Source organism: Mesocricetus auratus, unplaced genomic scaffold (assembly GCF_017639785.1).
Source record: "Mesocricetus auratus isolate SY011 unplaced genomic scaffold, BCM_Maur_2.0 Super-Scaffold_100014, whole genome shotgun sequence".
Taxonomy (NCBI): Eukaryota; Metazoa; Chordata; class Mammalia; order Rodentia; family Cricetidae; genus Mesocricetus; species Mesocricetus auratus.
In genome coordinates this window covers 11,193,370-11,257,949 of record NW_024429197.1, presented here as the reverse complement: position 1 = coordinate 11,257,949, position 64,580 = coordinate 11,193,370, and the positions used below count along the sequence as shown (strand labels likewise).

Genomic DNA, 64,580 nt, shown 5'->3' with positions numbered 1-64,580 from the left:
CCTGCAGGCATACATGCAGGCAAAACACTGTACACATACTAAATAAATAAATCTTTTTTTTTACAAAGAGGACGACAGGCATCGAAGAATCTTTGATGGAGTTTGCTTTCATTTGTGGCAAAGTTAGCCCCTGGGCAAAGAAATTGTCCTTGCCTCAGCTGCTAACAGTATGCTGTCCAACCTGGACAAGCAGGACACAAGAAGACAACTGCTGAACTTTGCCAGGACAAGATAGGACAGTTCTTCAAGTTTCCTGTTTCACAGAGAAGCCTGTCAGGTATTTTAGGCTCATAGGGTGAAGATGGAGGCCCCAGCATTACAGAAGAACCTTGGGGTAACTGTCCCAGGCAGGCAGATGTCTCTGTCACTTCTTAGTTTTAAAAGTTTCTTACACTGCATTTCCTGTTTACTCAAGTAATATTATATCCTTATCAGGTATCTGATGGGGTTGAAGATTAGAGAGTTACAGTTACAGTTTTCCTTAGTTATGATAGAAAGTAAATTAGGTACAAAATTTTGGACTCACTAAGATAGGATAGATAATAGAGAATTTTCTCTGAATTTGTCAAATACTAATGGACTGAACATTGTGTGTGTATTTCTTACTTGATAACTGTTCTTATTTCATATAGTTTTACTTTGTTAGAGTTGAAACCTTTCTTTTTATTTAGACAAAAAGGGGGAAATGTTGTGGGAGAATTGTTTGTAGGGCCATTCCACTGTACCAATAAAGCTACCTTGAATCAAAGGACAGAGTCAGTGATTGGCTAGAAGACTGAGGATGTCTGCTAGAGAGGGACAGGAAAAGAGAAGAGGGATTCTGTGGGGGGTGGGGGATGGGGGTGGATTTCCAGGGCTTGTGAATCCAGAAAAACATGGAGAGGAAGGCAGCTAATTAACTCTCTGGTGTTCCTTGATTTACCAGGTCTTTATCTCAATTTTTGACTCCTGAGTTTTTATTATACTGAACAATTTAGGGAATCACTTCAGCTCAGAGTCATCATACAGATATGATCTTACTGGGGGCACATAAAAGAACTCACTGTTTGCACATGCTTGCATGAACACCTACACGTTCTCACACTTGCCATGCAAACATGCATTTACTTGTACCTTCAGAGCCATCCTTCCCAGCCTTGGTGGGAACTGAGTGTCTCCAGGAAGAGCTAACAGACCCCATGACATCTCCTAGGTCAGTGTCTCTTTGGACAAAGTGAGGCCAAGAAAACAGCCTCACTCCATCCTGAGGAGCTGCTGGCCCTCCTGCAGTCTGCACTAAGGACTCTTGACATCCACCTGGATACTCATTACCCAGGCAGGCCCCTAAGGCTGAGTCAAGAGTGATGGAGAGGCAGATCTGGGTCAAGGAGGAAGTCTGTCTCAGAGTTACTTAGTAACCAGCAGGGCCAGCAAGGGGGCAGAGGGAGGAGAACACCTCTCTTCCCACAGGGTTTCTCTGAACCAGAATGGGAGCCACATTGTTAAGTCTCCATACCCTATAAGTTTCTGTTTCTGAAACCTAATGTACCCTGCAAAACATCCTTTTCAACTTGCGCTGAACTTGTGGCCCCATGATGTATGAGCATGCTTTACCATGCTGAACTCATGACCCCATGGTGTATGGTTGCCCTTTGCCTTACTAAACATGTTTTCAAAACACCTTAATCTATACCCAGGGGCCTATGGTCACCATTAATGTCAGGGGCCAACCTATAGACTTTCCAGCTGACACTGGGGCTACCTAATCAGTCTTGCAGAAACCCCTAGGACCCTTCACCACTCAATGAAGATACAAGGGACAACGAGATGGAAAATAATACAAATGCACTCATCAGACTGTCACCTTTGGTCAAGGGACTGTAACCCATCCCTTCATGGTTATCCCTCAATGCCCCTTCCCATTACTGGGGTGAGATCTTCTGCTATGAATTCATTCTCAGGGAATACCCCCAAGTTACAGTTAAGAGAACCTGCAAAAGCCTTGACTATAACTATAGCCTGCCTAATAAGTGAGGAATTCCAGCTCCTCCAAAATCCTGCTCATTCCCCAGAAGAGAAACAGAAAACATTGCTAATCCAAGAAGTTCCCATAGTATGGGCAGAGGACAATCCCCCAGGCTTGACAAAACATGTGCCATCTGACATAGCAGAGGTAACATCTGAGGCTATTTCCATTTGGGTCAAGCAAATCAGAAGCCAGGAAAAGGGTCAAGGTTTACATCAGGTACCTCCTGAAAGCAGGTAGACTCACTCCTTGCCAGTCAGCCTCAAATACCACCTTGTTGCCTGTCCAGAGACCTGGAACTCAAGACTGTAGACCAGTACAAGATTTGAGGGAAGTAAGCAAACTGGTGGAGGCCACTCACCCAACCATTCCAAATGCATACACGCTGCTCCATTTATTGCCACCAAAACACAAGGTTTATACTGCACTGGATCTAAAGGATGCATTCTTCCCCACTCCCCTGCCAAAATTTAGTCAGCCCATTTTCTGAGTGGGCTGACCCTGAATTAGGAATATCAGGACAACTAACCCAGACCAGATGGCCTTAAGGATTCCAGAACTCTCCCACCATCTCTGATAGGGCACTCAGTCAGGACTTAAGCCTGTTCCGCAGTGAAGGACCCTGAGGTGACTTTGCTCCAATATGTGGATGATTTACTGTTGGCAGCAAAATGTATGGAAGACTGTTTAAGAGCCAGCCAGGCCTATTAGCCCAATTAGGCTACAGAATAGCTAAGTAAACAGCTCAAATTTGCTGACTTCAGGGTTACCTACTTGGAGTATGAATTAAAAGAAGGAAAGGTGAGGGAGGGGCCTTGAGAGATGACTCAGTGGTTAAGAGCATTGACTTCTCTTTCAGAGGACCCAGGTTCAATTCCAAGCAACCACAGGGTAGCTCATGACTGTCAGTAACTCTAGTTCCAGGGGATCTGATACCCTCACCCAGACATAAATGCAGACAAAACACCAATGCACATGAAATAAAAATAAATATTTTGGGCTGGAGAGGTGGCTCAGAGGTTAAGAGCACTGACTGCTCTTCCAGAGGACCTGAGTTCAATTCCCAGCAACCACATGGTGGCTCACAGCTATCTACAATTCAATCTGGTGCCCTCTTCTGACAGAACACTGTATATGTAATAAATAAATAAATCTTTAAAAAAAATAAATATTTTTAAAAAGGATTGCTGTCCCAAGCCTGCATAGTGGATATAATGCAAATCCCAGCTCCAACCACTAAGAAACAAATCAGGGAATGTCTGGGAACTGTGGGACACTGCCGTCTCTGGATGCCTGGGTTTGCTGAGATTGCTGAACCCTTGTACTCTGCAACCGTTGGGGGACTGAGGAACATGAACAGGCCTTTAAGAACTTAAAAGAGGCTCTGGTGCAGGTCCCTGCCTTGACTCTCTCTGGCTCCTCCAAGTCCTTTCACTTCTAGGTCCATGAAAGAAAGGGCATTGCCAAGGGGGTCCTGACACAGACTCTGAGTCCCTGGAAGAGGCCAGTGGCCTATATCTCCCAGACTGGACCCTGTGGCTTCTGGATGGACCCCTTGTCTAAGAACCACCACAGCCACTGAAGTCCTGGTAAAGGAGGCTGACGAGCTCATACCAGGACATATTCTAACATCTCCACACACTGTGCAAACCTTGTTGAGAGAGGCCACCAACCAGTGGATGCCCCTCTGACTCAGCATCAGGCCCCTCTCCTAGATAAGGACACACTCCCCTTTGATAAACCCTTGGCCATTAACCCCACCATCCTGATATCAAAGAACAACAATCCTGAAGAACCCATCTGTGACTTCCCAGAGATATTGAACGTCATCCAAGGTACAAGACCTGACCTGACAAACATCCCTCTTACCACCAGAGATGCTCATCCATATACAGAGGGCAGCAGCTTCATCTAGGAAGGGACCAGGTATGTGGGAGTGTCTTTGGCCACAGGTCAAAAAGAGGTCATCTGGGCACAAGTCCTGCTTAGGGGCATAACCATCCAAAGAGCAGAAATAATTGCTCTGACTCAGGCCTTAAGATGGGCTATGGAGAAAAAGGTAGACATCTACACTGACAGCTGATATGCCTTTACCACAGCTCATGTTCACAGACAGGTTTATGGACAGAAGGGCTTACTTCAGAAGGAAAGACTATTAAAAATAAACATGAAGTCATTCAATTGCTGGAGGCCATCTGGCTGCCAGCCAAACTGGCCATAATACCAAACACCAAAAAGACAAAAGCCTCCAAACTCAAGGTAACAACTATGCAGAGCAGGCTGCCAAGGAGGCTGCACTCAGGGAGCCAAGTCCCCAAACTGTCTTAGAGCTATCTGCTACTCCTGCACCCCGACTCAGCTTCAAAGAATATGTCCCTGAGTATAATCCAGGAGCAGTCAAATCACACTCTGATTTGGGGGCCTGGGAACCTTGCTGGATGGCAGAATTTGCATGTCAAAGGTACTGGGCTAGAATGGCTTTCCCCATGCACTTACCACCTAAAAAATCTTAGAGCTCATCTCCACTCACATGGCTGCCTAGACATCAAGAAATACTTCAAGAGCTAGGCATTGATGGCACACGCTTTTAATCCCAGCCCTGGGGAGACAAAGGCAGGCAGATTTCTGTGAGTTCCAGGTCAGCTTGGTCTACAGAGTGAGTTCCAGGACAGGCTCCAAAACAATACAGAGAAACCCGGTCTCGGAACCCCCCCCCAAAAAAAAGGAAAAAGAAAAAAGAAAAGAAATACTTCAAAACTCTTCAGACCATTTGTTGCCTGACCTGTGCTCCCTCCAGGACAATGGATTTCACTGAAGTCAAGCCAGGACTATATAAATGCAAACATCTGCTGGCCCTTGTCATGGGCTGGGTAGAGGCCCTTCCATCCTGGACAGAAACAGTCCAGGTAGTAGGTCAGAAACTGATAATGGAGATTTATCTCTGATTTGGCTTCCTTCTATCTCTGAGGTCCAACAAAGGCCTGGCCTTTATAGTCAAGTTGTCTCAATTGCTCTCTAAGGTTCTTAACACAGATCGGAAACTGCAGTGTTTGTCATTCCCATAGTTCAGGGAAGACAGGATAAACAGGACTTTAAAGGAGATTTTGACTAAGTACACTCTTGAGACTGGTGGTGACTGGGCTGATTTCTTGCCTTACAGCCTTCTCTGGTCCTCTGTACCCCTATCAAGAAGTTTACCCCGTACAAAATAGTCTTTGGAAGACCACCCCCCATGATTCCTCGGGTGCATGGTGGACTGTCATCAGATTGTCCCTCCCCAGTCTCTGAGTCCTTAAAGGACTGTAGCTCAGTTGGGATGAGCTTTTCCCTCCCCAGTCTCTGAGTCCTTAAAGGACTGTAGCTCAGTTAGGATGAGCTCCCTCCCCAGTCTCTGAGTCCTTAAAGGACTGTAGCTCAGTTGGGATGAGCTTTTCCCTCCCCAGTCTCTGAGTCCTTAAAGGACTGTAGCTCAGTTAGGATGAGCTCCCTCCCCAGTCTCTGAGTCCTTAAAGGACTGTAGCTCAGTTAGGATGAGCTCCCTCCCCAGTCTCTGAGTCCTTAAAGGACTGTAGCTCAGTTAGGATGAGCTTTTCCCTCCCCAGTCTCTGAGTCCTTAAAGGACTGTAGCTCAGTTAGGATGAGCTTTTCCCTCCCCAGTCTCTGAGTCCTTAAAGGACTGTAGCTCAGTTGGGATGAGCTTTTCCCTCCCCAGTCTCTGAGTCCTTAAAGGACTGTAGCTCAGTTAGGATGAGCTTTTCCCTCCCCAGTCTCTGAGTCCTTAAAGGACTGTAGCTCAGTTGGGATGAGCTTTTCCCTCCCCAGTCTCTGAGTCCTTAAAGGACTGTAGCTCAGTTAGGATGAGCTTTTCCCTCCCCAGTCTCTGAGTCCTTAAAGGACTGTAGCTCAGTTAGGATGAGCTCCCTCCCCAGTCTCTGAGTCCTTAAAGGACTGTAGCTCAGTTGGGATGAGCTCCCTTCCCAGTCTCTGAGTCCTTAAAGGACTGTAGCTCAGTTAGGATGAGCTTTTCCCTCCCCAGTCTCTGAGTCCTTAAAGGACTGTAGCTCAGTTAGGATGAGCTTTTCCCTCCCCAGTCTCTGAGTCCTTAAAGGACTGTAGCTCAGTTAGGATGAGCTCCCTCCCCAGTCTCTGAGTCCTTAAAGGACTGTAGCTCAGTTGGGATGAGCTCCCTTCCCAGTCTCTGAGTCCTTAAAGGACTGTAGCTCAGTTAGGATGAGCTTTTCCCTCCCCAGTCTCTGAGTCCTTAAAGGACTGTAGCTCAGTTGGGATGAGCTTTTCCCTCCCCAGTCTCTGAGTCCTTAAAGGACTGTAGCTCAGTTAGGATGAGCTCCCTCCCCAGTCTCTGAGTCCTTAAAGGACTGTAGCTCAGTTAGGATGAGCTCCCTCCCCAGTCTCTGAGTCCTTAAAGGACTGTAGCTCAGTTAGGATGAGCTTTTCCCTCCCCAGTCTCTGAGTCCTTAAAGGACTGTAGCTCAGTTAGGATGAGCTCCCTCCCCAGTCTCTGAGTCCTTAAAGGACTGTAGCTCAGTTGGGATGAGCTTTTCCCTCCCCAGTCTCTGAGTCCTTAAAGGACTGTAGCTCAGTTAGGATGAGCTCCCTCCCCAGTCTCTGAGTCCTTAAAGGACTGTAGCTCAGTTGGGATGAGCTTTTCCCTCCCCAGTCTCTGAGTCCTTAAAGGACTGTAGCTCAGTTAGGATGAGCTCCCTCCCCAGTCTCTGAGTCCTTAAAGGACTGTAGCTCAGTTAGGATGAGCTCCCTCCCCAGTCTCTGAGTCCTTAAAGGACTGTAGCTCAGTTAGGATGAGCTTTTCCCTCCCCAGTCTCTGAGTCCTTAAAGGACTGTAGCTCAGTTGGGATGAGCTTTTCCCTCCCCAGTCTCTGAGTCCTTAAAGGACTGTAGCTCAGTTAGGATGAGCTCCCTCCCCAGTCTCTGAGTCCTTAAAGGACTGTAGCTCAGTTAGGATGAGCTCCCTCCCCAGTCTCTGAGTCCTTAAAGGACTGTAGCTCAGTTAGGATGAGCTTTTCCCTCCCCAGTCTCTGAGTCCTTAAAGGACTGTAGCTCAGTTGGGATGAGCTCCCTCCCCAGTCTCTGAGTCCTTAAAGGACTGTAGCTCAGTTGGGATGAGCTTTTCCCTCCCCAGTCTCTGAGTCCTTAAAGGACTGTAGCTCAGTTGGGATGAGCTCCCTCCCCAGTCTCTGAGTCCTTAAAGGACTGTAGCTCAGTTGGGATGAGCTTTTCCCTCCCCAGTCTCTGAGTCCTTAAAGGACTGTAGCTCAGTTGGGATGAGCTTTTCCCTCCCCAGTCTCTGAGTCCTTAAAGGACTGTAGCTCAGTTGGGATGAGCTTCTCCCCAGTCTCTGAGTCCTTAAAGGACTGTAGCTCAGTTAGGATGAGCTTTTCCCTCCCCAGTCTCTGAGTCCTTAAAGGACTGTAGCTCAGTTAGGATGAGCTCCCTCCCCAGTCTCTGAGTCCTTAAAGGACTGTAGCTCAGTTGGGATGAGCTTTTCCCTCCCCAGTCTCTGAGTCCTTAAAGGACTGTAGCTCAGTTGGGATGAGCTCCCTCCCCAGTCTCTGAGTCCTTAAAGGACTGTAGCTCAGTTAGGATGAGCTTTTCCCTCCCCAGTCTCTGAGTCCTTAAAGGACTGTAGCTCAGTTAGGATGAGCTTTTCCCTCCCCAGTCTCTGAGTCCTTAAAGGACTGTAGCTCAGTTAGGATGAGCTTTTCCCTCCCCAGTCTCTGAGTCCTTAAAGGACTGTAGCTCAGTTGGGATGAGCTCCCTCCCCAGTCTCTGAGTCCTTAAAGGACTGTAGCTCAGTTAGGATGAGCTTTTCCCTCCCCAGTCTCTGAGTCCTTAAAGGACTGTAGCTCAGTTAGGATGAGCTTTTCCCTCCCCAGTCTCTGAGTCCTTAAAGGACTGTAGCTCAGTTGGGATGAGCTCCCTCCCCAGTCTCTGAGTCCTTAAAGGACTGTAGCTCAGTTAGGATGAGCTTTTCCCTCCCCAGTCTCTGAGTCCTTAAAGGACTGTAGCTCAGTTAGGATGAGCTTTTCCCTCCCCAGTCTCTGAGTCCTTAAAGGACTGTAGCTCAGTTAGGATGAGCTTTTCCCTCCCCAGTCTCTGAGTCCTTAAAGGACTGTAGCTCAGTTGGGATGAGCTTCCCCCCCCCCCCCCATCAGCTTGGTGAGCATCACCTGTTCGGGCCCAGAGACTTCCGCTGATTCACCACTTCAAAACGAACAGGCTTGAAACCAAAACCAGGTGGAAAGTCTTTACATTGTAATTCTCCGGACTCCCACTGCTGTCAAAGTCAACGATTTTCCTGCCTGGATTCATCACTCTCACCTTAAGAAGATACCAGTGGGCCAAGAAACTTCAAAGGAGAAAGAAACGAGAAAGAGGTGGACTGCGACTGAATGCACCCCTGAAAAGTTAAGGTTTCTAAGATTTGCGATTGTCCCTACTTCCTTGATCTACCCCCGTGACCACCTACCCCATAGTGTATGACACCCCTTCCACATGAAGTATATTCTTGTCTTTATTCTTACCTTTGTCTTTTTCCTAACAGCCAGTTATCCTGCCCTGTAAACACGATCACAGCTGTTTCCCACTAGCTTTAACCTTGCCCCATAAAAGGACCTCAAAAAGTCAGTAAGAGGCTGCTCTCTAAGAAATCCTGACTTAGGGTGAGACAGCCACCTGGCCAGTCCCGGGTATGTCTCTAAAATAAAGCTTGCTTTAATTGGATGGTCATGGACTTGGTCTTTCTTCTAACATACTCAGGGTTAACTTCTCCAGTGCCCATGCTGCCCTGGCTGCCTCAGGTGCACAGAGGGAGCAGTGGCCAAGGAGCTGAAGGGAGGATGTCAGGAGGAAAAGGGAGGAGTCTGGGAGGAAGGGCATCCCTGAAGCATGGGGGCGGGGTGGGGCTCTAGGGAAAGAGGGCTAGATTAGAATGGTGGAGGAGCTGGAGAAGGGAGGAGGCAGAGACCTCGAGTCAGGTCTTCGGAGTGCCTACAGAGACCCCTGTGTGTCTGTCTCCTCCATCAGGCTGGCTTCCTGGAAGAAGGGCTACATGGCCATGTTCTGGCAGCTCTGCCACACCCTCACTGAGGCCTGGTCATAAAGGGATCGAGGAAGGAGAACAAAAGAAGGAGAGTCAGGGCTGGTCAGTGGGCAGAGACACTTGCCACAGGAGCCTGACAACCTGAGTTCAATTCCCAGAGCGTATGTGTCCTAGCTTGCTTTCAATCGCTGTGATAAACACCAAGATCAGCCGGGCGGTGGTGGTGCACGCCTTTAATCCCAGCACTCAGGAGGCAGAGGCAGGCAGATCTCTATGAGTTCGAGGCTGGGCTGGACCGATAGCCTCCAAAACAATACAGAGAAACCCTGTCTCATAAAAAAAAAAACAAAAAACAAAAAAAACAAAAAACACCAAGATCAAAAGCAGCTTGCAGAAGAAATGGTTTCTCACTTACATGCCCCAGGCCATGCTCCATCACTGAGGGTCTGGAGGCAGGAACTGAGGCAGAGGTCATGAAGATGCTTACTGACTTGCTCCCTGTGGCTTGCTCCCCACCCACAACAGGCTGGGCCCTCCCACATCAAGAAAATGACCACAGCCTTACCTACAGCCCAATCTGATGGAGGCATTTGCTCGACTGAGGTTCCCTCTTCCCAGATGACTCTAACTCGTGTCAAACTGACAAAAAAAAATGAACACCATGTAAAGGCAGAAAGAGAGAAACAACTCCACGAAGTTGCCCTCTGATCTCTACATGTGTGCTGCTGGAACATGGTAATGACCCATGCAGCTGGACGGTGGTGGCGCACGCCCTTAATCCCAGCACTCAGCAGACAGAGGCAGGCGGATCTCTGTGAGCTCAAAGCCAGCCTGGTCTACAGAGCGAGTTCCAGGACAGCCAAGGCTACAGAGAAAACTGGTCTGGAAAAACTTAAGAATGACAGTAAGGTGAACTGTGAGAGCAGCTCCAGGAAAAACAGGCAGAGGGCCTTTTGCCTCAAGTGCATTTTGTTCCCTGGGTTGTTCTTGAACGGGATTTCATGCCTCCTGCGACATTTACATTCAATTTATAAGACATGTTTATTCTTGTTGGATGTGAGAACACAGCTACAGAACCCAATCTGGTCAGTGCACCCTGAATCTGGATATGGCCTTCTGCCTTGCTTTTGTGTTTCCCAGATACAATCTGTAGTATGTACCAGGCAATTGGGGTTAAACTGTGTGTCCTGAGGACGTTCTGGGAAAGGGCTGCTCTGTTAAAAGTGTGTGCCCACTGACATTTATTTACATGTTTTTTCTGATCATGTTTTTCTGAACTCAAACAACCTTTCTTAGATCATTGCTTCCTTTGTTTCATTTGTGTATGAAAATACACTAAAAGTAAAGTAAGGTTGTCTACAGCAGTAGACTGTAGTCTGCCACATTCTTTCAGGTCTCTCAGACAAGATCTGCACAGGTCAGCTGAAAAATCCACAGTACTATGGCACAGTTCCCCCTACACCACACACACACACACACACACACACACACACACACACACACACACACACACACACACGGAAAAGAAAGGAAGAAAGATACAGAAACACAAGTGTAGAGAACCAAGTTGACTTTATTCGGAAAACAGAAGTTGGATAGTAGTACTGGGATGGGATCTGGGGGTAGGCCAAAAGCCACATCTGCCTCTTTCACCCCCAAACAGTGCCCCCCACATGCTATTCCATCTCTGGATGATTTTTACCAATAGAGGTCTATTTGTGGGGAGGGGCAAGTCTCGTTTCTCCTTCAGGGTGGCAGATTCCTCAGAATCCATCAACTCCTACCTCTACCACTCCATCATGCAGAGGCTGAGAGAGAGACAGACTTACAGCAAGGAAGTAGAGGACAACAAGGGGAAACCATGTTCCCTGTCTCCATCTTGGGATTCAAGAGGAGAGAGTAGACCATGAGTTCCAGGTGTCACCTCCTGCATCGATACCTATCAAAAGATTCCATCTCTATGACTAAATTGTTCAGCCAAAGGCCACCAGTGACCTCTATTCCCTCTAGGTTGTCCCTAGGGGACAAAAGAGGACAGCCAGGTATAAGGAACAGAGGGGACATTTTTTGTAAAGTTGCTTCCCCAGTGAGGGTGCCTTCTCAAACCCAAGGACACAGTTACAAGAAAAAAATCCATTGCTGCTGACTTGCCCACAGCATTGAGAAACAGGGATGGTAGGGCGTGGCAGCTCATACCTGTGAGTCCAGCATTTAGGAGGCAGAGGCAGGAGGATCTTAAATCCTGGCCTGCCTGAGCTATACAGAGACCTTATCAACAAAAGAAGAGAGGAGAGAAGCAAGGGTTGATATAGAAAAAAGTAAACACAGGGTAATAAAAGACTCCTATTTGTTAAACATTTGCTACTTATGGTTGCTGGGAATCAGGCAAGGCCTCTCATTCACAGCTTCTTTTTAAATCATCTCAGTTTCTCACCAAAGGGGCTCTGGCCAGCAGAGTGAGGCAAACACGGCCCTGGCAGGCCTTGCCCTTTGCCCAGATTCCCTGTCTTTCTAAAAACTGCTACGTTACATTGCTGGTCCTAGCCACAAAGGTCTGTTCCCTTATTTGGCCACTTCCTCCTCCTGAGGTTGACCACCAAGGTCCAGCTCTCAAAGTATTGAAGTCCAGCAATCGAAAGCCCCCTTTGGCTCACCTAATTAACATGCCCAATTAAAATTAAACACCTTATCCTAACACAGGCTTCCCTTTGTATCTTTTTTTGTTTGTTTAGGTTTTCAAGACAGGGTTTCTCTGTATTATTTTGGAGGCTGTCCTGGAACTCCATCTGTAGAGATCCACCTGCCTCTGCCTCCCGAGTGCTGGGATTAAAGGTGTGTGCTACCAATGCCTGGCTTTCCCCCTTGTGTCTTTATAAACTGCTATTTTCCTATGGGCCACATGCCTCCTCTCTATCTAGAGGCAGGCTGTCCTTTATCCCTCTGGGACAAATATCCCAGGCCCCTCTCCCTTGTTAGCTTCCCCTTCTCCCTCTATCTCCTGTTTTTGTTTCTTATCCCCCCCCCACTCCCTCTGGGACCAATAAATCCCCTTTCTGCTGAGAATGTGGTCCTGGGGGTCCAGAGCCCATACTTTTCCTTTCACTCACTAAGGAAGCTTCATCCTTTGTAGTTATTATCTGTCTGGGGGTTGTTGGTTGTTTTGTTTTTTGAGTTTTTTTTTTGTCTTTTGAGGTTTTGGGGGGTTCTTGTTTTATTATTTATCTATTATTTTTCAAGACAGGTTTTTTTTTTTGGTTTGGTTTGGTTTTGGTTTTTAGTTTTTGGAGACAGGGTTTCTTTGCTTAATAATCCTGGCTGCCCAGGAACTCACTCTGTAGACCAGTCTGGCCTTGAACTCAGATCTACCTGCCTCTGGAGTGTTAATCCCAAGTGGGATTTAGGGTGTGCACCGTCATTGCCTGACCTAGTTTTTTCTTTGTTTTGTTTTGGTCTGGGTTTTTTTTTTTTTGAAACTTGATCAAGCATCTCTCCAGTATGAACTTCATAGATGGCAATATCATATTACAATGTCAAAGCTTGGACATGACTGACAGCTTCTTCAGCATGCCCATCCCGAGGTTCCTCATCAGCTCCTGATGGCTCCAGTTTGAAATCCCAAGCTGCCTGCATCGAGCCTCAAAGCCACTGTCCTGGTCCCTGGAACCCCATCCACAAGCTCAGAGCGAGGGACCAGGTCCTGACCTTGCATGGCTCCTAGCAGCCAGCACTTCCTGCCTAGTGCCCTGGAGTCACATAAAGGAATAAACAGTGAATAAGCCAACGGGGGTCAGAGTGGTGGTGCACACTTGTAATTCCAGCACTTGGGAGGTGGAGGAAGGAGAATCAGAAATTGAAGGCCAACCTGGGCTCCCTTGTGAGTTTGATGCCAGCCTGGGCTACATGAGATCCTGATTCAAATAAATAAATGAAGGCGGAGGAACATGCACAGAGTTCATGTATGTATGTGTCTCTGTGAGTGAATGTAAACTACATATATGGGAGTACTTGCAGAGGAGAGGAGGGGTCAGATTCCTGATTGGAGTGCTAGGAACTGAACTCAGGTCCTCCAGAAGAGCTGTGCCTGTTGCCTGTTCTTAACTGCTCAGCCATCTCTCCATGCCCTGTTCCTAGATGGCTGGGGTATAAGCACTGGGGCCAGGACCCACCTCACTGTCTAGCTTTAGAGTCTCCGGAGCTGGCTTCATACGGCTCCAAGTCCAGAATCTGTTGCAGATACTGAGAGCCGGAGACTGGCCTCTGGGACCCAGCAGGGGCTAAGCTCCAGCAACTCTCCAGATTTCCAATGCCCATTTCCAACTTGCCAGGAATTTCAAATTCCAAGCCAAGCAAACTTCCTTAAGACAGTCAGCTTTGCACCCACGTAATTGCTAGAACCCTGTTTTGAGGCCCAGTGCCTGGAAGTTCTGTAGGCACTCGATTTACAATGCCTAAATGCCCAGAAGGCACTCTTGGAGGTGATGTGACTTGCCTAAGATCCAGTTGCTACAAGTGACCCTGAATCCAGTCAATTCAAGAAGCTGATTAGACACAGGCCATCATACTAGAGACTACCCACTCTTTCATCTTAGAGCTTGGAGAAAACAGGAGTTTGGTGAGGGCAAATCCTTTACTACTAGTTCAGGGGTCTATTTAACTTCGGGGCTGAGATTTGAAGCTAGGTTTGGGGGTCACTCGGGACATGTAGGAGACTAAAACTTGAGGTCTCTGGTTTGCTCTCATCACCCTCCTGCCCTCTGCACCCCCATCCTCTCTATTATACTTGACATTATCCGTCACTCCCTCTCCCTGGGAACGCCCTCCTCCTCCTGTTTCCATGACAGCACATTCTTCCCTTCTTTCTCCTGCTGCTCCAGTGGTTTCTCACTCTCCATGGGGGCTCCAGAGCCTAGGAGGAAAGGGGTCCCCAGTCCAGATTCCCAGTCTCCTCTCTACTCTAGAAGTTGATGCGCATTTCCTGCTGGGTCCCAGGCTCTGACTTGTACCCGGCTCTGCTTTCCAGTCACAGCTCCTTGCTGAGTGCAAGGTCCTATGGCTACACATATACATTACCTAACTAATCCTCACAGCACTCTCCAAAGGAAGTCCACTCCACAGGTAGGGAAACTGAGGCTGTGACAGGGAAAACCAACATCAGATTCTAGCCTTCATCGTGAGTTCTAGGACATCAAGAAGAGCCTGGAAACTGTAGGGCATTTTTAAACCAAAGGCAAAATCTTTCCTCCCACCTCCTAGAGAGAAAGGAATGGAAATTTTGGGGAGGAAGAGACCTGTGATAGTCTAGAATTACACTGTCAATTTGGAGCTTAAAAAATGCGCCGCGCATGGTACATTTTGAAAGGGAAAGACTCAGAGAACTTAAGGAGGAACAAAAGTTCACGGAAAATTGCCCTTTTCCCCCATTTTGTGAAATCTTCAGAAGCCTCATCCCAGGGTTCCTGCAGCTGCTGGGATGTCTCTCCCCTTCACTGATGCCCACGATTCACAGCAAGCTTGGACCTGAAGATTTTCTCTACAATTCCTCTGACCTGAGTTCTGCTACTTCTGGCAAGGTCTGTGACTCGGGAAATCAGCTTAGCCTCCCCGAGCCCAGTGTTCACATCTAAAATGGGGATACTAGCCAGGTGTGTCTCACACCTTTAATCCCAGCACTCAGAAGGCAGACACAGGTGGACCTCTGTGAGTTTGAGGTCAGCCAGATCTATATAGCAAGTTCCAGGACAGCCAGGACTACAGAGTAAGATTTTGCCTCAAAAACAAACAGCCGGGCATTGGTGGCGCATGCTTTTAGTCCCAGCACTTGGGAGGCAGAGGCAGGCATATCTCTGTGAGTTCGAGGCCAGCATGGTCTATGGAGCGCGTGCCAGGATAGGCTCCAAAGCGACAGAGAAACCCTGTCTCGAAAAACCAAAACCAAACAAACAAACAAACAAAAAGGGATAGTGCTGCTCCTGCCCCCTCGGCTGTCAAAAGGATGAGTTTCAATAATGTGCCTAAAGCACCACAGTAGTCAGTTCAGTTCTGCGCCTGCGCTGCCCATAACTCTGTTTTGCGCCTGCGCTGCCCATAACTCTCAGTTCTGCGCCTGCGCCGCCCATAACTCTGTTTTGCCATGCACTTGAACACACCCATGCTTTCCCACACACTATTCTGCCTTCTCAGTAGCCAACTCCTCTGCATCCTTTAAAAGCCCCTGGCCCTTTGCCACCTTATAGAATTGCTGCAAACATGTTTTTAGTTAAAAGGCACTTCCCTGGGACACCCTCCCTGGGGCTGTCACTACTTGTCACACTGGCATACAATCACATACTATGATTTGCCGGAGCTTTCTGAGAGAAGAGGCATGTGTGACTGATTTCTGAGTCTCAGTGTCCAGAGTACAGTCTCATAGGACGACTTCAATGTGCTTACGTTACCTTGACTGAGACAAGGACAACTGTCTATTAGTATCAGAAAGGGGAAAAAATCAGCCAGGTGTTGTTGGATGTGGTAACATATGCCTCTAATCTAAGCACTTGGAGGGGCCATGGCATGTCAATGTGTACACACACACACATGCACACACACACACACACACAAACAAATAATAAAAAGAAAAATTTATATTGGGTTCAGCGGATAAAGGTGCTTGCCTGATGACTTGAGTTCAAATCCCTAGAAACTCATATGGTAGGCAAGAACCTCTCCAAAATTGTCCTCTGACCTCTACATGTGCACTGTGACAAGAGCAATACCACCCTCCACACACAGACACAATCAATCAATCAGTGTTTAAACAATTTCAAAACCACACCTGCAATACCAACACTGAGGAGGATCCGGCTGGAAGATCAGGAGTTCGAGGCCAGCCTGGGCTACATGAGTCTCTATCTCAATAAATAAAAGTGAGTTCTCGCCCCCACAGGAGAGAGTAATGAGGGGACTGAAGCAGCTAGCTCTATGACAGGCCTGCCCTGGGTGGGACACAAGGTCATAGCCCTTGCAAGGAAGATACACAGCCCTGGCTCCTGTGTCACCTGCTTCTGGAGTCTGCCCTGAATATTTGTCCCTTCTTCTGCTACCTCCCATATTGCAGGAGGACTCTCCAGCAGCAAGTGTCTGGGGGTGTCTTCTGCATGATGACCTCCTCACCACGCTCAAACAGAAATCTCTGGTCATAGTGTCCATTTGGGTGGTGAAAGTCAGCTACGTGGCTAGGTTGCAGGTTACAGTGGCTGAGCAGGTCTGATGACAGCAGTGACCATCACACCACATCCCAGGTACAGAGATTCCAAGGTTCTTGGCTTTTAGGGACCTCACACTGAGAAAAAGACTGTTCTTTTCCCATCAAGGGACACTTCCTGCTAGTCTAGCTCCTGCCTCCCTGAAGGCTGGTTCAGTCCCTAGTGGAGTGACAGTCTCCAGCTTTTGTTCCAAAGAAAATGGCTGTCAAAAAGAAAAGAGGTATATTGTCTCTCTCTCTCTCTCTCCTTTTTTTGTTTGAGACAAAGGCGTCAATTTCTTTCCATCTGTCCCAAAAAAGGAAGAGAATTAAATTTGTTTTTACAAGAATGTCAGCAGGCTGCTTCAATACAGAGTCAGGGGCAGGTTGCTCAGGCAGTGGGGGAGGCACAGGGGACAAGGCAAACAATGAATCCAGGGGAACTGGGAGCCAGGAGTGCATGGATAAGTTCCTGTGTCCACCCTCAGGAGCTGGTAGGGGGCAGCTAGAGCAGATGAGGGACCCAGGAGGCAAACGGAGAGCCAGCGAAGGACCATGCCGACATCATTGCTATAAAAACCTTCTTACCTCAATGCCTTCAAAGTTGGGTCCTACTTGGGCAGCTCCAGTCCCTGAGAGTCACTGACACCAGACATCTATCTGATGGGCAGCCAGATGCTGGAGGAAGGGGAGGGGACTCCTTCCAGCTTCTCTATCTTTTTTTTGTTTTGTTTTGTTTTCCAGACAGAGTTTCTCTGTGTAGCTTTGGAGCCCGAACTGGCTGGCCTCAAATTCTTCCAGGTTCTTATTGAGGATCCAAGTATTTGGTAGTTCTGGCAACTCCTGGCTGACGTTGAGGTGCCACAAATGGGGTACTCAAAACAAGGTGGGTATCTGTGCTCCAGTACTGATCCATAGACACTAGGTCCCTGGGAATCCCCAAAGCATCCACTGTCAGTCTTCATGATTTAACCCATAAGCAGAAGCCTCGGCACCCTGCCCAACTATCTACTCTCCACCTAACACATATCTCTGTTTTATTTTGTTTTTTGAGACAGGGTCTCACTATATATCCCTGGGTGTCCTGGAATTCACTCTGTAGACCAAGCTAAATGTGAACTCACAGAGATCCACCTTCCTCTGCCTCCTAGGTGCTGGAATTAAAGGCCTAAGCCACCAAGTCCAGCTCCACTTTTTTTTAAGGCCTATTTTATGTATATGAGTGTTTAGCCTGCATGTGTGTATGTGAGCCATGTTCATGCCTGGTGTCCACAGAGGTCAGAAAAGGGCATCGGACTGACTGGGACAGGAGTTACAGATGGTTGTGAGCCACCATGTGGGTACTGAGAACTGAATCTGTATCCTTTGCAAAACCAGGAAGTGCACTTAACCCCTGAGCCAACACTCTAGGTTCTACTTCCACTTCCTGTCTGTGCTATTGGGGTCCTAGAACCGTCTCAGTCCTTCCTGAGCCTCAAGGATGCCATCAGAACTTGATTCTGGGGCCTTGCTCCAGAACCCAGGAGCCACTGCTTCTGTCCCACTGACCTGCCCCCGGGGGTTTTGCTGTTGTTTGGAGGGTTTTTTGTTTTGTCTCATTGATCCCAGAGCCCCCCACAAACACCCTGCCACTGAGCTACACCCTCAGCCCTCTTTACTTTTTAGTTTTAGACACTAAGTTGCCCAGGCTGGCCTTTAATTTCCCAGCCTCAGCCTCCAGCATGACTGGAATTACACCAACCTGCCACATTAGGCCCAGCTTGTATTCTCTGTATAGAAAAGTTAAATCAGACCTAGCCTCAGGCGAGTTTAGCGGTTAGAACCTGGTGAGACCCTGGACTCTTCTCCAAACTGAAGCTCCCAGCTCTGCCCCCCTTACCTACACGGGGGTGGGGGGAGTGGGGAGCAGTCGGTGTCTATCTCTTGCCCAAACCCTTAAGTGCCCTTCCTGACTGCCTGACTGGTCCTCTCACCTCCCCTAAGAGGCTCCTCCCTATACCACAAAGGTGCTCAGACTCTCCCTGCTATCAAGTCATCGATCTCATCACTGTCCTTGCTGGTTTCTAGAGCTGGAATCCTCAGATTGGAACTGGGTATTCAAAAGGCCAGAGTTCGAGGCTATCCCAAGGCTTGAAGCTCTGCCCCATTGGAGGTGTCACTCACTCTGACACCCCCACCCCTCCAACCCAAAACCTTGGATCCCTCAGGCCCCGCCCCTACCGGAGGCCACCCCTCTGCGCAGGCCCCATTCCAGCTGCCCAGATGGTGGCCCGGGCCTCCCAGGAGGTTCGGTGTGGCCCGCCAGGTCACTTTCTCTTGGGTGGGGTGCTTAGCGGGGAGTGCCGGTAGGTCAGGCAGCAGCACCACCGCCAGGGCCGTCGGAGGGGGTGCAGGCAGTGACGCGCTCACGCGCGGTGGCCTGGCGGGTCTGGCGGAGGCTGCCGGGTTCCTGGCGGCCACCGCAGGGCCCGCGACAAAGCTGGCGGAAGCAGCGCTTGAAGTTCTCGTCCAGGAAGGCATAGAGCACAGGGTTGAGGCTGCTGTTGGCGTAGCCCAGCGCAATGCACAGGTGCAGCGCGGCCACCACAAGTGGGTCGTGCCGATTGATGTCCACCAGCGTCCAGACGATGACGAAGATGTGGATGGGAGCCCAGCACACTACGAAGGCGCCCACTACCACCAGCACCATGCGCGTGATGCGCCGCAGGCTTCGGTCCTTCTCCTTGGAGCCCGACAGCAGACGCACGCTGCGCAGGCGCAGCAGCATGAGGCCGTAGCACACGGTGATGATGAGGATCGGCACCACGAAGGCGAAGAGGAACACACAGATCTTGGTCACCGTGTCCCAGTACCAGCTTGGGCTGGGGAACTGGAGCATGCATACCACTGCTCCATCTAAGGTCGGGAAACAAGCAAAGACAGGAGTCAGAGATCTGTGTGCCTAAGGGACTCTGCTTGTCCCCTTTCAAGATGATTGACACCTAGACTGTCTCCTTACTTGGCGAACTCCTTCTTGTGCTTAAAGATTCCAGAATCGGCCCTCATCTGGGGGTCCTCTTCTGTGTCTTCTCTCATAATAATTTATGCTGGCCCAGTAATATCAGTCATTGTGTTAACTCAGCAGACCACCTACCTATTTCCAAAATTGCTCCAGTGGGTCAATCAGTACTGAAGATTGATTTAGAGGGTGAGTCATACAGCTGGGGATGTAATTCAGTTGCTATAGTGCTTGTTTAGCATGCACTAAACTCTGGGTTCAATTCCCAGCACTGTATAAACTTGACTCAGTGGCACATACATGTTACCCAAGCATTCAGGAGACAGAGGCAAGGAGGAGCAGAAGTTCAAGGTCATTCTTGACTACATCCTTAACATCCTTGGATTAGGAGCCTGACTCCAGCCCAGATGTGTATGGCCTTGGGCAAATTATTCACAGTCTTCAGGTTTCCTTATGGTGGGGCTAACGGTCAAATGTACATTCCTTAGTTAGAGTTACACGTATCTGTTCTCTGTGTGTATGTGTCGGTTAAAGGACAACGTGCAGATCTCAGCTAATGTCAACAGCAACCTTTCCCCAGCAGCACACACCTGTAATCCCACCACCACACAGCAGCCTGAGGCAGGAGCATCCCGAGTGCAGAGCTAGACCAAGTTACATATTGAGACTATATCCAAAAGTAAAATGCAACAACAAAGCCCTCCCAACAGCCATACCCATAGAAAGAGGAAGGGAACCTTCCTGTTCCTGGAGAATGGGCTTGGGCCACTGAGCATCTCAGAGGATGCTGTAGGGTCCTGATGCAGACCTGAGGGATGCCCAAGATCTCTTGGAGCCACATGGTAGACTTGCAGCCTGAGAGTTATGAGAAAGGGGCTGGAAAGCCACAAAATGTCTGTGGTACTTAAGGCTGGCAGGACCCCTGGGGATGACTGAAGATCAGTGTATACAGGGGGTGGTGCTGGAGAGGGAGGAGTGAGGACCCCTTGGGGATGACTGAAGATCAGTGTGTACAGGGGGTGGTGCTGGAGAGGGAGGAGTGAGGACCCCTTGGGGATGACTGAAGATCAGTGTGTACAGGGGGTGGTGCTGGAGAGGGAGGAGTGAGGACCCCTTGGGGATGACTGAAGATCAGTGTGTACAGGGGGTGGTGCTGGAGAGGGAGGAGTGAGGTCCATTTGGCTCAGCTCCCAGCAAGGTTGCAGTTAATGAAGCATAAACTGAAGGCTGACATTGAGCAATGGGACCCTGCTGCTCAGTCAAAACCAATTGCTCAAAGGTTATATAATGGTGCTGTGGGCTCTGCCCTTGTGAGGGTCAAGGTATCTAAGAAGTGTCCTGCCAACCCTCGTCCCCTTTCCTACCCTGAGAACCAAGCCTCCACAGGCTTCTACCTGGGGACCAAATGGAAGGAGATACTTGAAGGTGGAGCTTTGGGTCAAAGGTTAAGTTCATCATGTGGCTGCCTGGGAGGCTTAAACTAAACCACCTGATTGATTCTGTCTTTTTTTTTTTTTTCTTTCAGACAAGGTCTGGATATATAAAGTGGCCTTGGATCCAGGGTCCTTCTGTCTCAGTCTCCTGTATGCTGGCACATGGACATATGGACATGTATCACCTCATTGTGCATCAATGAGAGTGAGAGGGAGGGAGAGAAAGAGGAAGAGGCATCCTGCCTTCTCTATGAGGAAATAGGGCTTAGAAGTTGGTTACTAATTTTTAGGCACCTTTCCTTACATCATGGTGGGGCCATGTGAGCAGCCAGCGCTAGGAAGGGTTGGACAATAACACTGAAAAGCGGTTATGATTCCTCCTGACTCCCTTCTGTATTTATGTGCTGGCCAGACACCAATAGTGGAAGACTGGGCACCTTCTCTGGGAGCCTGGGTCACCCCCAAACCATCCTCCTACCCAGTGGATTGTAGGATAAGAAAACTGCTATGTTAAGTTCCTGAACTTTGGGGATGTTTGTTAACAGCAGCTACAGAGACTAGTAAAGATAGCCCAGGTGAGGCACCTGTCTGCCTGGACTTTGGGGATGTTTGTTACAGCAACTATAGAGACTAATAAAGTTATCCCAGGAGATGTGCCCACCTGCCACTCCCTGCAGGCCATTCTCTAGGTTTCACTTTTACCATTTGGCCAATGGTATTTTCTTCTCCTTACTTTTCTTTGTTTTTGAGACAGGGTTTGATGTAGCCCAGGGTGGCCTAAAACTCACTATAGAGCTAAAGCTAGCCCTGAACTCTTGATCCTCTTGCAAGCCCTATAGGTACGCAACACCTGATGTATGAGTGCTGGGGATTGATCCCAGGGCTCGTAGAGTGATGCTGGGCAAGCACTGTACCAACTGAATCACATTGTCCCATGAAGTCCCTCTCTCCAGGTTCTTACTACATAACCCAGACTGGTCTCTCAAGACCTTCCTGCCTCAAGCCCTTGAGTATCAAGGTTAGAGCCCTGTATGTATTATATACCCACCTTCCAGTGGTTTTCTTTTTCTTTTTCTCTTTTTATGATTTTAATTATGTGTATGGAGGGAGAGGATATGCACATGAATGCAAGTGCCCACAGGAGTCAGAGGTGTGAGAGCCCCTTTCAGGCAGTTTAAGCCACCTGGTGTGGGTGCTGGGAACTGAATTCAGGTCCTCAAGAACAGTAGTGTGTGCTCCTAACCACTGAGCCATCTCTTCAACCCCTCCAGTGGTTTTCAAAGTGGGATAAAAGGGATTTTAGCATGAGTCTACAGATCCTATAGCCTCTGCTGCTCACTGGTCAGTGACAACCACACCTTGGTCATTTATCCATGTCTCTTTAATCTACAGCCCTGGCCAGTCAGCCCACAAATTCCTTGTGGCCAGCAACCTACCAACCAGTCAATCAAACTCTCAGCAGTCTATCACCCACACTCCCCATTAGCTGACTCTCCATCCCACCAGCCAATCCGCTTCTTTCATTGTTCTGTAACCCACAACCACTGGTAGCCACTCCCACTTGGAAACCCACAGAGGCCAATAGGTGGTCAGGCTGAGACCCATGCGTCAGCTTCCTCTCTCACTCACCCCGGGGTTGAGTCACTGCCATGACCATGATGGGGACCCCAACACCAGAAGCCAGGACCCAGATGCATATGTTGATCAGCTTGGCCTTGGCAGGCGTCCGGAAGTCCAAGGCCTTGACGGGGTGGCAGACAGCAATGTAGCGGTCCACGCTCATCATAGTGAGTGTGAAGATGCTGGTGAACATGTTGTAGTAGTCAATGGACAGCACGGCCTTGCACAGGAGCTCTCCGAACGGCCACGTTTCCATCAGGTACTTGGCACTCTGGAAGGGCAGCGTGCTGGTGGCCAGAGCATCGGCCAAGGCCAGGTTGAAGATGTAGATGTTGGTGGCGGTCTTCAACTTAGTATACCTTAGAAGGAAGAGCACGAGTAACTATCCACTTCATGGATTTCAGTTTCCATTAAACTGGAGGAGTAAAGAGAATTGGTCAAAAGATCCACAAAGGGCAGAGCCAGTGTGGTGGCAATGCCTGTAATCCCAGCACTCATAAGGGTAACCCACGACGACTGGGAATCCAGGACCAGCCTGGGCTACATGAGGTCCTTTCTCAAAAAAAAAAAAAAAAAGTAAAAATGTTGTGAGCCAAGGTGGGATTGGAGCCTGAACCACCCAGCTGACCGTCACTCCTTCTCCTGGAAGCAGATGTCTATGATCCCAGCACCAGGGAGGCTGAAGCAGGGAGATTATGAGTTCAAGGTCAGCCTGAGCTACATAAGACAATGAATGTGCCATGAGGACCTGAGTTTGATTCCCAGCACCCACATCAGGTGGCTTACAAATACCTATAACCCCAGCTGCAGGGGAATCTCACAATGAATGACACTTTGTCTCCAAAACAGAAAAAGGAAGGAAGGGGTCAGGGAATGTAATGTGTTTATGGTTGTGAAAACTTAGTGAGATGATTGAGAATGTAGCCCTGAGCCCAGGGACCATACACTCAGAACAAAGGCAAGGTGTAGCTCAGCTGCCAGAGGGCTTGCCCAGCAGAGATCAGAGAACAACATAGAGGGTCCATTCTTACCACCCCCAGGATGCTATTCTTTATCTACACAGAATGAAGTTGGGGAGTTAGCCATTTACCTGGTCTTTGGGGAACACGATTTTTCAGTTCTGAGTGAGGGACTCTGCTGGGACCTTACACCCTTTGAAATGTCCTCTGTGGTAGCCCAGGGCTCTTGGTCCTTTCTTGGTTTCATCCAGGCCTCCAAACCCCCACAACTAGACCCATCCTGCTGTGAATACCATGGTTCATTCCCTTTCCTGTCCCTATGCTGTGAGGAAGGTGACCCAAACTCATTGTCACACATCTAACCCAGGGTATGAACCCAGGTCTCAGACCAGATGTGTGTTACCAAGCTGTGACTAACACTCCCAGCATACTCCACACTCGGTGCTGCACACAGCAATCCACATTACAGCCACCTTGCACGGTCAGCACATACAGTCATTGTCCCTTATGTACAGGGCCTGAGCTGGGTACAGGGTGGTATAGAGGAGAATGTCCTAGAGCAGTATCGTCATCATAAAAATACAGCCACACCTGGGGCTGGTAAGGAAGGGAAGGACAGGCTGGTATAAGCAATTCCTCATGTGTCAGGTTATAGCTCAAAGAGTCCTGAGAGTGGGAAAGTAATTTCCTAAAGGCAGAGCCCAACTGCAGGAGGGGCAAGTGGACAGTCATGATCATAATCCTAGCACTCAGGAAGCTGAGGCTGGAGGATTACAAGTTTGGGGCTAGCCTGGGCTTCAGAGCAAGACCCTGTCTTAGAAAAACAAACAAACAAACATACAAACAAAACCTTTGGGTATGGCGGTGCACACCTGTGATTCCAGTATTTGAACAATGTGGCAGTAGGAAGATTAAGAGCTCAAGGTTAGTCTTGGCTACATAGAGGGCTCAAGGTCAGTCTGAGCTACATGAGACCCTCTCCCAACAAAACAAAATAAAAAAAACCCCGAGCACCCTCTCCCTGGGTAACAGAAAGACACCAAAAGAAAAGAGCAAGACACTTGACAGGAGAGCACGATGGTGGTTGTCACCTTAGCGCTGTGCTGAGGCTGTGTGATCTCGGGTGAGCTATGCTGTTTCTTTATGTTTTCATTCCCGTCTCTCCCACAGTGGGCTCTTTAGGCTGTGACTAAAGCAATTCTTAGGCTTGCATTCAGGATGACTGCTTGGAGTAGAGGTGTGCTCATTAAGAATGGAGATTAAAAGCCCCAATTCCAGAGACTCGGATTTAGCAGACCTGGGCTGCCAGGTAGCTTACTGGTACCATGAGTGCCTGGTTGGATCCCAGCACCACAAAGATAGATAGATAGATAGATAGATAGATAGATAGATAGATAGATAGATAGATAGATAGATAGATAGATAGATAGATAGAAAGAAAGAATCCAGCAGATCAGAGGTGGGATTCAGGAATCTAGATTCCTCATGAAAATGTGAAGTCTTTTGGTCTCTGCGTCTTTTTTTGGGGGGTGGAGGACAGGAGGACTTGAAATAAGGACTCAAGCATCCCTGGTTAGTGTCAAGCTCATTATATAGCCAAGGATAACCTTGAACTCTTTCTTGTTTGTTTTTTGAACCCTATCTGTCCTGGAACTCACTCTATAGACCAGGCTGGGCTCTAACTCACAGGGATCTGCCTATCCCTGCCTCCCAAGTGCTGGGATTAAAGGTGTGCATGTGCTTACCAGGCCCAGCTTGGCACTTGGTGTTTCTGAAGAACTCACCAAACTTTCATCTGTTAAAACTTTTCCATGATAGATCAGAAGATTTGGGGCAGGGCAGAGTACCTCATTGTCCTCCAAGACCAGTATCTGTCCCAAAATAACTATTTGCTCTGGGTCTGGAGCAGCAAAACTTTTTGCTCGGAGCCAGCAGAATTGCGAGTCTCGGGAAGTGTGTCTTCATCGGGGTGCAGATCACAGCTGTGTGGGAGGCGGGCTCGAGCCCACAGCTGACTCGTCTAATTTCTCTGCTCTTACACAGAACAATTCGAGGCTGTTCTTTGCTGCTATTTTGATTTGTGACGGATCCTTCCATCCCAAGAGGGGGCTGGGCTGCTTGTGAGTGGGAGCTGAGTCTGCTGGGTCTGGTCCATGTTGGGCTGAAGGGCCTCCCTCTCTCTCGTCCTGCATAGCCACACTGCACTGATGGCCTCCTCAGGCTCCTGCTCCAGCCGCAAAACAAATTGTACCCTATTTCTGCTCTCAACCCCCGGGATCTCCCCCAAAGCAACCTCTATGTTCCATAAGTTGACTCCAACCTTAACTCTGGAGTCCAGACTCTCCAAACGGACTTTTTGACTAATGTCCTCCACCATGCTGGCCTTTCTGCTATTCCTCAAACATGTCAAGCCCAGCCCGCCTCAGGGCTTCTGGACTTACTGCCAGATTTTGCATTGCTTGCCATGTCTCTACTCAGACATTGCCTCTTTGAAAGGTCCACTCCGATCACCTTCTCTCAGGCTGCTTGTCTTTCTAGCACTCACCACTGCCTCGTGTTCTCACTGACAGAATTATCTGTACTCCTAGGACTCTGGCCTCTCTACACTCTCCCAGTTAGAGGACTTGGACCATTTTGTTCCCTGGAAGCAGTAGGCTCCCTCAGACATGTATCATGTCTTATTCCAGGACTCAGGAGCTCTCTCATGGACTCAGTTCCCAGTCTTTCTTCTTCAAGTTCATCATCCACAGGGCTGTCTCCTCTGAAGGCAATTACCACTACGTGGATGTCCACAGTTCCCCACCACTATCCCTGCAGACTAGCACGCCTTTCTACATCTGGTCACATCTGTGTTCCTCAGCCTGGCTGTCTAGCAAGCTGTTTCTCCTGAGACACTCCTCTATATTCGTCTGGTGGACACATTTCCAAACTACAAGTATCAAGAGTATAAAATTGGCCAGGTGGTAGACAGGCATTGGTGGCGCATGCCTTTAATCCCAGCACTAGGGAGGCAGAGGCAGGCAGATCTCTGTGAGTTCGAGACCAGCCTGATCTACAAGAGCTAGTTCCAGGACAACCTCCAAAGCCACAGAGAAACCCTGTCTTGAAAAACAAACAAAAAATTGTCCAGGCGGTGGTGGTGGTGCACACTTTTAATCCCAGCACTCGGTGGAAGCAGAGGCAGGTGGATTTCTGTGAGTTCAAGGCCAGCCTGGTCTTCAGATCGAGTTACAGGACAAGCTCCAAAGCTACAGAGAAACCCTGTCTCTAAACATTTTTTAAAAAGGGAGGGGGTGTATTCTGCCAGTGTAACAGACAGTGCCACAGAGTGGAAACACCACCCTCCATTCACCCCCTCCTCAGTCCTGATCTCACAAGCAACCATGTTGGTCGAATGCTTTATCTGTTCTCCTGAGTTCCATCCCCAGGACCCACACATAGAAGGTGAGCATTGACTCCCACAAGTTGCCCTCTGACTTTCTCAGACACACCATGGCATACATGTCCCCCACCCATACACAAATAAATATATGTAGTAAAAATTTTTTTAAAATATCCTGGGGCTAGAGAGATGGCTCAGCAGTGCAGCAAACTGACTTTTTTTTTTTTTTTTGGTTTTTCAAGACAGGGTTTCTCTGTATTGTTTTGGAGGCTGTCCTGGAACTCGCTCTGTAAATCAGGCTGGCCTTGCCTGCCTCTGCCTCCCGAGTGCTGGGATTAAAGGCGCATGCCACCGACACCCGGTCAAACTGACTGTTCTTTAAGAGGCTCAGTTTCCCAGCACTTACGTGGTGGCTCACAACTATCTGTAACTCCATTTCCAGAGGGATCTGCAGCCCTCTTCTGGCCTCCACATGGTACAAAGAATGTATACAGGCAAAACAAAAAGAATGTATCAGGCAAAACACCCAAACACATAAAATAAAAATGTAAAACAATATGCTTAGATGTCTTTCTCTTCATTTGTCAGTTCTAGACAATACTTCTTGGAGTTTGCATTTGGTTAAGCAAAACAATGACAATCCCAGAATTTCAGTGGCCATACTCAATAAAGGTCTGTGCCTCACAGAGTCTGTCCAGCTTTACAAAAACTTCACATTCTATGAAGCAAGCAGTTCCAAACCCTGTCATTTTAACCACGTCTTCCTTGATCAGCACAGGAAGAAAAGACAGCTTCCAGGTCATAAATCATACGCAGGTGGCAGCACCCACTTCCTCCGGAAGCCAGGAGTCACAGTCCTAACACCTGCAGGGGGCTCAGAGAACCAAGTAAGCATTTTAGGAAAACACTCAGGGTTTGCTTTTTTATTATATATGTATGAGTACATATATAATTGCCATATATTTTAATGTTTATATGAATAGTCTCACTGTGCTGCCCAGTGTGTAGGCTCAGATGACCCTTTCGCCCAGCTGAGACTATAGGTGTGTATCACCATGTTCAACTCTCTTTTTCCTTGTTTAGGATTTTTTATTATTGTAAACACATACACACATGCACACTCTCACACAAACATACACACTCACACACATGCACACTCTCACACATGCACACTCTCACACACACATGCACACATGCACACTCTCACACACACTCACACACATGCACACTCTCACACACACATACACACTCACACACACATACACACTCACACACATGCACTCTCACACACATACACACTCACACACATGCACTCTCACACACATACACACTCACACACATGCACACTCTCACACACACATACACACTCACACACACAGGCACATACATGCTACTTCACTGATGTGAAGGCTGTCAGGCATGGCAGCAAGAACCTTACCTGCTGGCCCATCTCTGCAACCCAGGGCTGACATTCTTCTTACAATTAACTGTCTACTTTTGAATCAAACAGTACATCCTACAGGCATTTACATCCTTGTACAGATTTTTCTTCCCTAAAGTCAGTTGCCTCTCTTATTGTCATTGTCTTTATTTAGTTTAAATTTCTGAGAGCACATTTTGATGCAGCTAAGGATGACCTTGAACTCCTGATCCTCCTGCTTCCTCTTCCCTAGTGCTGGGGTGTCAGGTGTGCACCTCCACTCCAGGCTTTAAATGCTCCTCTTCTTAGTTTGTTTCTGTGTACACCTTGCTGGACTTCATCAGATCTGTAAAATGCTTCTCTATTTAACCACATCATTTATGTCCTTTTATGATCTCCTTCTAGACCCTTTCTTCTCCTGTGTGTCTAAGGCTGGATGCGATCTCAGACCAGCTAGCTATCCAGATTTCCTGCTTTCAAAGTCTCCCAGCATCTGGGTTCATGCCCTCATTTCGGTGGAGCACATCCTGTAGCCACTTCCTGAGAAAGGGCTTCTAGGGGGCAAAGTTTTTATCAAGTCACCCAAAATTGTCTTTGTATTGGCTTCTACTTCCTTTAAATGTAAATATGATCTTAGGTGCAAATAATTTTCCATCAGAACTTTGAGGATATGATCCCCTCACCAACTACCTTGCAGTATCTGGAAGTACTAGAGCTACTCTGATTCCTGGTGTTATCTGTCCCCCTTACCCTAAAACTCCTAGAATGTTCCCTTTAAGCTTAGTAATCTGCCGTTTGGTGACACTGTGCTTTGGGGTGACTTCCATCTGCAGTCTGTAGATGCATATCCTTCCTTATAAAACAGGCCTCCTGCATTGATCTTCTAACTTATTTTCCTCCTTCCTTATTTGTGCGAGTGCAAGGGCTGCTCACACATGCCTGTCTGTGTGGAGACCACAGGCTGCTCTCGGGTGTTCTCCTCTATCAGTTTCCACCTTAGTTTTTGAGACGAGGTTTCCCACTGAACCTGGAGCTTGACCTTTCAGCTAGACAGGCTGCCCAGAGAGCCGCTAGAACCTGCTCACCTCCACCTCCCTCCTGCCTAAGCACACTTGCCACGGCACCCGGCTTTGAAGAGGGTGCCAGAGATCCGAACTCGAGTCCCCCAGCTTATGCAGCAAGCACTGTTACCCACTTAGCCACCCCTCCACCCCAGTCCTCTGGTTTTCTTATATTGTCTTTTTTATATATAACCTCCAGAGACTTGCCATTTCATTATCTCTCAAACACTCAGTTCACCTGTTAAAACTTTAGACTCTGGTGACTTATCTTCCCAGTGATTTCTTCTCTCCGTAAAAGCTACAGCATCTTGTGTCATGGTTACAGCGTCAGCTCTTAACTCTCCGAGGACACTAGTCAGTTTTTATTCTATGTTTTCTCCCGCTCTGCATTGTCAACCTGCTTCACTGTCTTAGCTAGTCTGCCTGCTTTGGCCTCTCTCTCTCTCTCTTTTTTTGTTTTTTTGTTTTTTTTTTTTTTTTTGTTTGTTTGCTTGTTTGAGACAGGGTTTCTCTGTAGGTTTGGAGACTGTCCTGGAACTCTCTTTGAAGACCTGGCTAGCCTCAAACTCACAGAGATCCGCCTGCCTCTGCCTCCCGAGTGCTGGGATTAAAGGCGTGCGCCACCACCGCCCTGTTGGCCTCTCTTTTATCCTGGAGAGTCCCTCAACTGTCTGGTGAGATGCGACTAAAATTCAGTCGCCGAGCAGAAGCCTGAATAATGTGTGGGGATTCATGTGATGGCCCTGAAAACTATCGGGGGGCGGGGCTGGTTGCAAGGGGACTTTCACACTGAGGACATGTAAATTTCAGTTTCTAGAGCTGGGCACAGAGGCATATGACAATGATACTCATACTTTGGAGGTAGAGGCAGAAGGATCAGGAGTTCAAGGTCATCCCCTGCTATACAGTGCATATGAGGCTAGCCTGGGCTACATGGGACCCTGTCTCAGAGAAAGAAAGAAAAAGGAATTAGTTTCTAAAGTCTCTCCTCTCCACCTGTTTTGGAGCTGTGGCTACAGAACTGGGGAAGGGGCTTATGGGCTCCTCCTGTTTCCATTTAGTTTGCATTCTGCCCCTGTGTTTGCTGACCCTGGGTCAAGAGGGCCTCCAGGGGCAAAGCCCTTCTGTCCTGTAGAGTGCGTGGATGGTCACCTGGCTGTGCGAGGTGCGGAGGGGTTGGGGGAGGGCAGGAAAGGTCTTACTAATACCTCTGTTGACAAGCAGCCTCCTACACCGCCATTCCCACACCTCACCCTGCTTAACTTGTTATGTCTCTGTCAATCTCCTGGAACCTTCTGAAATGTGTGTTGACCTCTTCCAGAGAAGAAAAATTGAAGCACAGAGGTGTGGTTACTTTTCCTGATCGTGCGTCCAGTTAGCACATCAAGAGGGCACTTAACTCTGGCAGCCTAGTGCCAGCACCTGCTAACCATTTTGCCACACCACCCCCTTCCGTCCCCTACTATAAACTGAAGTCTATCTGCTTATCCACGTGGATTTTTAAAAAAGAATTCATTTATGTGAAGCAGCTCCCTGGCCTTGTCCATGTGGTTTCGAGGCACTGAGTCAGCAATGGAAGAGCGATGGTGGCATGCGTCTTTCACTGTGGGGCTGGGATGTGGCTCAGTGGTCAAGCGCCTGCTTAGCATGAACAAGAACCCTGGGTTTATCCTCAGCACTGGAAAAAAAAAAACAAACCGTTGGACCAGAACCAGAGAAAGCTCTGTCTGAACCACTATCGACTTGTCAATGCTTTTAGGAATTTTTTTCCCAAGTCAAAAGTCCCCATTAGCTCATCTTGAATTATGTAGCTACCTGGGCGCTTGCCCCAGAACAGCCAGCTCAACATTCTTCCTCTTCTTAAAACACCAAAGGCCTGAACACCTTTCCCTCCCGAGACTGAAACTCACTCACTCTTCTGTCAGACCAACCTAACTCCGGAGGATGGGTGCCACTTGTATTCATTTTCTTCCTCAGATAGAGACTGGGTGTGCTCTGTGAGGGGACTTCTCCGCCCATCTGTACAACCAGAGCCACAGTGACTCTATACATAGTCAGTGAGTCTGGGGAGCTGGGCTTCCTCAGCTCAAAACCTGCCCTTGCCGAGGGGTGGTGGCACACGCCTTTAATCCCAACACCCGGGAGACAGAGGATGATCTCTGTGGCCAGCAGGATCTACAGAGTGAGCTCCAAAACTACAGAGAAACCCTGCCTCTGGCGGGGGGGGGGGGATCTGCCCTCATGAGCACTGAATCTAAAGAAGGATTCTCCCCAGGCAAATTCTGTGTAACTGGTCAGAGTACCAAGCACTTGATCCTGGGGGCCCAGAGATGGTTAAGACTTACCCTCCTCAGTACAAGGCATTCTTGGGACTGGTCTGACCACTTAATGGGCTATTTGCATTCTCTCTTTTTTAATTGTTTATTTTTGAGACAGGGTTTCTCAGTGTAGCCTTGGCTGTCCTGGAACTTACTCTGTAGACCAGGTTGACCTCAAACTCACAGAGATCCACCTGCCTCTGCCTCCCAAGTACTGGGATCAAAGGTGTGTACCACCACTGCCTGGTGCTTTCTTGAAGCAATATTCTTGGGGTGAAGGGGCCATGGTAGCAGATGCCATTAATCCTAGCGCTTGAGAGGGAGAAGCAGGCAGATCTCAATGGGTTTACACCAATCTAATCTACAAAGCAAGTTCCAGGCCAGCCAAAGCAACATAGCAAGACCCTGCCTCAAAATAAATAAATAAAATTCTTGGAGTGCCTTTTTTTTGCAAGCCAGGCACTATGCCAAAAGCAGCAAATACATGAACCCTATTCCTCCTTACTGCAGCCTTGGTTTAATTAATACCATCTTACTGGGTTGGCAGTACATGCCTGATGCCTACAATTCTGGCACTGGGCACTTGGGAGACTGAAACAGGAGAATTGTCAAGAGTTCAAGGCCAGCCTGGGCTACAGAGTGAAACCTGCCCCACACCCCCACACACACACCTGCCACCACCAAAAAGGAAAGAACAAAAGAAAATTCTCTTTCCACTGATGAACTAACTGTGCAGCTCAGGTGCTTAGGTATGACTAGACTTATTAATAATGTTACAGGCACAGTGACAAGCCCAGGGGACAAGGAGGAAAAGGTCCACTCAGGACACAATATTCACCTCTGTCTGAGGTTTCTGGGCAGTGACGGTGCCTCTACCTTGGTTTGTTTCAATAGATAATAAACATCTCTAGGACATTTACTGTATGCCGGGCACACAGACAAGCCATTTACATCGCTTAATCTCCACAGCACTCCATGGGGTAGACAGCATTTACAGACCTCAATTTATCAAGTGGGGAATGAACTTGTCAGGTCAGTCAGGAAGAAGGGTGTGGTGAGATCCTTCTGCTCTACCTTCGGGCTGGTTCCTCTGGGCTCAGGCTGTAGCTTCTCCTCCCCTGTGCCTCAGCAGGCTGTGTGTCCCTCACATGCTCCCTGTCAACTAAATGTAAGATCCAGAGAGCGGGGACAACATTTGTCTCACTCTCCTAAAAGCCTGCTGCCTACAGCAACACCAGGCACATAGCAGCTGCCCAGGACCCACTGCGGAATGAGTGTATCTAAAGATGTCTGCCTCCCACATCTGGCAGGCACTGTGACCTTCTCCCCGATGACCCCAGCGGTCTGGGTAAGACAGGTACAATGACATGTTGTATTCATTGGTGGTACCAGTGGGAAGGTGTCAAGGCACCTTGATTTTCAGAAGCAAGAAGCCACAGACCAAAGGCTCAAATCAGGGTCCCTTCTTCGACCCTCCTCCTCTCCCCTCATCTTGGACCTCCCCAGGTCCCCTGAAAGGATGCCCTCTTTGCCCTGAGTCGAAAGTGAGTCAGGCCTGCAGGTGGCGAGAGAAATCTTCACTCGTTTATCCGAAGAAGCTAATTTGATTTTAACGAAATGGAGGTGGTAATGAAGTTGTTTTTCTCCAAAACAGGGGCATGAGACCTAAAACCAACAGCAGCATCAACCGTCCATTCGACCCTGTGGGACCTCAGGATGCAAACTACATGGAGGCTTCAGTCTGCATGGAGCACCCCCAACCACACCCGCTGTGGATCACTGAAGTATTTACAATTAATATTCCGCCTAAATGCTTCTTCAGCTCTCGGGTATAACAGCTGTCTACTGGAGAATATTCAAACAGACTCATATCCTAAGAAAGGTATAAAAAGCAATGTTAATACTGCCCTTCGTGCTGATACAGTGCCAACACATAAACACATGTTCCATGAAAGGGGGCATGCTCCAAGACTGTTACAACCTCTCAGCAATATGCTGTGGCCATCTTTCTGTATTCATATACAAATTATGGTGGTTGCTTTACAGTTCAGAGGTCACCAAGGCCAGAGACCTCTGAACAGGGCCAGAAAGTGAATATTAGATAAATAATAGTTATTATTAGGAGTCTACTAGGTCTCTGTCTTATACTCTTCTTCCTTTTTTTATTTTTTAAAATTTTTATTTATGGCCAGGCGGTGGTGGCGCATGCCTTTAATCCCAGCACTTGGGAGTCAGAGGCAGGCAGATCTCTGTGAGTTCAAGACCAGTCGGGTCTACAAGAACTAATTCCAGGACAGCCTCCAAAGTCACAGAGAAACCCTGTCTCAAAAAACAAAAACAAAAAAAAGAGAGATTTTTTTTTTTCTTGGTTTTTACAAGACAGGGTTTCTCTGTTTTGGAGGCTGTCGGTCCAACCTGGCCTCGAACTCACAGAGATCCGCCTGCCTCTGCCTCCCGAGTGCTGGGATTAAAGGCGTGCGCCACCACCGCCCGGCAAGAGATTTTATTTATTCATTATGTACAGTACTCTGCCTGCTTGTATGCTTGCAGATCAGAAGAGAGCACCGGAACTCAATACAGATGGTTGTGAGTCACCATGTGGTTGCTGGGAATTGAACTCAGGACCTCTGGAAGAGCAGTCTATGCTCTTAACCTCTGAGCCATCTCTCTAGTCCCCCCCCCCTTCTATGTGTATGAATGCTTTGCCTGCATGTATGTCTATGTAACATTTGTGTACCTGGTACCTGAAAAGACCAGAAAAAGACATCACCTCCCAGAACTGCAGTTCGTAGATGCTAGAAAGAAATGGAACCTGGGTCCTCTGGAAGAGCAGCCAGTGCTCTTAACCGCTGAATAATATCTCCAGCCCCATTAATATAAAAAGAAAATTTTACAAAACCAGACAGAGGTCCATGTCTGAAAGTACATGCCTGTAATCCAAACACTTGTAGTTGTAGCAGGAAGATCATGAGTTCAAAGCCAGGGTGATGCTGCATAATGGGACTTTGTCCCAAAAAAGAAGTGTGCTGGCAGAGTGTTTGCCTAGCATGCCAAAGCCTCGGGTTCAAGCTCCAAGACTGATGAGCCAGGTGCGATGGTGCAGGCCTGTAGTTCTAGCACTCATGCAGTAGAGGTAAAATGATCGCAAGTTCAGAGCCATCCTCAACTACACAGGGAGTTTGAGGCCAGTTAGATGCATAAGATCCTGGTTTTTTGTTTGCTTGTCAGGTTGGTTGGGTTTTTTTGTTGTTATTTTTTGATTTGTTTTGTTTTGAGACAAGGTTTCTCTGTAGCTCTGGATGCCCTGGGACTTGCTCTGTAGACCAGGCTGGTCTCTAAAGTTCCTCCTGCCTCTGCCTCCTGAGTGCTGGGATTAAAGGCATGTCCTACCACCCAGCTGAGATCCTGTCTTAATAAATGAACAAAGACAGACAGACTAGACTGGGTTGAACTAACTTCACCTATGAGTCCTAAATAAGGTCAATCGGGAATCCTCCATCGAAGACTGTGAAGGCTGTGTCCACTCTCCTGTTATCACAAACAAAGCTGTGACAGAACCTCTGGGGACACAAGTAACTGATAACTCCTCAGGATACAGTTCCTGGAACCTGGGAGCCAGAGGAATATTCAAAGTGGGAACACCAGGTGTTCCAGATGGGTTCTGTACAGGAACGGGGTGGGGGCACTCCATCCCACTGTCGGGATGCCTCACGGTACAGGCAAGTGAGTTCTCCCTTAGGGTCTAGCAACTGCATGGCTTCAAAGGCAGACCCCACCCCTACCCCAGCATGAGGGATCCTCCCCAGCACCATAGAAGAAGAAAAACAACTTCTCTTCTATATCTGCCAATACTCTTCCTGGGTCTACTCATGGAATCATGGATGGAAGTCTGACTTTTCCAGAAATCCCCCATTCCCTGTACCTCCATAATGCTGGCTGAGAACCGAGATTGGCACTGCTTCTACCGTGGTGAGAGTCATTGCAGGAGTGCCCCTGTGGCTGTTTGAATGCAATTGGCTCCATAATCTCATCGTCAGGGGGTGTGGCTTTGTTGGAGGAAGTGTGCCACCGTGGGGGGTGGGCTTAGAGGTCTTTTTTGCTTTAGCTTCACTCAGTGTGACAGTCAGTCAACTTCCTGTTGCCTGCAAGATGCAAGGCTCTCGGCTATCACTCCAGCACCACGTCTGCCTGCATGCAACCTGCTCTCCAACATGATGATAGTAGACTGAACTTCTGAAACTTTAAGCCACCCCACTTAAAGGCTTCTTTTATAAGAGTTGCCATCATGGTGTCTTTTCACATCAGTCCCCTAAAAGCCTCATTTATGTCCCAACCCCGAGTCCTTGTGAATGTGAGATTACTGGGTGAAGGGTATTTGCAGATGAAGTGAAGGGTCCTAAGGTGTGAGTACCTGAATTACAAGGATGGGACCAAACTTCTAGTGCCCTCGTACGAGACACAGGGAGGAGGCGTAGCCACGTAAAGAGGGAAGCTGTAGTGGGAAGGCACAGCTGAGGGATGCCTGAAGCCCCTGTCACCGAACAGAGACTGTCTAGAGCACTGGGAATCCCCAGTGGAACATTCCTTCTGACTCTGAGATTCCAGGAACCGTATCCCAAGGAAAAGGCAAGGAAAGATGGGGTTGGAGAGGGGCACAGCCCTGTTGGCCCCTTGACTTTGAACTTGTGATTTCAGAACTCAGACAACTATGGGACACAGGGCCCTGTGTTTCTGGTCTTCAGACTGGAGTAGACTCTGGTCTCAGGGAGGTCAGACTTTACATTTCCCCTTCCACTTTAAGAGGTCACAGTGAGGTCTGGAAAGCTGTGTGTACAAGGCCAAACAGAATTAGTTTCCTGACTTCTGGGAGCCGCCCTCTTGGAAGCTAAGGTTCAGTGAAAATCCAAGGTCTTGTCCAGGACTCCAGGGCCTCCAACAGAGCTCCAGACTCTTAGCAGACATCTACATTGTCAGTCCCTATGGGGTCCCAGGTCTGGTAACTGACCAACCCAGGGTAGTTCCACAGATGGCAGACTCTATAACAACCATCGACACATCCACCTCAGGCGTGACACTGACTGAGTGCTTACCCGACACAATCCACCAAACCTGACTAAGACAGGGACATAGTTCATCTCTAATCACTGCAGGAACCCTGCGAAGTCACTGCTATGGTCTCCTCACTTTATGGTGAAGAAAAATAAGCTTTGGTGGATGGGTTGAATTGAATGCTGTGCCCAGGAAACCATGTCAACCTGCAACCTGACAGTGTGCCCTTACAGGGAAACAATGAAGCCATACTAGATTAGGGTTGACCCTAAACTCTCTCACCCCTACCCAGCACTAGGATTGAAACTAGAAACTTCTATACACTGGCAGAGAAACACTGAGCTTCATCTCCTATCCAAGTTCTATACCTATTTAAGGGTTTGTTTGTTTGTTTGTTTGTGAGCTTGGGATTGAACCCAGGACCTTGACCACACTCACTCTACACTGAGTTACCTCTTCAGCCCCTTGGTATTATTTTTTAATGTTTATTTATGTATTTGGGGGCATGCATACCACATCATGCATGTGGAAGTCAGAGGACAGCTTCCAAGATTGAGTTCTCTCCTTCCACCAAGTGGGTCCTGAGGGTTGGATTTATGTCATCAGATTTAGTAGCGAGCCCCTTGACCAAATGAGCCACTCCCCATCCTTCTTCTTCTAAGCCAAAGAGAAGACACACACAGAGTTGAACATGAGAAAATAAGAAACAGGCCCTTGTGAGAATGAAGAGGGAAGCTGGAGGGACAGTTATGAGGCAAGAGATGGTGAGTACTGGCAGTGACCAGCCCAGCCAAGGAAGGATTCTTCCCAGAACCTGACCACACCTCCAGTTAGGTCTCCAGCCTTCTGAAAGAAGAAACTCTGGAGGCTTCTTGCTTTGGTTTTAGTTTTGAGATGAGGGTTTCTTTTTCTGTTTGTTTGGTTTGGTTTTATAGGCGCACGCAGACATGCTGTTGTTGACTGAGACAGGGTTTCACCTTGTAGCCCAGGTTACCCTTGACCTTGGCAGTTCTCCAGAGTGCTATGACTACGGGCCTGTGCATATAGACTATTAACACTGAACAGAAAGCTAGCTGGGTGTGTACCTAACATGCAGACTCTTTTTGTGGTGATATGTTATTTATGATTTATTAAAGCTTGCCTGAAGATCAGAAACGCAAAGCAGCCAGACTCTAGCTCTTACTCTATCTCAGCCTGAATGGCAATCCTGGCTCCACCAAACCTCAGACTGTTCCTCTCCTCAGTGTGGCTAGAGAATCCTGAGAGTTAAATGTCTTCCTATCCTCAATGTGGCTGGAGAATGAATGCCAGCTCTGAGACCCTGTTCAAGACTTAAATACCTCTCAGAGTCCTGGGATTAAAGGAATGTGATCCCAAGTGCTGAGATCATCTTTGTGTGAGCTGTTTCTCTTTAAGACTGGACCAATTTCTTGTAGCTCAGTGTGGCCTTGAACTAACAAAAATCAGTCTACCTCTACCTCCCAAGTGGTGGGATTAAAGGCGTGTACCACCACCACCTGATCTCCATAGTTTGAGGCTGACTTTGTTTTCTGAATCCTCAGGCAAGCTTTAATAAATCATAAATATCATCATACTTTTTCCCTTTTTTTTGCTTTGTTTTTTGAAGCACGGCTTCTCTAGAACTCATTATGTAGACCAGGCTGGCCTCAAACTCAGAAATCCACCTGCCTCTGCAGAGATTGAAGGCCTGCACCATCTGCTGGGATTACAGGAGTGCACCACCATGGCCCAGTCCCGTACAGACTCTTAACTGTGGACAGGTTTGCTTGCTGCGAATAAAGGTCACTCTTTCTTCCACTGAACCAGCATAACCACACAAGAGGTCAGCAGCAGCATCCCATGGAGAAGGCAGAGGGGCAGGGAGGTGAAGCTGCCTAGCAGGCCTTGAATTAGGTCTGTAGTTCCTGGGATTTGAAATCACACATTCCTAGCCACTACCCCTAATGTCCTCCTGGGGGTGGAGCTCAAACCCCTCCCCCGTTTCACAGATGAAGGCTCTGAGGCTGTGTTACCACTGCAGGGATCATGAAGGCTGAGTGCTTTGTGGGGGAACAAAGAGCAGTCAACATTGCAACCGCCAGCCAGGGGTCCAGCTGGAGCTCCCTCTATTTGCAGACAAAGGGTGATCGCTCTCCCAAAGGACAAAACAAGCCTAGCTGGGCAGCGAGCGAAGACTGCAAGCTGTGTCCCTGCCCACCATTTAAGAGGGATGGCACTTGGCCAGAAATTAATTAGCTGTCTCGGGTTTGGCAGAGCTGGAGGAAGGAAAGTGGTTAATTATAATGAAGCCCAGTGAGCTTGTCACAGGAGAAGATTATGACTGGGATGTGGAAATAAAGAGCCCCTGAGTTGAACATGAGTGGGGAGACCAGCCAGGCTATACTTAGCAATAATTAGGCCAAAGACCTAGCTTCCATTGGAGACCCAGGGCATCCTCAAAGAGTTCTCCATTCCCTGATCCCTGACTCTGCTTAAGGATGACTGCATTGTGGGGTGGACCGAACGAATCCAGACGCCATGGGGCTCCAAGAGAGCAGAACCTGGGGCTGGGGAGATGCTCAGTGAGTAAAGTGTTGTCTGTGAAGCATGAGGACCCGAGTTCAATACCCAGGAGCCTCGTGAACAAAACAGGCATGGTGGTGGTGAGGAGGCAAGACACACAGATTCGCTGGGACTTGCTGGCCCGGCAGTCTGCCTACCTAAGCCAAGGCTTTGTGTCTCCACTTCCAGGTTCCAGTGAGAGTCCTATCTCAAACAACAAAATGGTTGGTTCCTGAGGTTGCTACTATGGTATCAGGCTGGAGAGAAAGACAGAGAGACAGAGAGAGCTAGCTTCAGAATGATACTCAGTGCCTGGGTTTCCTTCCTACAAACCATATGTGTGAGATTCCCCCACCCCACACACTCATGGGAACAGAAAGACAGAAGGACAAGTACTTGGGTGTTTGCAACAGCGCATAGAGGCTCAGGTGTGCTTCAGTGATAGGACAGTTGCCTAGTATGCATGAGGCCCAGGGTTAGATACCCAGCACATGGAAGGAAGGGAGGAGGAAGGAAGGAACACTGTATGGTCCTTGCTTTGATGGGGGACAAAGGGGGCACTGTTGCCATCACAGAAAGCTCCCTGGAGGAGAGAGTTACTAAGTGTGAGAGAAGACAGGGACAGCAGCCTGCTACCCAGTATGTCTCACTTCTACTGGTGGCTGTGGGCTTCTACTGTAGAGCCCGGGAAGCAAGTACCAGTTAGAGATTTAAGAAATATTTAATGATGGCTTCTTAGGGTCAGAGACCGAGCTAAAAACAGGATAGAGAAAGGATGAATCAGTTTCTGCTCTCTCAGGGAAGACAGAGAAAAGAAAGAGAAGCCAGAGGGAACCAGGAGGAGCCAGAAAGGGAGGAGAGGCCAGACAGGGAGGAGGAATCAGAAAGGGGAAGAGGGGTCACAGAGACTGCACAAACAGTGCTGGTACTATTATAAACCTTGATTACTGACCATCTGTGTGTGTGTGTGTGTGTGTGTGTGTGTGTGTGTGTGTGTGTATAGATGCGTATGCGGAGGTCAGAGGTCAGCTTTCAGGATCTTCCTCTGCTGCTCTCCACCTTATTTTTGGGGTCAGGATATTTCAATAGACTTGGAGTTCACTAGTCAGCTAGGCTTGAATCTGCCTGCCTGTCTGCCTCTGTCCAGCACTGGGGTTACAGACAATACTGTTACAACCAGCTTTTGTGTGGGTGCTGAACCATCTCTCCTCTGTGAACCTTAGTTTCCTTGCCTATGAAATGGGTACATTAAATTGTTCCTGCTAAACAGAAGTGTTGGGAAGATTAAGTTAGGGTCTGTATCTGGAATCTTCTAAGCCAGGAGCTGAGCATGAAAGCGTGGCTGGGATGACTTCAGTGTTAGCTTTTGTTAAGGCTGCACACTGGGCTGGCTAGGCTGCCCTGGGTGACCTGGGGGACAAGCCCAAGGAAGTGAGAGGAGTGCCTCCCAGCTACCTGCTCATCTAACAGCCCTGCTTGCTCCCCCAGGGAGCAACGGAAACTCACCAGACCAGGACGCTGGCAAGAGAAGGCTTGTAGCCAAGGGAAGCGGATGTTCCCCAACAGGTCCTGCAGGGTCATCTGGCTTGGCCAGGAGCAGGAGCTTCTCTCTTGACTTAATCTTTGTCCCTGGGTCCAAAGTGCCAGGCAGCCAGCCCACCGACATCACAGAACCAAGTCTCCCTTCCCCAGGAAGCTGGCCTTCATCACCACCTCCGCCTGAAACACTCTACCTTCTAGTAACAGGCCTCTGTGCACCTGCTGCATCCCCATGGCAGCCTCTCCCATGTCCGTGGATGCTGTCTGTTTAGTCCGCACCCCCTAGCCTTCTGAACCTCCACTTCCCTGAGACTGCAACTGTACACCACCACTCATGGCTGTGACGGCCTGGGATTTGAACCCAGGGCCTCCTAGCACACTAGGCATGCTCTCTTCCAACTGAATTAGGTCCCTAGCCCTGTGTCTGGTCTTCTGGCTAATTCACTGTCCATCTTTTCTCCACCAAAACAGCAGCTCCCAGAGGGCAGGGCCTGTATGTCTGTCACTGCTTTGGTCCCAGCATCGCATCTGGAGGTGCGCTTCCTACTCAGGAAGGCTGCTGATGGGAGAGTCCCACCTGCTGGCAATGCAGGTGTTGTACTGTGATACCCAGTTCACAGACAGGAAAACGGGCTCAGCTAGCTGAGCACAGAGACTCAATGGGATCTGAACCATTCATTTGCCTCTGAAGAACGAACTGCCTTAGCTGCTGCCTGTGCTGCCCCAGGGAAATTTGGCATTCTATACGCCTGGAGGATGGCATCAGCAGCCCTGTGCATTCCCAGCACTACTTCACCTGGCTGTGGTGGTACACAGCTGTAATCCCAGAATTTCCACTTTGGAGAGTGAGGAAAGTTGGGACATCCTGTGTGACCTAAGAGAGACTCTGCCTCAAAAAAGCTTAAAAAGAACCCATTTATTTTATGTTTTTAATCTTGTTGTTATTGGGTTTTTTGGGGGGGATTTTGGTTTTTCAAGACAGGGTTTCTCTGTGTAGCTTTGGAGCCTATCCTGGCACTTGCTCTGTAGACCAGGCTGGCCGCAAACTCACAGAGATCCACCTGCCTCTGCCTCCTGAGTGCTGGGATGAAAGACATGTGCCACCAACACCCAGATGTTGTTAAATTTTTAACTCAATTACTTACTTATTTTTATCTTTTGTATATAGGTGTTTTGCCTGCATGTATGTGTGGTGATATCTTGTTTATACTCTAACAAATAAAACTTGCCTGAAGATCAGAGGGTGGGGCTAGTCAATAGTTAACCATAGAGGTCCGGAGGTCTGTACAGACAGACAGGAAGTGAGAAGGCAGGAGGAGACAGGAGCTCAGTCTCTTTTCAGTTGGGAAGCTGAGTAGATAAGGTCGCTATGGTTTGCTTCTTCATCTTTCTGATCTTTCAGCATTTTCCCCCATATCTGACTCCAGGCTTTTTATTATTAACACCTATTAGAACTCGTGCTACATGTATGTCTGTGTGTCACGTGCATACCTGGTACCTGTGGAGGCCAAAGGGGGTATCCACTCTCCTGGATCTAGAATTACAAACCATGTGGATGCTGGGAATTGAACCAGGTCCTCTGGAAGAATAGTCAATGCTCTGAACTGCTGAGCCATATCAAAAACTTCTTTGTTTTCCTTTCTTCCTTCCTGTCTTTCTTTCTTCTTCCTTTTCAAATGCATGCTACCCACATGCAAAAAATAAGTAATAAAAAATATACTTACATTTAGCTGAGTGGTGGTGCATGCCTTTAATGCCAGCACTCGGGAGGCAGAGGCAGGCGGATCTCTGTGAGTTCCAGGCCAGGCTGGACCGACAGCCTCCAAAACAATACAGAGAAACCCTGTCTGGTAAAAACCAAAAAAAAAAAATTACATACACACACACACACACACATATATATATATATATATGTATATATATATTTACATTTTATGCCAGCACTTGGGAGGCAGAGGCAGGTGGATCTCTGTGAGTTCAAGACCAGCCTGGTCTACAAGAGCTAGTTCCAGGACAGGGAAACTACACAGGGAAACCCTTTCTCTAAAACCAATAAATGTGTGTGTGTGTGTGTGTGTGTATTTTTTTACTTATGTATTTGTGCCTGTTTGGATTTATGTGCACTGTGTGTGTGCAGGAGCTCATGGAGGCCTGAAGAGGGAGCCAGATCCCTTGGAATTGAACTAACAGGAAGTTGCCAATTCCCATGTGGGTGCTGGGAACCTGAGTCCTCTACTAGAGAGTAGGCACTCCTAATCACTGAGTCATCTCACCAACCTCTAAATAAACATAATTCTTAACTTCTTAAATTAATAAAGTAAATGTCCCACCACAGTCCTTCATGTTTCAAAGCTTTGTAGTTGATGACAGTGTTGCTTCTGCAGAGGAAGGAGACATACCCTGTTTGGGGTTGTTTTGGGTTCTGTTGTGGTACAGGGCCTCACTATGCAGTCCTGGCTGACCTGGAACTGGAACTCATAGAGATCTGCCTGCCTCTGTCTCCCAAATACTGGAGCAAAAGGGTGAATGAATTCAGCTGAGGTTCCTGTTATTTTTAAGATTTTTAAGAAGGGGTGTGGGGCTGGAGAGACGGCACTGGCTGCTTTTCCAGAGGGCTTGGGTTTGGTTCCCAGCACCCACACGGTGGCTCACAATCATCTGTGACTGTAGTTTCAGAAGGTCTGATGCTCTTCTGTGGCCTGATGCACCAGCCATGTGAGTGGTGCAGACACACAAATAAAAATAATAATATCTTTTAGAAAATGTAAGAAATTATTGGTGTGTATGTATCTGTGTGTGTGTGCTCATACGTGTGTATAGGTGCCTGCAGAGGCCAGGAAAACATGACACATTCCCTGTGGCTAGAGCTATAGGGAGCTGTGAGCTGCCAAGTTGGGTGCTAAGAACCAAATCCATGTCCTCTGGCTGCTTAGCCAGGGTTTTCTGTTCATTTGGTTTTTTGTTTGTTTGGTTTTAATTTTTTTGTTTTGTTTGTTTGAGACAGGGTTGTAGGAGGAAACCTACACAGGGTTTCTCTGTAGCCCTGGCTGTCCTGGAGCTCTCTCCAGGCAGATCAGGCTGCCTCAAACTCAGAGACCTACCTGCCTCAGCCTCCTGATTAAAGGCAGCACCACTACTGCCCAGCTCAGCAAGGGTTCTTAACTACTGAGCCACCAGCGGTTCCTGAGTAGGCCTTCTGACCCCCTAGGACTTTGAAGCTGAAGTTCTTTCTTTTCACTCATCACAGACTCTGGGAAGGCTGTGGGGGACAAGCTGCTTCTTCGCACACCCTTCCAGGCCTGAGACAAAGCCGCTGATTTCTGCAGCTGTGCTGGAAGCTATAAATCAGTAGAACACAGGCAGCCACCCCACCCCGCCCCGCCCCACAGCCCCCAACTGGAAATGGGGCGCAACAGCCTGCATGTTGGTAACTTGCTAATTTAAGCCAGGCTTTCTGTTCTACCCTGCGATTACCCTTCTTCCTGTGCTGTGAAGATATTCTGGGTAGCCAATTTGATTTCAAAGTCCCAGGATCCTGAGTTTAATGAAATCAGGCTTTGCCCCTGACTCTCAAAGTCCAGACATCTGGCAGGGGAGTGTGTGAGCATGGGATGAGCCCTTGGACCACAGCTGGTGGAGACTCATTCTTGCAATCCCAGCTGGGGTGGGGGAGGCCTGAATTTTTGCTTGTCTTATCTTTCTCCATCTATCAGAATCTCTGACACCACACTTGGACCCAGTGACTTTCCAGTGTTTGCTTTATCCCTTCAGTGACAGGAAGTTTCTTACAGGACAGCAGTTCATCCTTAAAGGCCTCTGATAGGGCAGAGGGTGTGAGGGTGTGTGTGTGTGTGTGTGTGTGTGCAGAAACACTGGGAGGGGTGTGCAACCACGCTTATTCAAAACATTCATAGGCATGCCATCTAGATTGCCATGGCGATGGGAGAGATGGCTTTAAAAAACTGGTATGGGGCTAGAGAGATGGTTCCCTGGTTAAGAGCCCTGGCTGCTCTTCCAGAGGACCCAAGTTCAATTCCCACATCCTACCCACATCAGGCAGCTCACAACTGCCTGTAACTCCAGCTCCAGGGGGATCTGGTGCCCTCTTCTGGCCTCCTCGTGCACACACACACATATACGTGCACACATACATACACACAACAGAAACTGCAAAAAAAAAAATTAACAAGAAGAGCCCACCCGCCCCCTCTCTGCTGGCAGATGACTCAGCATTTAAGAGCACTTGTTCCTGCGGGTCCCAGGCTCGATTCCCAGCATCCACTGGGTGGTTCTCACCATCTGTAACTGCAGTTTCAAAGGATGTGATCCCCTCTCCTGGCCTCCATAGACACCAGGCATGGATGTGGTGCACATACAAACATGTAAGCAAAGCACTCACACGTAAAATTAGATAAACATTATCTAATTTTAAAAAACAAAAGAAGCCGGGCGTTGGTGGCGCACGCCTTTAATCCCAGCACTTGGGAGGCAGAGGCAGGCGGATCTCTGTGAGTTCGAGGCCAGGCTGGACCAACAGCCTCCAAAACAGAGAAACCCTGTCTCAAAAAACCAAAAAAAAAAAAAAAAAAAAAAAACACAAAAGAAGCCAGGCGTTGGTGGCACACGCCTTTAATCCCAGCACTCGGGAGGCAGAGGCAGGTGGACCTCTGTGAGTTCCAGGCCGGGCTGGACCGACAGCCTCCAAAACAATACAGAGAAACCCTGTCTCGTAAAATAAATAAATAAATAAAATAAAAAAATCCACATACCTGGATCCTGATTTCGCTATGTATCTTTAATTTCACAAAGACAAGCTTATGTTTATGTATGTGTCTTTGTGTCCATGTCTCTCTGTATGTGTGTGTATACAAAAGCAGAGATGAGAAAGAAATACATATAAATGACTAAGCTTTTCTCTGCAGTAGGATTATGGGTAATATCAACCTCTGCCGGAACATCTCCTTAGGTCCTAATGTAACTATCTAGTTATCTTTATTATAAAAGAAAGCTTCTAATATTGACCTGATAAAGTTGCCCTGTAGCATCCGTCCAGAGCTCCTCCGGTGCCTAATAAACGTCAACTGGGTGAACGAGAGGTGAACCTTACCCCTCCCCCTCACAGCCAGACTTATGGAAATTGCTTCTGAGACCCTTACTAAACACCTGGTGCTGGCTCATTCCCCGTGATCTCACATTCATCCTTCGAGGATCTACCATCCTCCCATTCCACAGAGCAGAACACTGAGGCACAGAGAGACTAATGTTTAAGCTCACCCTCTTAGGAAATGTCAGCCGGCCCTGATATTTGGGCTTGCAGCTTCTGGTATCACCCACTGAGGCCTTGGAGATTTACTCAACCCTGACCTCCACTCTCCATGCATCTCAAGTTAGCACAGGCAAAGTGGTTAAAGATGGTTTGGGGGCTCAGAAAGACCTGAGTCCATGCTGGGCATGCTTGTCTGTAACCACAGCACTTGGTAGGGTAGAGACAGGAAGATGGGACATTCTAGTTCATCCTCAACTACACAGCAAGTTGGGACCAGCCGAGGCTATAAGAGCCCCATGTCCTCGGCTATGAATGAGAATAGAAAGCCCCACTGCAGAATTGTGGTGCGGGTTGGAGAATCCCGGGAGCCCAGGAGAAGGCTCAGGAGAGACTTTGGTGTCCTTGGCGACTCCTCCCACTCACTCCACTGTGTCTGTGAGTCACACACACTCCCCAGGGAATGATCCTAAGGCCTGGGAAATGGCAGATTGTGGGCAAGGCCAGGAGGCCCTGGCTGCTGCTCACTCTGCCCTCTCCCTGTTTGGTTTCGCCCAAGTCATTGGTCCAGTTTGTACCCTCCTGGTCAGGTCTAGCAGGCTTGAGTTGCAGAGATGCCCTGGAGGCTGGAGGCAGGGGTTTTGGTTACCTGTCCAGGGTCACAGGGTTCCTCCCATCGCCTGGCACCAGCCTCTGATTCCCCCACACTCACTCTCTGTCCACCTAGTCTACCCCATTACCAGATCTATTCTCTTGACCACCATTCTTCACAGATGTCCCCCTCCCCAGACACCCCGACTTCCCAGCATGCCTGGCCATAGCATGGAGCCAAGAACCTGTCCAAGCTCCAATCCCACATCCAGACTAGCAGTCAGAGCCCCAGCACACGATCTGTTCCTAACACAGCCACCCTGGCCTGTCTCCAAGACTCTCCTCAACTTCTCACTCCTCCCCTATCTTCCCACCCCCAGACCAATTCCTTCTGTTGCCTGGGGTCTATGGAACCCTCCAGCATCTGCACCTTCTTGGGCATTCTGGAAGGCAGAGGCTAAGTTGATAGACTCTTCACTGGCCACCAGGCTCTAACGAAGCTCAGAACATAGCAGATGGATGCTTCCAACAACCCCGGAGAGAAGGACACCACTGTCAAGGCTTTTTATGCCCTTGTCCTGCAACCCCTCTACCTTCTGACCACCCAGACCCCAGATGAAACTCCCTGCCCCCTACCGGATCTCTCGCTGCTCCTCTGCCCCACCCCCACCTGCAGCTCCTCCTTCACCACTCAGTCCAGGCATCACCTCCTCTGGTTAAATAAAATCCCTGCCCTGAATCTCACAGCCCTGGGAAGCTGCATTTGCTCCTGAGGTAGCATCTAACCTTGGGATCCTGGAGTACGGATGTTAAGAACTAGAGGCCACCTGAGGCTTGGGCTCAGAGCCTGGGCATCAAACGCTCCGATGGCCAGGTGTGGTGGTGAACACCTTTAATTCCAGCACTCGGGAGGCCAAGGCAGGTGGATCTCTACGAGATGACTGCAAGGCCAGCCTTGTTCTCCAGAGAGTTTCAGACCAGCCAAGGCTGTGTCAAAAAAAAAAAAAAAAAAAACCTGACACTGGACAGGTGCAGCAATAAGTAACAACAGCAATATTAATTGTTGACTGACTAAATGTGCATGTTTGCAGGGCAGGAGACAGGGCCCAACACGGAAACTAAGGCCCAGCAGCTGCCCACCTGCAGAACTGCTGATGTGCTGGCTAATGCCAGCCCCCAACACACACTGAAGGCCAGGTGTGCTCCAGGTGCCTGCTATTAGGACATGCCCTGTATTACTCCATCCCAACAGCCGATTGTAATCACCAGGCTTCTTCAAATGAGGTAAGCGAGGCTCAGGAAAGTTGAGCTGTCTGGCCACGGCAACATCAGTCGGACACGTTGAAGATGGTAGAAACTGAACACCACACCACAGCCATGACCTTTACCTCCACACTGCCTGGTCTTTCTGGGGTGTCTCCTGACTGGGAGTAGATCTGAACCCCTAATCTGAGCAAAAGGGGGAACAAGGGGCACATACTGAATCTCTCTAAACAACACAGGGCTTAGTGCTCCCAAGTCTCAAAAGTGTGGTTGAGAACTCTTCCCAGCAGCCCTGGGGAACCTTGGCAGAAGGCAGAGGGGACAACCCAAACCTTTCATTTGCATACTGTGAAGCCTGCTATAAACCCATACCTCAGTGTGAGAGAAAAAGAAATGCTTTACTGACGTCACTGTGCCCCCAGGTACAGTGAGTTAGAGACATTTCGCTTGTTATCTTAGGTAGTACTCAGTGTTGCACGTTGGTAGGCAAGTACTCTCCCATTTAACTCTATCTCAAGCCCGTTATCCTTGACTGGCTTCCAGTTATCTATGCAACCAAAGATGACTGACTTCTGGCTTCTGAGCTTTCTGCTTCCACGCCCCTGGGGCTGGTATTACAGCCATGGACCACCACGCCCAGTTTATGGTGTGTCAGGGATTGAACCCAGGGTTTCATGACTGTTACACAAGCTCTATCAACTGAGCTACATCCTGTGTCTCTTAAGCCCTTGTTCTCCTCCCTCTCCCTCCCCCTGCCCCTCCCCCTCCCTCTCTGTATCCCACCACTCCTGTCTTGCTATATTCTCAAATTGGCCTTGAACTCACTCTGTAGCCTAGACCTCAAGGAGGATAGCCTACCCTGAATCACAGACAGAGTTCCTGACCACATGGCCACTGGGGAAGGGAAGAGAATCTATGGTCAGTCCACAGGAACCATGGGGCTCTCTGTTAGAGAACACACGGTCAAAGGCAGGTGCACAAAGTCATCCTGGATGTCTCCCTCACAGGAGCTGTAGAGGTTTGACAAGAAACAATGCAAATATGGTCTCGTACAGAATCACAAATTGATGGTTTGGGACAAGCCCACACTGCCACAGCAACCACAAAAGATGACAACCAAATGTGACTTGTGGAGTGTCCCTGCAGCATGGAGCCTGTCCCTGCTGTATGCTCCAAAGACACAAGGCATGGTATAGAACACCTCAGCCCATCGCTGTAAGGTTTCAGAGGACCAAACACACACACTCCTCCTGTCAAATTGCTGGGTCACAAACTGTGTGTGACAAAGTATTGCCAAACCACCCCACTTCCCTGATGCAGAAGCAAAGGAATGTCAAGGATGATTAATTGTAATGTAGTTAGGCTAGTGCAAGCATACACCACACACACACACACACACACACACACACACACACACACACACACACACACACACACAGGACTTGGCCTCTGTGCGGGACATGCCGGAGCTGGGAGAGTCGAGGTTGAGAGTTGGGGTTGGGATCCAGGTCCACAATGACCCTGGTATCAAACCCCGCGGCGCCCTCAGCCGACTCACCGGACGATGCCAAACATGACGAGCACATTGCCCAGCAGCCCCACTGCGCACACAGCCGAGTAGAGCGCGGTGATGGCGATGGCTAGGGCGAGGGATGAGGCACTCCGGGCGCCCGGCGGCCCCGACGCGTTGGCGCTCGCACTGGGCAAGGCGCTGGGGAAGGCGTCCGAGACGTTGGCGAGCGGGGACTGCAGCTCCGCGCGGGCAGAGGGCAGTGGCTCCATGGCGCCGCCGCGTCCGTCTCCACCGTGCGCCCTGGGCGCAGGGACCCAGAGTGGCGCACGGACAGCAGAGGCCACGGCCCCGACGTCGCAGGCTGCAGCGCTCGCTCCCGCCTCCTCCGCCCAGCCGGCCTCCCGCTGCGCTCGCCCAAGCCCCGGGAGCCCCGAGCCGCCGCGTGCACCACGTGGCTCGGAGGCGGCCGCCAGTCTGAGCCCGCGATCGGGGGCGGGCGCTGCACCACCGGCTCGGGGGCAGGGCCGGAGAGGCCTCCCGCGTGCTCCCTCACTGGGCTCCGCCAGCTCCAGGCGCCCCTATTCTGGCCTGGCCTCCGGCCCCACCCCGGTGCCACTTTGGAGTCAGAAGAACCTGGATGCGAATCCCACCTCCCGCCTCTGCACGGACGAAGGGAGTAACCTTGAGCAAGTCGCTTAAGCGCTCTCAAGTTCATTCTGTTTCTGCAAGATAAAAAAAAAAAAAATCTCCCTGCCGCCTCTATAGGGTTTGGGGGAGATGAAGACAACGGAGTAAAGGACTCAGATTTCTTTCCTGCGACTGGATGTTCTGTGCGCTCTACTCCTCTCCATGTCTTCTCCCAAAACAATCAAGTGATTCCTGACCAAGAGGAAAAACAAATCCGTCCGTTTCCCACAAAAGATCCTAATTAGATTTGGTGATAAAATCAGCTGCAACCCCAGGGGGAGGAAATGAAGGACCCACCTGAGTCTGTAAGGCCTTGTACAGGAGATGGCAGAGGTAACGCTATCAGGGTGCTTGGCATCTCACCACATCAAGCTGAAAAGGTCACAACTATCAGGAAGGACAGTTGGGTGTGTGTTACTAGAAGCACAACTTTGCTGTCTTGGATCTGTGCTCTGAGTCAGCTGGTTGCTTCGGCTGTAAGTGGGAGCTTAAGAGATCCACCAACACCCATTAGCACCCATGCTTTTCTACACCCATTCATCAGCTCCACAGATCCTGTGCCTAAGTAAGAGGCAGGCACAGGGCTGTCCACGATCAGATGAAGGCCCGGCTCCCAAGGGCTCACAGCTCAGAGGGAGAGCGGTACATCAGTTCTAAACCTCACCGAAGAAAGGGGGGGAGGGGTCAGGATAGGAAATGACAGCTGAGGTGAGGTGTGAACTTAGGAGTGAGAAAGACTAATTTAGGGAAGGAATCAGGAAGAGCGTTCTAGAAAAAGGAAACATAGCTGGGGCTCACACCTTTAATCTCAGCACTTGGGAAGCAAAAGCAGGTGGATCTCTGTGAGTTCGAGGTCAACCTGGTCTACAGAGTGAGTTCCAGGACGGCCTCCAAAGCCACAGAGAAATCCAGTCTCAAACCCCCCCCCAAAAAAAAAGAAAAGAAAAAGGAAACATATACGGAAGGCCCTACAGTCAAAAGGACTGAAGACAGCCAGGGACCACAGCAGGTGGTGAGTGTAAGAGAGAATGGTTCTCCGTGGTGGACAGGATCTGAAAGTCCGTTGCACTCAGGGTGTTTGTTGCCCTCGATTTAACTAAATACATCCGGGAAGAGGGAATCTTAATAAGATTTGCCTGTAGACAAATCTGTGAGACATTTTCTTTATTACTGATCCGTGTGGGGGTGGCAATGCAGTCCCTGAGCAGCTGCTCCTGAGTTGTATTAGAAAGCAGGTTGAGTTGTAAAGCCAGTAAGCAGTGTTCCTCCGTGGCTTCTGCTTCAGTTCCTGCCTCCAGGTTCCTGCCTGACAGTCCTTAGAGGATGGGCTATGATGTGGAAGTGTAAGCCAAGCAAACCCTTCCCTCCCCTAATTGCTTTTGGTCCTGGTGTTTAATCACAGCAATCAAAACCCTAAGATAAGCAACCTAAGAAGGCCTGGAGAGGTGACTCAACGGTTAAGAACACTTGCGGTTCCTGCAGAGGACTGGAGTTCAGTTCCCAGCATCTACATGTTGACTCTCAACAGTCTGTACTGTAGTTCTAGGGTTTTGGTTTGGTTTTTAAGATTTATTTATTTATTATGTATACAGTGTTCTGTACTGCATATTGCCTGAGTGCCAGAAGAGGGCACCAGATCCCATTATAGATGGCTGTGAGCCACCATGTGGTTGCTGAGAATTGAACTCAGGTCCTTTGGAACAGCAGCTGGTGCTCTTAACCTCTGAGCCATCTCTCCAGCCTGTGTTCTAGGGGTTCTGACCCTCCCCTCTTCTGGCCTCGATGGACATTGCATGCACATGATTCACATACATTCCTACTGCAAAATTCAACAAACAAAAAAAGATCTCCCAGTGTGGTGGTGAACACCTTTAATCCCAGCACTCAGGAGGCAGAGGCAGGCGGATCTCTATGAATTCAAGGCTAGCCAGGTCTACACAGCCAGTTTCTGGACAGCTAGGGCTGCCTAGTGAGACCCTGTCTTAAAAACAAGACCACCTTAAGGACCACTTGTGCGGTTAGAAGAGCAAATGAGGGAGTGGGGGCCATTTAACTGACTCTTTCTTCCCACACTCATTCTCCAACCAAGATCCTGAGCTATCCTTTTCCTTAAGATTCCCAGCCATTCCAGAGCATTCTCTCTAACAAACTGTTGCATGCCTGGGAACTCTATTTCTAGTTAGATAGAGAGGACAAGGACAGACCAAAGAAAAGATCTATCCAAGTCTAGTTTGGTTATTTGCTTTAGCTGCTTACAAGAGTTTGGGTGCAGGATTGCTTACTGGGGTAGGAAAACCTAGGGCAGTTTCATTACAAAGAAAAGCCCCACCCACTCATGGATGACAACTTAAGGGAAATCCCTGGCACAACTCTCAGGCATCTACAACACTGAAAAGTCTCCACTCCCCAGCAACTCTTTGCTGTTTATTTGCCCTGAGCCAAGAAGTTCAGCATCTGTCATAAGTTTGCTGGGCTGCCTAAATTTTTATTTCTTGTGAGTTTCATGAGCCTGTCCACGCATGCCCTCCAAGAAGACATTTTTTTGTTTTGTTTTGCTTTTCGAGACCTGTTTCTCTGTGTAACAGTCTTGGCTATTCTGGAACTTGTTGACCAGGCTGGCCTCAAACTCATAGAGATCCACCTGCCTCTGCCTCCCAAGTGCTAGAATTAAAGGTGTGCACTATCACTGTCCACCTTTTTTTTTTTTTAAGATAGGGCCCCACTGTACAGCCCAGGGACTCACAATGTAGACTATGTTAGCTTCAAACCAGTGGTAATCCTCCTGACTGTGCCTCCCAAGTGCTGGAATTACAGATGTGAGCCACGATGCCTGGCAGTCAAGGGGATATTTGAAAGATGAAATGGCTATGCAACCTGTGGTGGTTTGTTGTTTACTTTAACTATGTAAAGATGTGTTACCTTGTTCATGTAGCAGAATATTACTTTAACTATGTAAAGTTGTCGCCAGCCGGTGGTGGCTCACACCTTTAGTCCCAGCACTCAGGAGGCAGAGGCAGTTGAATCTCTGTGAGTCCAAGGCCAACTTGGTCAACAAATTGAGTTCCAGGACTCATACACATAAAATTTATAAAGTGACTGGGAGGTGGTGGCACACACCTTTAATCCTCAGGAGGCAGAGGCACGCAGATCTCTGTGAGTTTTTGGATAGCCAGAACTGCTAAACAGAGAAACTTTGTCTTGAAAAACAAAAACAAAACAAAGTGAAGTTGAATTTGGGGAGACAGCTCAGTGGATAAAGTACTTGCGAGAGAGGAAGACCCCAAAAGGACATTGGAAAAGAGCAGACAAAATCAGATGAATGAGGGCTGGAGAGATGGGTAAGCACTTAAGAGCATGTACCGCTTTAGTTTCTAGCAGCCACATCAGGTGGCCACGTGTAATGCAGTTGCAAGTGATCTGATGCCCTCTTCTGGCCTCCTCGGGCACCTGCACTCATGTTCACAGACACATATACACATAATTTTAAGTGTAAAAGAAAATTATAGCCGGCATTGGTGGCACATGCCTTTAATCCCAGGACTCAGGAGGCAGAGGCAGGCAGATCTCTGTGAGTTTGAAGCCAGTTTGGTCTACAGAGCGAGTTCCAGGGCAGGTTCCAAAACAATAAAGAGAAACCCTGTCTTGAAAAAAAAAGTAAAAGAAAGAAAGATGGAAAATAATAATAAAGTAAAAATAAAGAGAAGTCTCATGTTTGTAGTCTGGTGGAGGCCTTTCTCCCAACAGGTTTGATGACCTGGGATGGATGTGTGAAGTCGGCAGAGTGAAGGAATTGTAACTATCTATTGTCGTTCAAACAAGTGGCCCCGGAGAGCTTGAGCCATCATTATTTACACAGTTTCTGTGGTTTGCATGAATAGTTTTACAACCAGTTTTTACTTCCCAAGTCTCTAAAAATGATTAAAATAATTATCAGTTTGTTCCTTGCCTCTTTTCCCTTCCTCCTCCCAACTCCCCCACCAGTAGCCATTACCCTTTTGCTCTATATCTCTACCGTTAGAAGCATAAGCAGTCCTGCAAGCTACAAAGGAACTTGTCCAACTAGGCACACTTACTGGCAGCATATGCAGTTACAGCATCATGCCGGATGAGAGACAGTTTTGTCCCTTGTGGTTAACATTTACATCTGATAGAGTCTGGGTTCTCATGGCAGCCAAAGCTGGATTAATCCATTCTACATTTTGTGCTACTCTATCTCCTCTGGGGGTATACCAGGTTTTCCCATTTATCCTATAGGCAACATAACATGGAAGCTTACTCTTAATAATTAGCACTGCTTGTCTCTTGTCCTTATGTCCATCTCTCTTAACTTTTTAGGGTATCGAACAGCTATTAGAAATTAGGGAACTGTGGGTTTCTTTTGTTTTGTTTTTGTTTTTCAAGACGGGGTTTCTCTGTATTGTTTTGGAGCCTGTCCTGGAACTTGCTCGGTAGGCCAGGCTGGTCTAGAACTCACAGAGATCTGCCTGCCTCTGCCCCCCCCCAGTGCTGGGACTAAAGGTGTGTGTCACCAATGGCCGATGGAACTGTGGGTTTCTATGATTCTGCTTCATTCTCTGTTCCTTGAATGTTCCCATTAACTCCTGATCTCATCTATTTAATAGCATTTCTTTAAAGCTCTTGTGGTTAAAATCATTCTTCCCAGAACAGTTATGCAAATATGTAATATTAAACTTCATGACCTACTGAGACTCATTCAGGCCAGCAGTATGGCTAGCTTACTGAAAGCAAGGAGAGCAGGTAGCACATATGTTCCTGGGGTCATGCCCAGCATTATGCAGTGAACTGCCACAGGTCCTTGCCAAGTGGGTCAGGGTCTCCAGGGTCCAAAGAGAGCCATTCATGTTATTCTCAGACATTGTTCCCTGAAGAAGTCACAGGGCTCCTTCCAGTAGTCACAAACTCATACAATCCTCCTGGCTCCTGTTTATGGAGAACTTGCATTGGCCAAGTACATTGTAGATTGTGTCACTTGGTCCTCAAGCAGTCCTGTAGGCATGACCATCTACTGCTATTGCTCCATTAGGCAAAGGTTATGTCTCCTTCCTGCCCAAGCCAGCTTTTACATAGATATTACTCCTGAGTCATGGATATATCCAGTGACATAACACCTGCCTGGCAAGCGTGAGACCTTGAGTTCAGTCCCTTGTATCAAAAGAAGAAAAAGAAAGAAAAAAAAAAGAGTGGATCCCCTCTTCTTACCTCCAGGTTATCTTGAGTGACTCTAAGCACTTTGGATTTGGAACCTCTGCTCAGCTCTTGGCAGAGGTGCTAGGTGTGTGTGACCCAACACTTAGTCTCCTGCCTCCCAAAACAGAGTCTGGAAAGTTCCCCAGACTTGCCATTTGCCCACTCCCTTTTCCCAATACATAGGGGAATCACTCCCTTGCAAATCAGGAAATTCTTGAGTCTATCTCTACTGTTTTCGGGGTGGGGGTTAGGATGAGAGAATATCTTGCTATGTGACCCAGGCTGGCCTCGAACTCATAATACCCCTGCCTCAGTCTCCTAAGTGCTGGGAATGTAGGCGTGAATGCCACACCTGTCTCCATCTCCACCTTTGCTACATACAGTACCGAGCAGACCAAGCCCTCCATATCTAACTAGAGAATTTGGTCTGGGCTTGGAGTTTAACCCTATCTCTGACTTCAGGAGCAAAAACTGGATGGGAAATCTGGGGCCATCCCGGGACATCAGAAGGCATCAGCCACAGAGGAGCAACAGAAATCACAGGAAAAGTCAGAGCAGAAAGGAGACTCCCTAGGGAAGCTATTAGCAATTTAGTACGTGGGAATGTGGCTCCCACCTGCCAGAGAGACGATCTGCCTGATGGAAAATACAGCAGCTGGGTTGCCTCTTGGCAGCTCCCCTGGGCTGCCTTTCAGTCCGGCTCCATCTGCGAGCCCTGGGAGGGAAGAGGAGTGCAAAGATAACTGTAAAACAATAACCAATTTCATTTGCAAAGTACGTTTGGCTCTACAGAGCACTTGCAGATTAGCGGCTGCAACTTCTCTCGATGCCATCCCTGACACTGAGGTCAGGGTTCTTTATTTCATCTTACAGCCAGAAAGACAGACATCTTCAGAACCTGGATAAGATCCTGAGGGCATCCAACAGTTGAGAGAAAGAATTAGGATTGGCAACCACTATCCAGTTGCTGATGGTAGGATTTGAAATTCGGGGGGGGGGTGTGTGAATATGACCAAGCTCATGGCATGCATGTATGAAATTCTCAAGGAATTAGTGAAAATATTACACTACAAACAAAACTGAGACTCATTCCTCCTTTCTGGCTGTGCTGGGGATTGAATCCAGGGCCCTCAGCCTACTACCAAGTCACACTTTCCACCCCTGAGACTAATTATTTTTCTTTAAATTGCTATTATTTTATGTTTATGGGTGTTTCACCTGTATGTATTTCTGTGTACCACGTGTATGCCTAGTACCTAAAGGAGGTCAGAAGAGGCCATCAGGTCCCCTGGAACTTGAGCTACAGACAGTTGTGGTCGACTCACTATGTGGGTGCTGGGAATTGAACCCAGGTCCTCTGGGAGAATAGCCAGTGCTCTTAACCATTGAGCCATTGTTGGGGCCTAGCTCACAGGGTCTCTGAGTTGTTTGTCAGCTGATAGCCATAGGTGCATCCTGTTTTCTAGTCCTGGCTTACTGTTCCCGCATTGCCCCACTGACATCAACATCTAGCACGAGGAAAACATGCTCTCTTCCACCTGAGGTTTTTCTACTGTGTTGTAAGACTATATATAAGACTGCTCCCTCCTACAAGAGAGAGACCTCTTAACATTTGCAAAATAGAGAGATCTCTTAGCACTTGCAAAATAAAGACACACACACACACACACACATTCTCCTGACAATAAAGGCAGCACATGCTTCTTCTTAATACAAACAGCTGGACATCTGGTCTTTCTTTTCCTGATACCTTGGAGTTGCTTGTGGCACAGGCACTGCAAGCCATTTCTTCAGCCCTGAGATTAATTCTTTTTTTTTTTAAGATTTATTTATTTAGCCGGGCAGTGGTAGCACATACCTTTAATGTCAGCACTCAGGAGGCAGAGGCAGGCAGATCTCTATGAGTTCGAGGCCAGGCTGGACCGACAGCCTCAAAAACAATACAGAGAAACCCTGTCTTGTAAAAGCCAAAAAAAAAAAGATTTATTTATTTAATATGTATAGTTATGCCTGCATGTATGCATGCAGACCAGAAGAGGGCACCAGATCTCATTACAGATGGTTGTGAGCCACCATGTGGTTGCTGGGAATTGAACTCAGGACTGCAGCCAGTGCTCTTAACCTCTGAGCCATCTCTCCAATTCCCAGTTTCACCTCTTTCTTTCTATTTTTTTGGGGGGGGCTGGTTTGTTTGTTTTTTGAAACAGGGTTTCTCTATATTGTTTTGGAGCCTGTCCTGGAACTTGCTCGGTAGACCAGGCTGGTCTAGAACTCACAGAGATTAAAGGCGTGCACCACCAATGCACGACAGTTTCACCTCTTTCTACCTTTAATGTGTGATACTTTTCAAGAGGACGCCATGACAACCATTTACTGACCTCAGATATGCAACCGACAGCAGACCAAAGTAGCTGTCATCAATGTCCTTTGGGGGAACCAGTGTGTTTCTTGGGGTTATTGGTATATGGGTGAAGGGTTACTGAAGGGAGCATGAACAACTCAGAAGCAGACACATCACTGAAAGTCACCCCAGCACGAGTGAAGACTCAGAAAGTCAGATCGATGGAACTCAGCATGATAGCAAGCAAATCCCCGGGACAGAGAGCGCCTCCCAGGCCACTCTGCCTATCTGTTTCCTCCAGCCGTCCCTCCTGCTTATAGAACCCTGGAGAAGGAGGGGACCTATGTGCTCGTGAGCCGGTGGCACAGTACAGTGTGGAGGTGAGAAGCCTTGCAAGAGGCGGTTCCTCCGTCCCTCCTGTGGCTCTGATCGGTATGCTTGGTAGCCAGTGCCTCTACAGGGAGCAAGCTTCCCGTTGTTGGCTCATTTGTTTGGTGTAGAGGTGACAGGGCTTGCAAGAAAGGGACAGACTGGGAGTAGAGCATGGGTCTCAGACCTACTAGCCCTGTGACTCATGGGGCCTCTAGGGGTGGAGGTGTGTGCAGAAGATAAGGAGTCCTGAGCTTGAGCCCAGCAACCAGGCTGCCGTGTGTGGAGCGAAGAGCGTTCTCTAGATTACTCCATTGAAACGGTGTCCCTAACAGCCTCCCGGGGCCGCAGGCAAACAGTCTGAGTGCGAAGGTAAACATGCTTTGAAAAGCCTCCATCTGGCTCTGGCTTTTCGGCCAAGCTCTCGTCTTTTCTTCTACAGAAATCAGTTCTCTCTCTTTCCAGGTCCTTTGTTGATCTCCGTTGGCTTCCCGACCCTCTCGGCCACATTTGGAGATTCCTGACATCCCTGCTGGAATCCTAAGGGCGAGCCACTCTCCTCTTTCTTTCCTTTTTCTTCTGGAGCGTAGATGTGGCCAACCTCCGACATCCACGCTCTAACGCACAAGGACACAGAAAGTGCGGGCTGCTGACCTTGTCAGCCAGACCGTCCCAAGACGCTCTATGCTTCTTCCTCAGCCCCTCCCAACGGAGCATGCGAGCATGCGCACGGCCCTAGGCCTGAAGCAAACACTGGAGAGCTAGATGACACCCAAGTTGACTTCCTGCCTTTGGTCGGTCTCTCCCAGTCCCTGCAAAGGGCCAGTCTGGCAGTGAGCCAGGGTGGTGTGCCACAATAACCACAGTACTAGGGACCCTGGGATTCGAATCTTGCCATCAGACACATAGAATGGCTGCAGCGGAAGCAAACTCAGGCACCATCCAGTGCCACATTCCTTCGACCTACAGAAAAAGAGGCCGAGATCCAGAGTGTTAGAGGGACAAGGTTCATGGGGAATTAGAATACAGAAGGCAAGTCCCCTGGGTCCAATAGCATTTTGCCTCACACAGGGTGGGGTGACCGCAGACAATGGCCGCCATCCTTACCAAAGCAGCAGGCAGTCTGCGAAGGGCATGGTCCCCACTCAGGGAGGAGGGATCCTGGACCCAGAAGCTTCAAACTGCTTTTTGCTCTGCAGCACCAAACAAGAGTGAAAAGTTCTCAATAAACACAAGAATGTTCGTGTGTGTGTGTGTGTGTGTGTGTGTGCGCGCGCGCACGCGCGCGCGCGTGTGCAGTCCTTATATGCGTATGATTGTTGAACTGAGAGTTTCCATGGGGCTTGGCCCCATGTCATGTGATTCCTACAAGGGCCGGATTAGATCCCAGATCACTAGTTCCATAGACCCTCTTGGCTAAGGTATAAACCATTTGGTGAAATGTTGAGTACCCTGGGTCTGTTTCCTCACTTGGAGAATGACAGCATTTGGACCCCAGCCCCTGAGACCCACCTACAAGGCCTTGGGAGGGGTTCTGAGAAGAGGCTGTGCGATGCTGGTGCGATGCTGGCAGCCAGCATCAGTGGGAGAATTTTTCTGTTTTCCCTGTTTGCTTCCAAACAGCTCGCCCCCAGGTTTACACGGAGAGGATTCCAGGAAGGTGCCATGGCAACCGCAGCGACTCCAGGGAGCTGAAACTGCCCGACTTGGCCAGACTGACAAAGCATGTCACCCACAGCCTGCCCTCTTGTAAGAGTCAGGATAGATCCCAGGCTGGCCCAGGCATCAAGAAGCAGAGTGTCAGAGGCATTGAGCAAATTACTTTCTCTGAGCCCCACCCTCTTCACCCAGCACAGAAAATATGGACAAGAGAAAATATCCAATATTATGATTACTGGAATCCAAATTCTGAAGAATTAGATGCCCAAAAGATAATGAATTTGACAATGCTTTCTGGGGTGCCACACTCTACAGTGTGAGAGGGTCTTTTACTACCCACAGATGTGCCGCGCTCTTCATATGCATAGAGGAACTGGCCCTAGCACTTCTATAGAAAGTATATTGGACACCATGGGGAGCAGCGCAGTGAGCCATACGTGAGTCTGTGTAGCCTGGCGGCAGTCGGATTAGGAGACCCATTGAGAAAATTGCTGGACTTTGGAGACAGAGGCCGATCATGGATTGAGTTAAACAGTTGTGGGAAGGTTTGCCTGGGGAAGAGCCAAGTGAGCAGGAAATTGATCCCTATGCCACAGCTGTTACCCCCCCGCCCCCGCCCCATGCAGCCGCCTCTGGGAAGGCACACACTTCCTGGATTCCAGTTATTTATGGCTATTGTCAACTGGGACTCCGGTTACGCAACCCAGAAATCCGTCCAGCTAATTTAAACAGACAAAGGGGATGTGTTTATTGTAAGGGAGCAGGGATGTTTATCCCCAGCACGGATCAAACCCGGAACCAAGAAGAATGAGAAGACTATCCAAGGGGCAGATTCTCGGCTATTCACCTGCGCACCCCCAGTCCCACCCCACCACATTCTTTCCATAGACCAGCGCCTCTGCACTGTAGGGGCGGTGGTGCAAGATGGGTCTGACCCACATCAGAGGCTTCTGGGTAAAGCACAATGCCGTGGGCCCCATCAGTTATGTGAAAGCTGCCAAGAGTAAAAGAAATCTGGCTCAAACCGACAGACAGACAGACAGCCTCTGGACTCAACTATATCAGCTCTTCTCTCCAGGTCTCCAGCCTACTGGTCTACCTCACAGATTTGGGTTTTGGCAGACTCTATGACCTTGTGAGTCAATTTTTTTTTTTTTTTTGGTTTTTCAAGATAGGGTTTCTCTATGGCTTTAGGTGGGTCAATTTTTTAAAAAAGATTTATGTGTATGTATGTGTGCCTGCATGGGTTTGTGTGTACCATATGTGTGCAAGAGTGCATGAAAGCCAGAAGAGGGAGTTAGATCCCCTAATAATGGAGTCACAGGTGGCTGTGGGCTGTCATGTGGGTACTGGAAAGTGAACTGGGGTCTTCTGCAAGACCAGCAAGTGCTCTTGAGCCATCTTTCCAGGCCCCTTGGAAGTTCTATTTCTCTGGGAAGCCATGTCTGATAGAACTTACTATGCACTCTATTTCCAAGACAGGGCATCAAGCAGGACAAATGTGGGCAAGATTGAACAGGCTAGTGACGCATGACTGCAAGCGTGTTGAGGGGTAAACCTCTCACTGACCTGAAGCCGGGGGGAGGAACTGAGCAGAGAGGCCTTGAAAGAAAGCCTAAGGCTTGACTTCAGTTTCCTCGTTCTTAAAATAGAGAGAAAGAATATGAGCTCTGGTTGTCTGCATGGGATGAGCCCACTTTTGTTCAAAGCAAAGGGGTAGAGGGGGACAGCAGATGGGGCTCAGTTGGTAGAACACTCACCTAGCACGCATGAGGCCCGGGGTTCAGCCCCCAGCACCAAATAAACTGGGTCTGGTGGCACACTCCTATAATTCCAAAACTTGGGAGGTGGAGGCAAGGAGGGTCATGAGTTTAAGGTCATCCTTGCCTCTATAGCAAGAATTGAGTCCAGTCTAGTCTACATAAAGAAAAAGTGTGCAGGGAACTGAGTGGTAGAGTCGTCAATTAGCATCCTGAAGCTATAGGTTCCATCCCTAGCACTGGCACAAACAAGCAAAAACCAAATAAATATGAGAAAGAGGTGTCTAATGAGCTGGAAGGACCTAGGACTTAAATTTTTTCAATCCATTTATTATAGAGGAGGATAGAGATGTGTGCATGCATCCCCTAACCCCAGGCAGGCCATGGCACACAGGTGGAGGTCAGAGGACATCTTCTGGAAGTCAGTCCCCTCCTTCCACCTTGTGAGTCCCAGGGGTTGTACTCAAGTTCAGCCCTGGCAATACAAACTTTACCAGATCACCAGCCAGGGCCTGTGTTCACAGTCAATCACAGTTTCTTCAGGGATGCATTGGCTGGGTTCCAGACAACTTTCTGACAGAACTCAGGAAAAAAGAGAGTGCCAACCCAGGGCACCAACTCCAGAAAGTGCTCTGGTTAGAAATAGCATGAGCTGGGTGGGGCTGACCCCAAAGAGAGGGAAGGAGGAGAACAAGGCACAGCAGTCCTGGGAACAAGGACCTAAGAATTTTCTGGAACAGTTATGACCAGTTTTAAATTGCTAGCATTCCCATGAGGCAACCTGGTCCTACCTTGCTTTCTATCCTAGTGATGTTTATAACTCTTTTTTGTTGTTTTGTTTTGTTTTTGTTTTTGTTTTTCAAGACAGGGTTTCTCTGTATTGTTTTGGAGGCTGTCCTGGAACTTTCTCTGTAGACCAGGCTGGTCTCAAACTCACAGAGATCTGCCTGCCTCTGTTTCCCAAGTGCTGGAATTAAAGGTGTGCACCACCAACGTTGGGCAATGTTTGTAACTCTTGTTCTTCCTGTTGAAGCATTTTTTTTCTGCAAATGGAGAAACAGATGAATTCTGGTCTCCACTGAATCCAGACTGTGTGGCCACTGGAGCTACATAGCAGAACAGTGGACAGGCTGATGGACTGACTGAGCTACGGTGAGTTAGAATGTGTCCGCTGGAGGCCGCTATGCCAACTTGAGCCCCTTGGAAATGCATGCAAGTTCTTTTTTAAAATATTTTTACAAAAAATATTTTTATTGTGTTTGAGGCCAGACTGGTCTACAGAGTAAGTTCTGGGACAGTCAGGGCTGTTACACAGAGAAATCCTGTCTTAAAAAAAATAAAATAGAGCCAGGCAGTGGTGGCACATGCCTTTAATCTCAGCACTCGGGAGGCAGAGGCAGGCGGATCTCTGTGAGTTCGAGGCCAGGCTGGACCGACAGCCTCCACTACAGAGAAACCCTGTCTCGTAAAAACCAAAAAAATGAAAATAAAATAAAATAATAGCCTAGTTTGTATGGAACTGGATATCTAGCCCAGGGCTTTGTACATGCTGGGTAAGTCTCTATCAGTCATGATGGACAAGTCTCTACCGGTGAATGTTGGGTAACTCAACCAACCGATCTGCACCCCCTGCTCCTATTTGTGTTCTATTTTCAATCTACAGCCTTACAAGTGTAAGAAAAATGTCCTATTTCTCCCCCTTATCCTCTTGTTCCCCCTTCCTCCCTCCAAATATCTCTCCTTCCTGAGGAGACAGTGGGAATCCCCCCTGAGCAGCAGTGAAGTGAGGAAGGCAGATCTTGTCACATTCTTAAGACCCAACTCACACACACACACACACACACACACACACACACACACACACACACACACACACACGCACACACGCACTCAAGCACACACACATAGGTGCACAGACACCCAAGTGCGTGTGCGCGCACGCACGCGCACACATACACATACACACACACACACACAAATAACTGGAAAAAGAAAAAAATTATAAATAAGACATAAAAACAGGAGGACTACTTGGGGAGGAGAGGGAAGGGGAAATGTGAGGAAAAAATATCATGTTTTAGGAGCCCTGGACACCAACCCTAAGAGAGTAAAATGTCAAACACCAATAAGCAGCAAACAGGCTCCTTCTGGATAAAACAAAGCAACTATGTGTAACATGTTTGCTCATTTATTTGTTTGTTTGCTTGTGGTCTTTGAAACAGGGTTTCTCTGTATAGGCTTGGCTGTCCTAGAACTAACTCACTCTGTAGACCAGGCCAGCCTCAAACTCAGAAATCCACCTGCCTCTGCCTCCTGAGTGCTATAATTAACAGCTTGTGCCACCACCGCCTGGCTGACTTGTGTATTTTTTATAATTTTGTGCAACTGTGTAAATCTTTTACAACAAGCAGGAGGAAATATCCAACAAAGTTCTTTTTCTCTTTTAAAGAAACAAATGCCTGAATCTTCACATAGCAGCATCCTGTAGGAAAACTGAGATGCAGGTCCCTGCTCACCAGGAGCAGATGGCAGAGGGGCTGAGCAGAGGGCTGGGCCACCGTCCTTCCTGCATTTGGAAGCGTGACTCACTTCAGACTTCTCCCAAGGAGATGCACAGACTGCTCATCTCTCCCTTCTGTTTCTACAGAGAGAGAGACTGCCCAGTCCTCCCTCCACAGCCCACCCCACCGTCAGGCTCAGCTGCCTGTGCATGCTCTCAAAGCCAGGCAAGTTAACAAGACCATGGCTCCATCCCCTGGCCTGGGCCCCTCTCTCTCCCATCCTCCATTAGTCTTTGCTGATTCTGGCCCCTCAGTTCACAGAGGACAGAGAAGCCTTCCTCCTGGAGACGACAGCTGGAACTTGCCAAGGTCCTGGCCACAGTCAGGTTCTTGAGGCTCCCCCCTCACTGTGTTCACAGCCACTCTTTGGCCCCCAAGAGCTTGAATTCCACCTCTCAGTGATCTTTCTCGAACTTGCTTTGCATAACCAGAGCACAGGTAGGTGTGTGGTCCAGGAGAGGCAGTCTCCCTGCACAGGCAGCTGCTCACTGTAGAGGATGCTGGCAAGCTCTCCTCCTCCTCCTCTTCTTCCTCCTCCTCCTCCTCCTCCTCTCTTCTTTTTCCCTTTTTCCTTCTCCTTCTTCTTCTTTAAAGATTTATTTATTATGTACACAGTTTTCTGACTGCCTGTGTACCTGCAGGCCAGAAGAGAGCACCAGATCTCATTACAGATGGTTGTGAGCCACCATGTGGTTGCTGGGAATTGAACTTGGGACCTGTGG

General features: G+C 48.6%; 1 protein-coding gene across 1 annotated transcript; it reads right to left on the bottom strand.

The window, feature by feature from the left end:
- Positions 1 to 16,612: 16,612 nt before the first annotated feature.
- Positions 16,613 to 49,676, bottom strand: Oprd1 (opioid receptor delta 1). Its single transcript, XM_005079535.4, has 3 exons — positions 49,319 to 49,676; positions 22,363 to 22,712; positions 16,613 to 19,197 (listed from the first exon to the last, which is right to left on the bottom strand). Exons 1-3 carry the CDS (start codon positions 49,540 to 49,542, stop codon positions 18,653 to 18,655), a joined length of 1,119 nt encoding a protein of 372 aa, XP_005079592.1. The 5' UTR covers positions 49,543 to 49,676; the 3' UTR covers positions 16,613 to 18,652.
- Between the last annotated feature and the right edge of the window lie 14,904 nt (positions 49,677 to 64,580).

Excerpts from the sequence above, each read along its gene's own strand:
- Oprd1 (XM_005079535.4), bottom strand. The coding sequence starts at position 49,542 with ATGGAGCCACTGCCCTCTGCCCGCGCGGAGCTGCAGTCCCCGCTCGCC. Across the intron at positions 22,713-49,318 it reads GTCATGTTTGGCATCGTCCG|GTATACTAAGTTGAAGACCG; the intron begins GTGAGTCGGCTG and ends CTTCCTTCTAAG. Across the intron at positions 19,198-22,362 it reads GGCAGTGACTCAACCCCGGG|ATGGAGCAGTGGTATGCATG; the intron begins GTGAGTGAGAGA and ends TCCCGACCTTAG.